Below are 72,089 nucleotides of genomic sequence, written 5' to 3' on the forward strand. Positions count from 1 at the left end.
AAAATGTTTAAAACATTGTGGGGTCCAACATGGTTTGATCACTTACTGAGAGAGCAAACCTTGATGTTCTTAGTCCTGCTGTCACTCCTTTACTAGAGATTTGCCCAAAAATAGGATGGTTCAATGTTCTTTTCATAAAGTTTATGGTTTTGTTTTACTAAGCCAGTTTGGTGAATCTGGAGCTCCGAGAACCATGGCTTTTGTTTCCACGTGTTCCATTGTTCATCCACTCATGTTTGTGTTTAGTTGGCTCATTTCTTCCCAAAGTTGTTGGGACCAAAGGCTGGGTGGATTTGAGGAAGTGTGTTTTAATACACTATTATCGACTATATTATCATTTCCAATAATTAGTCCATATTGGGTTTGCATCAAGAGCTTCACTTAGGTGAAACGGGTCTCTAGTACTTTCTTTCACACACGTTTGTATTACTCAAGTTACAAAACGTTTTTTTTTGTAACAAAAAATAGTTTTTGGATGTTTTTTTTGTTGTTGAACTCACGTCTCTAGACTCACATGTCCAAGATCACGATTATAGGTTCACGTATCCAAGCTTACGTCTCTAAGTCCAAGTCTTTATGCTCACATATCCAAGCTTACGTCTCTAAGTCCAAGTCTTTATGCTCACGTATGTAGGCTCACGCCTTTTCAGTATGAACTCGACTCTCATATACTTTATTTTTATGAGAATCATAATACACATCACTAAAGTATAAAGCATCTCCAATAGGCATTTGTAAGACATCAATGTAATGCACATAGCTATGATCAACATATAGAGTAAATCCTCAAGTGCATTATCATCACCGCATGTGTAATCCTCCCTAGTGTCCCAAGTGTGATCCTTAAATTTAACATAGGCACAATCCCTATCCATACTACACTTTGACAAGGCATCCACACATGAAGTGGTCTCATAGAGCTCACAATCATAAACCTTCCAATCCGAACTCACAAAAGCATCATAAGTTGGATTCCCAAATGTAGTCCGCGAACCACCTATCAATGTGTGACCAACACTATCCATAGGTGAATCCAAGGCATGGCTGTCCACACCAAACAATGCATGATGAGAAACACTAATCGATGCATGAGCATCACATATGTCCACACCATGACCATCACACAAATAGATGCATAGCTATCCAATCTCTCGTGAACATAGGCATCCATCTCTTCTGCATCCATCTCACAATGGGCCATTACATCAACACACATGGATGTTTCCAACATAGGAGAAAGATCCATGCATGGCAGAACACAATCGACACATGAGATAATGTCCAAAACTTGTTGCACTTGTGTGTATAGCTTCACAATCACTTGCTTTTCAGAAATTTCAGTAAGTGTATTATCCCTAAGGGTACAATGAACTCACAAAGGCCCACATAATCATACATAGTTCATGCAATGATCAACAAGTTAAGTGAGCGGGTAACCTGTTTTATCCCTTTTAATACCCAAATCTTTCAACATGAGTTGAAGCATTCCATCCCCTCTCAAGCATGAAGTGTAGCCAAGAATGGGTACCACTGACTCATTCATTTCTATCTTGTTCAGCTCGACAAAACTTGCCCTTATGATTGACCCTTTTGATATGCATGAAGACAAGTCCCACCAACACCATGATCTCACCAAAACTAATGTCCTCATCAATTTGCATAATGCTTTAAGATACTTGCATGAAGTCTTTGCCTAATCTTTGCACAAAACCCTCTATAATTTCCTTCTCTTTGTTGTCGGGGACAAAAAAGAAAAGGTACCAATATCTCTCCATATAGCGAGGTAGAGAGTCCTCATGTGAGAATACCATGCATTGATCTCTGAAGCACTTTTTCTCTTGGGTGGTCACAAAGTCTCGAGACTGTCGAGGAAGCAACTCTTTTGTCATTAGCTGAGCAGTCGTCATAGCCATTCGACTAACGGGGGTATGGAGGAAGCAACTCTTTGGTCACATTGTATCTATTGTGAGGTAATGCATGTGTCCGCCCAAGATGTGAAAGTACATGGCACTATTAATAAAACATATGTAAGAATCTCATATCATTAATGCGGAATCGAGAGCAGTTACAACGCCTCAGCATGCATAACTCTGTGTGCGTCTCTGAGAGAGAACATAGAGAGACATGCACCAACTTCTACATGGCATCAAACGGGCTTTCTCTGTGGCCTGTGGGGGCTCAAGTCATCCATGCCTTTCGCCCCTGCTACTACTGCTTCTTCTTGATAGCTGTCCTCAACCAAATTCGGCCAATTCCAATCATATTTGTGTATTTCCTTCATCCACCTAGATCTAGCTCGTCCCTTGAACCTGAGAAGTCACTTTCTTCACTTTGTCAAGCTCGCCACAAGAAAAGGCATGAAAATAGGCATCCCAATTACGAATCCAATCCTTAAGTCCCATGCAAGTGACTCCCTCACCATCAGATGCAAACAATGTTTGTGCAAATGCCTCTCCTCTTTCGAACCATAAACTATCCACTTGAGTAGATGCCATATACTCAAGAAAAGCTTGCATTTTCATTGGTTTTGACAACCTTGTATACATAAGTCCATACATCATGGCAAACCTAAATCTTTCTTTTGCATCCACAACCTTTTGACTTTGAACATTGTCACTATAATATTCTATACTCCTTATGTCTTCAAAACAATATTCTCCTTTGTCTTGACTCTTAATTGATAAAGGTATTTGATAGGCATTTCCACCCATTTCCCTTGAAGATGAAAAGTCTCTGGTTATCCTTGCTTGAGAGAAGCCTCGTCCTTGTACACTATACATGCTTAAAGAAGGTTTCTTAGTATAAACATTGCTTCTTGCTTTCATAGCATCAAAATCCTCTTCATCATTATCCTAATCAATTGAGTTTGTAAGATCACTCTCAAGGGTATTGAGTTGAGATTCAACTCCACTTTATTGGTTCCAATCACCATTTCTATGTATGAGTGACCTCATTGGAAGATTTGTAGCCACTTGCTTGAGTTAAGATTCAACTTCACTTTCATGGATCCAATCATCATTGCTATGAGTAACCTCACAGGAAAAATCATAGCCAACTTGATTCTTGTAGACATAAGAATCAAAATGCATACCTTCCATATTCCCTTGAAGCTCATACTCATAGTCTTCATCACATTGATCATTATCCATGAATGTTGAATCTTCATGATTGTCACTATCCTCATCAGAAGTATCCTCTTCAATGCAATCTTCCTCATCTGTGGTACAACTTCCATATTGCAAGTACTATCATCAATACTAGAACCATCTTCATCGTCACTATTCTCTTAATGAGTAGATCAAGGATGTGTGAAAACAGATTTAAAAAGTTAACAGCCCCTAATGACCAAAGTTGACAAGTGAAAAAGTCAACCGCTTTGAGTTGATCGGTCAAACGGTATTCGAACCAAGCATGCTTGGTCTTATTGGAAAGCTCTTAATATGTACTTTCATGATGTGTAAACACTTTTTGACCAGCACCAAGCATTTATGACTAGGCCATACTTTTGTGCACACAGTCCTAAAAATTGTGTGGATGAAAATGTTAAAGTTGACCACCTTTCCGGAATCCAATTCAAGGAATCAATAGCTTATTATAAAAATCTTTCAAACGAGGCTATCCAACACTCCGTAGGGATTCAAATTAGGTCACACTAATAATGATTGAATTTGATCCTAGTGCACAACCTGTATATAGCCAAACCTTACTCGTAAGTCTCAAGTGTGCAAAGCTTGATCATCAATGATATTCTCAATGTCCATAAGCATATATTGGCCCAAGAATAGCATTTTACATTGAATTTTGTCCAAAATTTAGCATTACCTTTAAGCATGTGCAACCGAATCTCAATCCATAATGATCCAACACGTACCGGCAATCAATGCGTCAATGCATGGGAAACTTTGCATAACCTTTATCATAATGCAAGTGATTCTAAATCACTTCAATTTGCATACAATTCACTTGCTTGTATCAATGCATTCATCCATCGCATTACCCATACATTTTCCAGTGTCAATATCAATGTGCTTGAATCGAATTGTCGTTGGAGAAGCACATTGAAGCTTGCCGATCTCCCGGCCAAGCTCTTCCAACCCCCCTTACTCAAGTTTGAAATCCAAGAGCAAGGGTTTGGGCCATGTATTTCCCACCAAGTACCTAATCCTCCACCTTACTGCTTTCCCACGATAATCACGTCAAGGTGGATTCACGAAACGCTCCCCTTGGTCTCTCCTTCAAATGCCAAGGTACTCTCACACACATTTTAGCTAGCTTTTAAATTGAAAGCTGTTTACAAATGTGTGTGAGAACCAACGACTCAATTCCAATAAGAAGAATCACTTACATCTAAGGCATTTATAGATGTATGTCATACAACTCAACTAATACAAGGGTTTTATGATGACGAGTGATGAGACTCAATGGTCATGCAGCATCTGCTTGCTTGAATTCTTCTCCATTTCTTGTTGAGTCTTCAATGCCTTCATCAAAATAGCTCAATGCATATATGCAATAAGCTTGCTATGCATGAATGCATGAAAGAATCCCTAAAAATGAAGAGCACTTGGTCTCGATGAACAAAAGCTTGATGGGTTTTATGTTGATGAGTGATTAGAATCAATGGTCATGCAACATTTGCTTCCTTGAATTCTTCTCCATTTCTTGTTGACTCTTCAATGCCTTCATCGAAATAGCTCAATGCATATATGCATTAAGCTTGCTATGCATGAATGTATGAAAGAAACTCCAAAAATGAAGACCACTCGGTCTCAATGAACAAAATCTTAATGTATAATATTCCCAAAGCTAAAAACTATGCAAGGCATGATCAATGAAGTCAATAGGAATATGATTATGCATTAGAAACCAAGAAACCCCCAAGTGAAATCCTAATTTTGATGGATTTTCCCTAAAACCATGTTTCAACAAAGAAATCATAATTTCTCCATCATTTTGATGCAATGAATGTACATATGATCAAAGAGAAGGCTAATGAACATGGAAGGCTAATGAACATGATTAAGACCTTGGATTCGATTCCCAAAAAGATGAGAGAAAACCCTAATTTCTCAAGAAATTCAAAATGCAAGAGGAGGTCAAAATGCATGCAATCTCATACTTAAGTATCAACAAATCATATGTATGAATGTAGCAAAGCATGGAGAAGAAGATTATTGAAGTAATTTTTCCAAAAGTGTGATAGAAGCCCTAAATTTTCATGAAAACTATAATGTCAAGAAACATGCAAGATTAAAGCATTGAAAGCATGTATGAGTTGCTTACACTTTGGAGAGTCATTATCAAGCATTATTGTAGCCAATGTGTGAATTTTGAGCTCTCAAACACCATGAAGAATGGCGAAAATGGTTGCAACCTCACGAGTAAAAAATGCGCAGAAAAATGACCACCAATGAGATCAATGTGAAGCTTATACCTTCCTTACTCAAAGTCGTAGGCTTTGCCAAGCCTTAAGCTCTAAATTAAAGCTCCATAGCTCTCACGAAATTCGTGCAGCTGCTAGAAACCTAACGGGCAAAAAATCACCAAGAAAATCACCATACCAAAGCTCTTTGTGATGCTTATGTCTCCCCAATCATAATCCTAAGCTATAGCAAGGCCCAATTTTGATCCTAGGTATCCCAAATTTGTTGAGATTTGATCCCAATTTAATATAAAGTCTAAATTTTGACCAAAATCTCTCAAAATTTGAACAAAATCTATCAAAATGAACTCAATCCAAGGTTCATCTAACTCTCCCCTGCCAAGAATATTTTTTCAACCACCCATGAAATAGTGAGAAATTTAAAAAAATCAAAAAATGTTAGAAATGGATAAAGACATGAGCTCTGATACCAATGAAAGAAAGGAGGAAGGACTCGTTAATGCGGAGTTGAGAACACGGGACATCGTTTACATAGAGTCCAAGATATGGGACATCGTTTACATGGAATCCAATACATGGGTGAAGGTCACCATGAAAGCGCATGAGCAAGACCTGATTTTTTTTTCGTACACCCGAGGCCCACTCAAGTGGGTGGAACCGGTTTCCCCTTCCAACAATTAGCCAATTATCATGATCGGGCAAGGGCCACGTACCATCGAGCAAGAGCCACGAATTAGGCATCCCCCATGACCACCGCGATGTTAGAAATGGATAGACATGAGCTCTGATACCAATGAAAGAAAGGAGAAAGGACTCGTTAATGCGGAGTTGAGAACACGGGACATCGTTTACATAGAGTCCAAGATATGGGACATCGTTTACATGGAATCCAATACATGGGTGAAGGTCACCATGAAAGCTTGCATGAGCAAGACCTGATTTTTTTTTTTCGTACACCCGAGGCCCACTCAAGTGGGTGGAACCGATTTCCCCTTCCAACAATTAGCCAATTATCATGATCGGGCAAGGGCCACGTACCATCAGGCAAGAGCCACGAATTAGGCATCCCCCATGACCACCACGATGAGTCGAGCGCTGTAACATTGAGAAAAGATGATAAAAGTGATTATTTACAACTTGGCCTTATAAGTGTCTTATATACCTTGGCTCCCTTTTCACACCTATTAATGTCTTGGCCTCCAGATTGGGCATGCTCAGGACCATTTCCAAGGCCCATAGTCCTTTAGCACTTTATTGCACCGATGTTGGTGTGCTAACTCATCGATCGCGTCTAATGACGAGGATAATAAGGACAGCAACCTTGAGGATGATGAGCATTAGTCCCCCGGAATGCTCCCTATCGATGGAGTGAAGGGAGAGCTCTATTCGCCTAGATGGAGGTAAATACAAGTGGTCCTTTGCGATGATTCTCTCTCACAAAACATGGGAGAACGAAGCAGCTAATGGAACAGTAAACCTACAAGCACACCTATTCAATCAAACATACATCTAATATGCATGAATCCAATAATATACAAGCAAGCAAGAGTAAAGAAGAGAAAAGATCACAAGGGTTTTATTGCAAGGCAATGAGTGTGTATTGGTTATTGTCAAAAATGACATACGCAAATGACTAGTTTTCATACAACTTAAAAATGGTCCGGCCTAGTCTTACGCAAGTATATACACGAAGTCCTTACACTTTCCCTATTTGACATTACGCACAAGGTAAGGTCCCTTCATATATTCCAACGTCATCTTACAAGAGCTTAGTGCCCATTCGAGCAAACCGATGGATCAAAAATATGACATGCTATTCTATCCCGCACTCTCAACCACAATGACTTTCTCCAAATTGTTTGGATCCGAACCACATGGTGTCTTCAAGAATTTAAATTCCTGAAAAATGCAATCGCAATTTACCTGCTCGGTGTGGCTTCTCTCAAACCTCGACCTCTCAATTTTCTGACCAAACAAGACACACAATTGTTGAACAAAAGACAAGAGACTTGCAAAACTTTACATACATTAGAAAAGCGCCATGTACTCATAAAGATCTCAACCAAGCTTGAAATTAAAGGCCAAGCATTTCAAAATCAATGACCATTGGCATAGCCTTAACTCTACATAAATGTCTTTAATTCCCCCTATTTTTCTATCTTTGTGTCATTGTTCCTTGTTCCTAGCAGTTTGACCTTGCATTACCAAGGTTGCTATTGATGCCACCCTTCTACTTTGAGGGGCTGAAATGTAGCTGTAGAAATATAAGAATTGTACAAACGTAGAGGCAATCTCTCTTTTGTATAGGATCTAGGGGATGATACATGAAGGAATGCCTCAATGACGACTCCTCTCTAAAACAGGGGAAAAAATGTCTCTCCATTGTTAATGAGTCTACAAGATGTCCACTGCATTAGCTACTCCAGACATCACTATCAACTTAATTTGCTCAGTAATTAGCTTTGGGACATTGGAGATACTCATCGCACCACCTGCAACACTTTGATACACTATCGCCGAAGGTCCAAAAGCAGCCACATGAATGGTGAGAGAGCTTCTTGTATTTGTATGAAGACAACAAGGCATCCAAAAAAGCAAACCTTTTCAAATTAGAACGATCAGCTAAAAGGCGTGTCTTCATATATTGCAACACTCGGCTTTCCCTTGTGACAATTTCTCCCACATACAAAGCATCTGTCGTGGTGACTGGTAATGAGCTGTGTAGTAGTCATCGATACATCCAAACTGACAAAACTTCCAACTGTGTTGATAGTGGACTTGGTGCCAGAGATTGTACTGAACAACCCACATGCCCATGCTGACATCTTCCATCTTGAATAGCTGCAACAACCAAACATTAGTGACCACTTAAACCACCTTTTTTTAGACCAAAACAAATCCAAATAAGAGGGAATCATTATATCCAAACAGTGCAAGTATGAAGCCATACCCTGAGTGTGTTGTTTGTGTGCTGTGAAACAATAAAAGCTGCAATATCCCTTGTAATGATATATCCGGGTCCATTCGCATATGGCGGATAATCCTCTTCCGGCCATTCCTGTCATAATTATCCAGACAAGTTTCTTGCCAGAAGATTCTACATCAGGGATCCCACTCTTCAAAACCTATCCTATCACCTGTGTTCACTCACCTTTATAAAACCCCTAAATACAACACAACAAAAGGGATACACTCCATGTGTACAACACAAAGAGGAGGATATACCCCTGTCACAAAAGGGATACACTCCGTGTGTACAAAACACAAAGAGGATAATACCCCTGTTTTATACATTTTGGCCACAAATATACCCCTAGTATGATGTATAAAGGTTGACACAGCACAATATATAAAATCTACCCCTAGTGTGAACGCACAAGTACACTTAGTGGGCACCCAAGGGATTCGACACTAGCAACCTTAAAAGAAAAAATTTGTTCACTTACCTCAAATGTCACTGCCCATTTGCCTAATCGTAAAGGCCTGTGATCCAAATTGATGTTCCCCATGTATAGTCCATATTCGTGACCTGTTGCCCTTACCTCATGTACAACGGTTTCCACTCTTACAAAATTGTCATCATCACACTTCATAATGTATTTGGTGGAAGTGTTCCGGATCTATCCAGATAAGATTTGTCAGATGCAATACTCCTGAGTCACTCCCAGCATTCAAAAGAGATTATTCCAGAGTTTTCTATGTTCTTACCGCATACTCACATATGGCAACAGTTTTCAGCACTAGCAGCTCATACCGGTCCACAAATGGTACTATAATCACGTCCCCATAAAATGAAGCTTCTTTTTCCAGCTGCATATTAACATCCATGTTTGCATGCTGCAAATATAAACAAGGAATCACCCTCTCTCTCTCTCTCTCTCTCTCTCTCTCTCTCTCTCCCCCCTAAAGGCCCATCGGGCCTTCTGAGATCTCACTATCTGTTCCATGAGGGATTTGGCCCACTCTCCAGGATCATTGACTTCCGGACCAGAGTTGCCTAGGGCTCTTCGTGCTCGAGCTCCACAGTCATGAGGACACTTTCTACATGCTCGATCATTTTCTTGAGAGAGCTTCAGCCCCAACCACCCCAACACCTGGCTTCTTCTTCACCTAGGAAGAGGACACCCATACAGTGGATCCCATGGACCCACCTCGCCCGAGAGGAGTTACCTCGGACCGGGCCTCCACAATCCAGCGTGCCCAACGCCCTCGGCCCCCTGGACGTTAGCCACGATCCCCTCATCGGCTTCAGATCCAGGACATGCTCCATTGCCATCGAGCAACCTTTCCACGTGACGTAGCTGAGGGAGACCTCTCAGCCATACTCATTGCCCCATGCTTCATATTTTGGAGAGTGGTATACCATCTAATGGGGGCTGATGCTCCTCTCATGTTTCATGTTCCTAGTATTCCATGATGAGATTTCTATGTACAATTTTATATCACTCCAGTTGTTCTGTTTCTCTTTTATTTTCTGTCCCATGATGAGATTGTCATGTGGACATTATTCTATCACTTTGGTCTCATAGGCCCATTGGGTCTTTAGTAGACGTTAAATTCTCTCTCTCTCTCTCTCTCTCTCTCTCTCTCTCTCTCATAACCATACAAGATTAACAATAAAGATCCATATCATCTTCTCTATTTTAAAAACGTATTTACCAAAGCTACAAAAAAACGTGCCACCACTTTTGAAGTTTGAATCAACTTTGACTGCATCCACGTCTTTCGTATTGCCATTCTCTCAGCAAAGTGGTTGCTTGCCGACAAAATTCCTATGAAAAAATCAACTGATCCTCTTGGTAGAGGAGGCGCCTTCCATTTATCATTCATTTCACGGGTTGCCTCAGGTGATAGATTTGAATGTGACAGGGGGAGAGAAGTAGCCAGCACGGAGTGCACTTCAACGTCACCCTTCACAGCCAACCCAGTAGCATCCTCCAAAGCAAAACCCTGCAGTTACCAAAAATAACAAGAGTCAAAGCCCAAATTAAGGATGTTCTAACAGTGTTTAAGAGTTTAAGAGTGGCAAATAGAATTAGAGGACACAAGTGAGCTGCAGTCACTAGGAAAAACATGAAAATCACTACAAGACTTAAAGCTAAAAGCATAAAAGTCTTTGATTACGTTCACCATAAATTTCATAGATACTTTCTGTTGAACAATTAAGGTTTCCTAAGGTGTTCACCTTGGTCTTGCATGCGTCAATCAGATGCAGAGTGTATCACTCTAGCCCTGACCCATGAAGAGAGAGGTAGCGTAAGACATGACACAAGTAAACAATGCTAATGGATTTCGTTCATAGAACATTGGGCCTTATAAAGGCGATTACAAAGTCCAGGAGCTTATTTAAAAATTACTGATGTGAAATGCAAGATTTTTGGTGGGCCAACACCCTACCCAACTGATTGTGAGTCTAAACCCCCACACCTCCCTTTGGAGGGGAAAGAAGACAGAAAAGAGAGGAAGGAGGAGGGGGTGGGGGTGGGGGGGTGTGCAATTGGCTCCAACAAGACTGAGGTTTACAACTTCATAAACCCAAATTATTTCTTAAAAAAAACTGATGTGAAATGCAAGATTGTTGGTGGGCCAACCCCACCCCATCCAATCGGTTGTTGTGAGTTTGCACCCCCACACCTCCTTTTGGACGGGGAAGAGGAAAGAAAAGAGAGGTAGGGAGTGAAGGGAGAAGAATTAGGGTTTCATGTGGGAGACACATACACAGAGAAGAAGAGAGAGAGAGAGAGAGAGAGAGACATTTGGGGATAAGTCAACTCAAAGAATGTGAGTGTGTGACTCCCCTATCACACATGTATATTTGCACTAGTACACATAGTGCACTTAGTACATTAAAAGTACTAAGTGTACTATGTACTATAAAACACATGGGCTTGTACACACTACAAGAGTGGGCATAATGCCTTTACCCCAACAACCTCCCACTTAAAGGCAAAGTGCCCTTAAATGAAGGAAAAGAAAAATCAGCATGTACATGATAATATACAAGGCCATATCAAGGCTGAAACTGGCCTCATCCAATGCCCATCAAGTGTCTGCAATGAGCAAACCGCTCTCGAGGCAAACTCTTTGTCAACAGATCAGCCGGGTTGTCATCCGTATGAATCTTGACAAGCTGAATTTGTTTGTTCTCTATCACCTCTCTGATGAAGTGATACTTCACATCCACATGCTTCGTCTTTGCATGAAAGACACGGTTCTTTGCCAACTGGATGGCACTCTGACTGTCACAATGCAACAATGGAATATCCCCTGTATAACCACTAATAATGCCTCCTTGCAAGCCTCTGTGGCTGCAATATACTCGGCCTCTGTAGTAGATAAGGCAGTGCACTTTTGCATCCTGGATATCCATGACACAGCACCTCCTGTGAATGTAAACACATAACCGGTAGTAGGCTTCCGGTTATCTGGATGACCGGCATAATCCGAATCCGTGTATCCATGCACTAATGCATCCTGTTTGCCAAAGCAAATGCACATATCCTGTGTGCCCTTCAGGTATCTCATGACACCTTTCACTGCTTCCCAATGCTTCTTGCAAGGTTTGGCCATGTATCTATAAACCACTCCCACTGCAAATGCAATGTCCGGCCTGGTGGCAACCATGGCATACATGAGACTGCCACAAGCTGAAGCATACGGAATCTTGGCCATATCAGCCCTGTCACTGTCCGACTGTGGGCTGTCCTTAGCACTGAGTTTCACATATGGAGGCAAAGGAGTACTAGTCTTCTTCCCCCCGTCCATATTGAACCTCTGCAAAACTTTGCCAATGTATTCCTATTGAGACAAATACAACACATGCTGATTTTTGTCCCGAAGTATCCGCATACCCAAAATGTGATTTGCATCACCCAAATCCTTCATATCAAAGATTTGATGCAGCCTCTTCTTCAAGGCATCCATCTCTTTACGAGATTTCCCGGCAATCAACATATCATCAACATACAAGATGAGAATCAATAGACTGCCATCCAAAGCTTTCTTGGTGTATAAGCAGTGATCTATGTCACTTCTCCTGAAATCCTGGGATTTCATGAATGTATTAAATTTATGATACCATTCCCTTGGTGCCTATTTGAGCCCATAAAGACTCTTTTTCAGCTTGCATACAAGCTTCTCCTTTCAATTCACTGCATAACCCTCTGGCTGTTGCATATATATCTCCTCATGGAGATCACCGTGAAGAAAAGCAGTAAGGTCGCTTGGTGCAGTTTTTTATCTCACCCGAAGGTACTGAGGCTGACAGTACATCTGTTTATGGGACTTCTATGATATATGTGTACTAGTCACATGAGATTTTTGTGGATATGTATGGTTCACAGTGGTATACAACTTGGACTATTACTATGCCATTCATCCCTAGGTGTGAAGGGGGGAACTAGAACATTAAACTTTTAATGTTTATTAAAGTTGCCCCTAGGCCTTAGTGGCCCCTAGGGACTTTTAAAGTTTGGAGCCCTAGGATTATTATGGGGAGGAGGCCACTCCACTTTTGGAGTGTGTGCTTCTCTCTCCTCCCCCTCTCTCTAGCTTTTGGGAAAAAGAGTCGTGGAGCACTCTTGTTGGTTCTCATGCGTGGAAAAGCAGGTAGAGAAAGAGTCGATTGAGAAGAAGTGCTGCTGCTGTTTTTCTGAGTGCAAATCAGCCGTACAGCCCTGTACGGACGGGTTGCTGCAAGTACTCTCTCTCTGGGACTGGCTGCGCACAGCTGGCTGCGTGTACATCTGCTGCTGCAGGCAGCTGTAGCAGGCGACTGTCGCAGGAGGCTGCTGGTTCAGGTACAGGTCGTACAGTACTGTACGACTGCCGTACAGTGTACGGACAGGACTGACACAGGCTGCGCTGGACAAAACTGGTGCTCACCATGGAAGCTGTGGAGGCAGCGGCGGCCTTTGGAGGCTTCTTCGAACAATCCCGAGAAGTATGTCCTTTTGTGTGACAAAAGAAACATCTACCCTCCTTGTACTGAGAAAGCTCCTCAGCACTCAACTTGCCACCTGTCGTGCCTGCCTCCGCTTTCTGGTCTGGAGTAAGCTTAGACGCATATTCGAGTTCTTGGAGCCAGAGGCTCCCGGGCTCTGTCCTCGGGAGGACCCCGTCTGGTTCTGGCTTTTGCCCCCCGAGGTGTTAGCCTTGGGAGAAGCCGGCTGGGAAGTCTTGGGCTTGCCACCATTGTGTTTCATTTCTGCACTCTGCGCAAGCAAGAGTGCGTCATCAAAGGTGGCTGGCCTAAACATACGCACCTCCCATTGGATTTGCGTGTCCAGGCCATACAAAAACTGCCCTTTCTTGTCCGAATCAGATAAGCCTAATTGTAGACACAAGGTCGAAATTTTATTGGCAAACTGAAGGACTGGTTGCGCATTCTGACGCGCTCCCTTGAACTCGTCTTCGAGTCGCTCAAGGTAGTGGGGCGGTAGAAACCGCTGCTTAGGGTCGCAGACGAACTCGTCCCACACATAAGCTGCCATACCTGCTCTGGTGTGGGCATGAGCCCACTGAGTCCACCAAGGAATGGCCTCACCTTCCACGTACCAACTAGCTAAGATCACTTTGTCAGTATCTGTTTTCCTAACTGCGGCAAAGTAAGCTTCAAATTGATGTAACCATGAATAAAGAGTTGTGGGATCGAGTTTACCATTATACTTACTGAAATTCATTCTCTCGAGAAAATGATTCGAGAGCGCCGCCGGTGTCAATCTGGCGTCCAAAGCTCTGAGGTAACGCTCGTGTTCCACGCGTCGCATGGCGTCGTCTTCTCGTTGTCGGATCTCCAATACACGCATCTGCATCTCAAGCAAGAAGCTTGGCTGTGGCTGTGGCTGTGACCCAGCCAGAGGGTCCCTGTGACGAGGATCTGGTATCTGGGATACGGAAGGAGAGGGAGGAGGAGATGGAAAACGCGACGCTGGAGAGCGCGAACGCTCCTCCAGAGCCAAGATTCGCGCCTTCTGCTCATCCAACTTGGCTGTCTGGTCTGCGATTGCTCGCATCATCTGCTGGAACATGTCTGTGACACTCAAGCCTCATGCCCTAGCTGGGCTACCTGGTGCACTCTGGTCCCATGGTTCTGGTTCTCTCTCGTCGCCAAAGCTCGCCATAGCGGGAAAATGCAATTCCTTTCCAGAACGCAATCTGACCATCCACTATCTGTGTGGGAGACTTCCGGAGGCTTCCGGAGGCTAAAAACCAACCGTCCTTCGAGGGACATGAGTCACTCCGAAAGGGGTAGTCCACCGGCGCCTAAAAACCAACCACACGAGTGAAAATTTTCTGGTTTTCTTTGCTAAATCTTTGTCCTTGAAGTAGGCTCTGATACCACTGTAATATGCGGAAGCTTCGGAGAAGGATCGGTACTTCAAAACTCCGAAATCAGCACTCTTTTCGCGACGGAAATTAACGCACAAACTGAAAGGAGATGTGCAGAAAATAGAGAGAGAAGGGGAAGATGGAGAGGACACAGTATTGGGTCCCCCTTTGCTTGGCAATCTCCTTGGCTTGACTGGCCCTTGATTGGCTTGAGCACTTGGTGAAAACTGAGATGAATGATGGAATTATGGCCTCCACTATTTATACACCTCCTGAGGAGCAGTCGGCCAGCTGAAAAAACAAGCTATGTCCCACGACTGGTGAAATTCAGCAATAAATGCTGAATTAAATCCCAAAAAATACTACCTTTTTTTCCTAACAGGCTGAAAGTGATGCGCCTACTTCTGATTGGCTGGACACCACTTTTGTCCACAATCCCAAGGCTGGGCAGCCTGTATGGGCTGCCCATACATGCCCTACAGCCATACAAAGGCTGTGATCTCCTGGAGATTGCCTTATCTGTGCCCTAGGGCTGTGCTACATCCCCTCCATGGCTGGTGGATTCAGCCTGGGCCTTCCTGGCCCTCATGGGGGTGGTTCTACACCATTCCCATGCCCACACTCAGATCTGGGGTAGCCCTATGGGCTGGCCCCTTGTCCTAACCACTATCTACTCAGTGATCTGGCATCCGGTACCATACCAGATACACAGAACCATTGACATCATTCTAGAGGGAGACTCACAACGCGGACTGGCACTGTTTCATGTGCAGGACAGTGCACACCTGACCTTAGACTCCTGTGCAGGACAATGCACACCTGACCTCGGACATCTGAGATGGATCCCTGGCTGACTCGTCCCGGACTGGACTCACATGGGACCAGTTCACCATCCCAGGTCCTGCACCTTCTGTACAGAAATGTCTACGTGGCATCCAAGTGCGGGATGCACGTGACAAAAACTCACTTATAAATCATGACCAGCCCGGTGTTTACACATACTGATGTCCCGAGGTGGACAAAACCCAATGTCCACCGTCCAGACCTTATCCCCTTTGTACAAAGGAAGTAACCAGCCATGTGTCCACTCTAGCTTGCTCCACAAAGCACCTGCCTACCACCTACACTGGACAACTCACCACCTCACTACTCCTCCTCCTCTCTCTAGAGATTGGTGCCTCCTTCATGAGGGCTGTTGAGCTGCATTTTCTGCACTTTCTCCTTCCCAACTCCATTTCCAAGCTTGCTAAGGTGTTTCTCAAGCTTCCAAGAGTGTTTCCGGATGCTAATCACTCTCCTACACACTCCCAATGACTGAAATTCAGCAAAACAGCTCTCTTTATTGTTGTAATTTCTGGTCTTTTTGTTGAAAACCCTAATTTCAGCCCTCCTTTCTCAAGTTGAACCATAGGGGAAGCTTTCCCTAGGTTCCCTTCATCCTCTTGAAGACTTTTGTCGTGAAGAAATGCGACAAATCGAAGATCTCATCACTCCAAGGACTTCCATCGCGAAGGCTTCCCCTGTCATCGACTCTACTTGCAATTGGTAAGCTTTTATGCTTAAATATGGAAGCAAGTAGCAGGAGGGAGGAACCGGATTACAAGATCACATACCTGTGTAGTGTTCTCTTGTCCTACGTGCTCTCTTGCATATTGTTGCTACCATGTATTGGTGGAACAATAGCGAGCACATGGTAGGGAACATGGGCACTTGAGAGGGTAGTGTGAGTTGCAAGTCTACATCAACAACCACTTGTTTTCAATACTGTATTTATATGCATTGGTATGGAAATCTGGTCAGAAATGCCCATGACACTATGTACTTGATTCTCCCATAGTCAATATACTTTATTTGAGGGAGGGGTCGGCCGTTCCGGCTCATTGTGTCTCTCTTGTCAATTCAGCAAATTACTTCTTGTATTTGAGCAAAGTGTCCATCAAATCTTAGTGTATTTAAGTGTATTGATTAGCATTGTGTTCAATCAAGTTACATTGGTATCAGAGCAAACGGTTCTCTTTCACTTCTATCGTGAAAGACAATCACCGTGAACACTAGCTATCTCTATACTTAGAACATTATGGACAGCCGTACAATGAATGTTGGAGATGCTAACACAAGAGGCAGGGACACTGAAATGCATGCCTCCAATGCTTTACAGGGTGCACAATAGGGAACATGAATATGTGGGACAGTCGTCCCGTGGCAAAGAGAAGATGCAGGAAGAAGAGTCCATAGTTTTGAGGGTTGAACTTACTCGTATGCGGACTCTTCTCTATGCACAACAAGAAAAATTGATTCATGCCTTAAAGATATGGAAGCATTATCTTCTTGGGGCTGAATTTGTAGTCAAAAGAGATCATCAAAGCTTGAGATATTTTCTATCTCAAACAAAGCTCTCGGAGAAGCAAATGAGATGGCAAACTTTCTTTCCATGTTTCATTTTCAGATTGTACATACTCTGGGAATGAAGAATTTGGTGGCAGATGCTTTGTCCAGGAAGCCTTATATAGCTGCAATTTCAGTGGCCTCTCATGGGGACTTATCTGCCATGCGTGATTTGTATCATTTGGATGCTGATTTTTCCCATATATGGACTGATTTGATGGCTGGTCACTCGCATGCCTCTTATGTGATCAAAGAGGGTTATCTCATGAAGGATAATTGCTTATGTGTGGTGAAGGATATGCGTCCAAAGGTTATGGAGAAATGTCACGCTCCAACTTATGCTGGTCATAGAGGTATTTTTGAAAGAGTGCACAAAGCGGAAGCAAAGGGGCACTAGAGTGTGCTGAATAGAGAGTGCAAGAGAGAGAGAGAGAGAGAGAGAGAGAGAGAGAGAGAGAGATATGGAGCAACTATGCTGAATATACTGAAGCAAAACAGTCCCAAGCAAGAGACACATATAGTCTCATAAGCGAGGGAGCAAAATATGTACAAGACTGAATGGAAAGGGAGAGGCCAGCCCCACCTATTTATAGGTGAGGAATGCTGGCTGACTGGGACTGAATATGCTGGCCGATTGGAGCATATGAGCTGGCCGATTGGTAAAATACCAAAAGGGCTGGGAAAAACCCAGAAAAATATGGAAAAAAGGGGTGGCCAGCCCACAATCAAGGACCATACAAAAGGGACCAAAAGGGCACCAAAAATGGGCAGAAACTGGGGATGAATGTGCCAACACCCCCTCTCAGCACCAAATGCTGAACAAACTACAAGGAGTCAAAGATAAGGAGCCAAGGAAGCCTGAGAAACTGGCTTGGTGAACAAATCTGCAGCATTCTCCACTGAAGGATAATACTCCAAACGCAAATCTCCAACAAGAATCCGTTCACGAACATAGTGATACTGTATCTCAATGTGACGAGCATGAAACACAGGGTTCTTGGCGATGGCGATGCAACTCTGATTGTCACACCAAAAAAGAGTAGATCCGGTAGGAGGACAACCGAGCTCCTCCAATAATCTCCGCAACCATATCGCCTCACATGCAACATAACAAACCGCACGGTACTCCGCCTCTATAGAGGAAAGCGCCACAATAGGCTGCTTTTTACTGCTCCATGAAATGGCTCCAGACCCGAGTGAAAAAACACAACCAGTGGTCGAACGCCGAGTATCTGGATCTCCAGCCCAATCTGAATCAGACCATCCAACAAGAGTGCATCCTTGGCCATAAAAGATACCAAAGTCCAGAGTGCCACGCAAATACCGAAGAACTCTGAGAGCACACCGCCAATGCTGCTGAGGGGGTTTGGATGAGAAAGAACTCAATAAACTGACTGTGAAACATATGTCCAATCAAGAGTAGGTCAACCAAACCAAACAACCGCGACGAGAACCCGATACTGTCCCTGATCAATCCCTGGAGAAGCATCAAGTAGAGAAAGCTTCTCACTAATATCCATAGGAGAAGATACTGGTTTGCACCCAGTCATCTGAAATTTGTCGAGAATCTCCCGTGTGTACTTCTGCTGAGAGATCTCGACCGCAGTAACTTACGAGACATGTAAGCTACTGGATGACCATTCTGTTGCAATACATCTCCAATTGCGATGTTACTCGCATCGATGATCACCTGAAATGGATCGTCCCACGAGGTAAGTGCTAAACAAGGCGCTTCTGACAAAGCCACCTTGAGGTTCTGGAATGCCTCCAACGCTCGTGGAGTCATTCGAATCTTTTGCCTTCTTGTTTTCACTCCCTTTAGCAGATCGGTGAGATCTGCCGAGAGGTCAGAAAACTTGTCGATGTGGGTGGAATATGCCTGGCATATACCCACAAATGATCTAATGTCATAGGCTGTCTGAGGGACTTCCCAGTTGACAATCTCGGCCATTTTAGCCGGATCAAGTCGAATGCCTTCAGCACTAATTATATATCCCAAGTAATGCACCTAGAACAGATAAAATTCTGACTTCTTTTCATTGACGTAGAGCTCGTTGCTTTCCAGCAACTTAAGGACTTTCTCCACATCAATGTCATGCTGCTCAACCGTAGCTGATAATATGAGTATGTCGTCCAGAAATATGCACACACTTTCCAATCAAATCCCGGAAAACACGCATCATCATGTGGTTAAATGTAGCTGGGACGTTCGTCAAGCCAAATGGCATGACCACAAATTCATAGTGGGCCCGTTCTGTACGGAACACTGTCTTGGGGATGTCCCCCTCCACAATCCGCACCTGGTGGTACCCACTCTTTAAATCTAGTTTTGAGAACACCTTTGCTCCATTCAACCTCTCGAGAATATAGTCAATTCGAGGCATCGGGAATCTGCTCTTGATAGTCAGCTTGTTGAGTGCACGATAATCGACACACAAACGGGAAGACCCATCTTTTTTCTTGACAAATAAGATCGGCACTGCAAATGGCGATACGCTGGGGCGGATGAAGCCAACTTGCAACAATTCTTGGAGTTGGCGGTCCAACTCCGATTCCATTGCCTTAGAAAGGCGATACGGAAACTTGCTCGGGGGTTCCGAGCCTGGGAGGAGGTCAATCCTATGATCCTCCGGTCTGGCTAGGGAGGGAGACTGTCCCGAAGAAAAATCTTCTAGAACTTTTCGTGGAGAACCGAGTACTTCTCGGAAGCACTAGCCACCGTCTGGGCTGTCTGGATGTAAATCATCGCACACTGTGCGCCTTTCCTGACTGCTTGCTTAGCCTGCAAGTGGCTTATGAGCGGAAAGTTCGGAATTCCTGGCTCACACTTAATGGTCACTCAGGCGTTTGACACATTCCGATTGATCTGGAACGTGTGCTTGTCCCACTTGACATCAGGAAGAAACTTGTGAAACCACTGAATACCCAAAATTATGTCTGCTCCTACAAGAGGGGCAACCATAAAGTCACGCACAAACTCTATGCCCTGAATCACTAACTTAGCACCTAGAGCTTCATACTTGACGTTCGTTGTCATACCTGTGCTAAAACCCTCAACCTGTTTGTCCACCGAAGTCAGCTCGAAACGGGCACGCCTAGCGGCCTGTTCCGTGACCACATCCTCCATGCTGCCGTTGTCAAACAAGACGACGACTCTCTGGCCACCTATGTAGCCAAAGGACTTGAGCAATTCATTGCGCTCATACTCCTGGTCATGGGCGCCCTTCTGCTTATCTTCGAGCTCCCAGCTAATAATTGCTCCAACTGAAGCACCGGGATTTTAAGAACTAGGGGTAGCCGTTGGGGTCTGTGTGGGAGCTAAGCTCACCACGGAAGCTGTGGAGGAAGTGGCACCCTTTGGAGGCTTCTTCGGACAATCCCGAGAAGCATGTCCTTTTGTATCACAAAAGAAACATCTACCCTCCTTCTTGTACTGAGAAAGCTCCTCAGCACTCAACTTGCCACCTGTCTTGCCTGCCTCCGCTTTCTTGTCTGGAGTAAGTTTTGACGCATTGTTTGAGTTCTTGGAGCCAGAGGCTCCCGAGCTCTGTCCTGGGGAAGACCCCGTCTGGTTCTGGCTTTTGCCCCCCGAGGCGGTAGCCCTGGGAGAAGCCGGCTGGGAAGTCTTGGGCTTGCCACCATTGTGTTTCATTTCTGTACTCTGCGCAAGCGAGAGTGCATCTTCAAAGGTGGCTGGCCTGAACATACGCACCTCCCATTGGATTTGCGTGTCCAGGCCATACAAAAACTGCCCTTGCTTGTCCGTATCAGATAAGCCTAATTGCAGACATAAAGTCGAAATTTTATTGGCAAACTGAAGGACTGGTTGCGCGTTTTGACGAGCTCTGTTAGAAGTCATCTCCTGTTTATTTTTATACACCAGGGCCTTTGTTGTGGGTGTGCCCGCCCTTATGAGGTGTTTTCTCATTTTTCCCCACTCTCCGTATTTTTCTCCCATTTTTTCCTATTTTTTCTATGGCTGGGTGGCTTCCCTGTGTTGGCAAGAGGGCCTTTGTGCTGGCCGACTGTACCTTCAAGAACCCGACTCAGGACAGCTGGCCGACTGAGTGTGTTTGCTGGTCGTGGAGGTTCAGGGCCAATCATCCCTTTAGCACAGGCCGACTGGGTATTTGGGGCCATATAAAATGGCCCCATGGCCCCCATTCCATTTTGTATCATTCTCGGGATCTTCTTGTGTATATAGAGCAGAGTTACACGCCTCTATCTCTCTCTCTCTTGTGCTGTGATTTTCTGCACTGCGTTTTGCTCGTGTTCCCAAATCTGGTCATCATCTCCGCTGCGTATTCTGACATAGTATCAGAGCCTAGGCTCTAGATAGTGCTTGGGATTTGTGTGAGCAAGAGGGGGACTGTTGTGTTGCTGATTGGTGGACTGTTCGAGACTGTTCGGGAAGAGGAGAAGCAAGAGGACGGCGGGCTGATTTGCTGGACAGCCACTTGCAAAGTGTTAGTTCTTCTTTGTTCCCACCCACCCACCCTTTTCAGAGTACATCCCCGCAATGGCAGATCTGTTTGGGATGGCCGAGAGGCATGTGAAGATCCCGACACTCCCCACGTTCCCGGTGGACCGTCAGTTGGACGGGAACAACTATGGCATATGGAAGGTTATGATGGAATCTGTTCTGGAGTCTTACGACCTCGTTGATTTCGTCGTTGTTGGGCTTCCACGGCCGGAAGTAGAGGAAGGGAAGTTACCGTCGATCCGAAAGGACCGGGAGGCTCAGACACAGATGTGGGATCGTGTCAACGCCAGGGTCCGTTCGTTTATCTTTCTCAACTGCACACCGCAGGTAATCAATCATGTAAAGCATATGACGCTGGCCAGAGGTATATGGCAGCATTTGGCCTCTCTTTACAACAGGGTATCGCCCATGAAGAGGATTTCCTTGGAAGTACAGATGCGGGTTATGAGCCCTGCAAAGTCGTCGACAATGCGGGAGCATATTAACAAGCTGCAGACTCTTCAGCAGGAAGTTCTTCAAGCTGGGAAGGAGATATCGTCAGAGGACATGGCCATAACGTTGCTGTCACACTTGCCCTCTCAGTACTCAGCATTTTACTCGTCTTTGATTACCAGTGGCAAGCTCAGCACCATCACGTGGGAGGAGCTTGCGCCCATGGTCCTGGACCAAAAGGAACGATTCACGAACCCTCCTCAGGGTGGAGGTTCGGAGGCCTTAACTGGCCAACGGTCGAAAGGCCGTAACTATCACCATTTGGCCACCCGAATGGTTCACTCTTGCTTTCACACTATGTACATATTGAATTGGTGTCCATGGCTTATGGAATGTGCCTATGCATGTGATTGACATGTGTCATGGTGTATAGTTGGATATGATATTCCGCTGGGACTTAACGTTATCATGCCCGGAATATCTGGAGAACTTGGCTTTCCGCTGGGACTTGTGCCTTTGTGTACATGCCCGGAAACGCCTGGAGGATTGGCTTTCCACTGGGTCTGGTATCGCATATACTTACCTGGAAACGCCTGGTCTTATATGGTTTCATGAACGAAAATTGCTCATGCCAATGCTGCATTGCATAGCATCTTTACGTGCTTGCCTGCAAATGAAATTGCATGCTGTTTTCATGCTTGCATGACCTATGTATAGTTCCGGGTAAGGGGACGCCCGCCCGTGAACCGTGCGTATGAAACTGTCCTGCTGACATGGTTGTGTGGCATGTGAACAGGTGGTAAGTATAACCCAATCTAGGCTCAAATAGCCCCCAATATTTATAAGTGAGTGCGTTCCCACTTCATTAAAGTTTGGGCGCCCAAAAGTCACTTATAAATTATGACCGCTTCCAAGTTCACACTCACTCAAGTCCCGAGGTGGACAAGACTCAATGTCCAGGACCTGATCCTCCCCTTTTACTCATAAATGGGCATCTCTCCATGTCCCTTCACCTGATTGGACCCCAATTCACTTACTTATTAAGAGAAATTCGTGTTTTCTCTTCATGAGGAATTTTGGAGGCTGAAAACTCTATTTTTCCACCATTTCTCTCCATTTCCAAGCTCTCCATAGCCATACCCAACTTGCTAGGGTGTTTTCCAAGCTTCCAAGAGTGTTTCTAAGTGCTAATCACTCTCCTACTCACTCCCAATGTTTGAAATTCAGCAAAACAGCTCTCATTTTTGCTGTAATTTCTGGTCTTTTTGATGAAAACCCTAATTTCAGCCTTCCTTTCTCAAGTTGAACCATAGGGAAAGCTTTCCCAGGGTTCCCTTCATCCTCTTGAAGACTTTTGTCGCGAAGGATTGCGGCAAATCGAAGATATCAACACTTCTAAAGCTTCCAACGCGAAGGCTTCCGCTTATAACAACTTCTATGAAGACTGGTAAGCTAATTGGACAATGTGTTGTCATTACTTATTCAGTAGAAGGGCAGGACTCCTTGTTTAGCCGCCCTGTGTAGTATTTCTCTTGTCCTATGTGCTCTTGAAGATGTTTCTACCTTGCTTGGTAGAACATAGAGCCAATGGTAGAGAATATGGGCACTGAAGTCGAGCCGGGCATCAAGGCAACTCCTTGGTGATCTATGTCACCATTGAGCTATCTAATGGTCCTCTTATCTTCTTGTGTGAGCTTTGGGCTCTGGATGAGCATACTCCGTAGTGGTGCTCCATCGCTAGGACTGGCACGGCGTGATTCGTAGTGCCAGGGACGGGTGGATTGCACACGGTGTATGTTTCTGGATTACCACCGCTAGGACTGGCACGGCGTGATTCGTAGTGCCAGGGACGGGTGGATTGTACACTGTGTGTGTACCTGGAATTGACTTTCCGGTGGGCCTGTTTGTGCCCGGAAATGTCAAGTATTGTGCAAGTACATGAACGGAGATTATCCTTTAACAATGTTGCATTGTGCACTCATGTTTGCCTGCCTTTGAAATGTTTTCGCGTGAACTGGTTTTGTTTGCATGCCTGACATGTGTGTCTAGCTCAGGGGTCGGGGACGCCCTCCCGTGAGCCGTGGAATGCCTTGTCTTCTGACAGGTTTTGTGGCGTGTGAACAGGTGGGAAATCCTTATTTAAATAAGAGCTTTAAGTTATAAGCCTTATAACTTACAGGTTTCATACTTCATTAAAAGTAGGTGGACACTTTATAAGTGTGGGCACCCTCTTTTGGCCTGGGCACCCTTTTATAGCATGTGGGGTGGGGGTTGGCCACCTACCCCACCTACCACACCCAATTATGTGCATGGGAGGAAGGCGCCTCACTTCCAGCCCTCTCCCTTGCATTTTGGAGGAAGAAAACACAACTGTTGGCTGGGATTTAGAGAAAACAGGCTGGAGCACATCATTAATTGCTGATTCTGGTTGTACAGCAGGTACAGCAGGTACACCAGCAGGTACAGCAAGTACAGCAGGTACAGTACCATCATTAGGTGCTGATTCTGGTTGTACAGCAGGTACAGCAGGTACACCAGCAGGTACAGCAGGTACAGCAGGTACAGTACCATCATTAGGTGCTGATTCTGGTTGTACAGCAGGTACAACAGGTACACCAGCAGGTACAGCAGGTACAGCAGGTATAGTACCATCATTAGGTGCTGATTCTGGTTGTACAGCAGGTACAGCAGGTACACCAGCAGGTACAGCAGGTACAGCAGGTACAGTACCTTCATTAGGTGCTGATTCTAGTGGTACAGCAGGTACAGCAGCAGGTACAGCAAGTACAGCAGGTACAGTACCTTCATTAATTGCTGATTCTGGTCGTACAGCAGGTACAACAGCAGGTACGGTGGCTCCAGAAGATTTTCATCGCGAAGAATGAGGAATTCTCCTGCTCTCTTATGTCTGGACTCCTCTTCCATTCACCGAGTCAACTCCGTGAGGGTGCCCCATCGCTAGGACTGGCACGGCGTGATCCGTAGTGCCAGGGACGGGTGGATTGCACGCGAAGTGTGACTCTGGAAGGTGCTATGGACGGGGCAGCCCTTGGTGACTTCAGACTCGGCATCAACAAACATGTTTGGGTTTGATACTTTGTTTTCATTGTGCATTGCTTATTGGAAATCTGGCCTTGGGCCCGTGTACTTGTAAAAAAATTCTCCCAAGTAATAATATCATTTCCTTGGGGGGGGGCCGGCCGTTCCGGCCTCAGTGTGGTGTCATCTATCTATGCTCAGAGTTGTTAATTACTTTTTGCTATTTTGTCTTGTGCTATTGTCTTTTAAGAGTGTATAATAGAGTGCTAACTGGAGAGGTGAGTCCAGGAAGGGGTGACCCCTGCTTGGGTCTCGTTTCAATCTACATCGACATACCATTGTTTTCTAAATGCTGAATTTCATATGCATTGGCATGGAGGATTTGGCAATGGATGCCCGTGAAGCTATGTATTGAATTTCTCCAATAGTAATACAATTTACTCAAGGGAGGGGTCGGCCGTTCCGGCTCATTGTGTGTCTCTTGTCAATTCAGCAATTTACTTCTTGTATATGAGCAAGTGTCCTTCAAATCTTAGTGTATTTAAGTGTATTGATTAGCATTGTGTTCAACCAAGTTACATTGGTATCAGAGCATACGGTTCTCTTTCACTTCTATCGTGAGAGACGATCACCGTGAACACTAGCTATCTCTACACTTAGAACATTATGGACAGTCATACAATGAATATTGGAGATGCTAATACAAGAGACAGGGACAATGAAATGCATGCTTTACAGGATGAGCAAACTCATGTGGTGCACAATAGGGAACATGAATATGTAGGACAGCCGTCACGTGGCAAAGAGAAGATGCAAGAAGAAGAGTCCATAGTCTTGAGGGCTGAACTTACTCGTATGCAGGCTCTTCTCCATGCACAACAAGAAGAATTGAATCTCTATCGCCGCAAGAATCCATTGGTACATGAACGTTTGAAGGCCAAGAAAGCTGAATCTTATATGGATCATGCAATGGCAATGATTGCTCAAGAGTTGCACATGCAACCGAGGGATGCAGCACGTGCATACTTGGCTCGTACCGAGGATGTCTATGCAGAAAAGGCAACCATCCCACATGTCTTGGAATCCCCACTGGTGCCCGAACAAGAACTTATGTCTAAGAGGATAAATCTCCATGCTATGGGAGAGGAACAATCAGTGACTTCATGCCATGCAGGAATACCTCATGTAGCCCGTGAACGATACAATGTTTATGGCAGTGGTCAAAATGTATGTCAAATGCCATTGCCGGCTGAAAATGTGCATGCACAACACATGCAACATGGGCTGCAATTTTCTGTTGGTGCAAGTATTCCACGTATCTCTCATGCCACTCATACCTTCGAGTGTGCTCTTGATGGAGAAGTTATGGCTGAAAATGTATCAATGCATGTTGAGGAGCCAACCATGCCTCATGCTTACAGGGCACATGTATCTATGCCTTATGCATCACCTTTTGGTCCAAAAATGATGCCAGTCAGGGGCTGTCCCAATGGACAAACATGGGGGAAAACATGTTGAGATGCACACACATGCATCAAAGTCTCGTGACTTCGAAGCCGGAGACAAATCTGTGAAGTTTGACACATATCATGGGGAATATGATGCATCAAAGGCACTTGCTTTTATTGCCCAATTTGATATTGCTTTCAGTGATGAGGATTTCACTCAGAAATCCATGATCCGGCATGTAAGCATGTTCATGAAAGGCACTGCTGCCCACTGGTGGCTCACGGAGAAGCTCTCACCGAATCCTGTTAGATCATGGGAAGAGTTCAAGGAGAGGTTCTATGCTCAATTCTTGCCTCCCAATGCATTGAATGAGATAACAATGAAGTGGGATTGGGTAAAGCAAAATGAGGGGGAATCGGTAAATGCATATGTACAAAAGTTTTGGAAAGTGCTCTTGGAGGTGTCTCCATTTATGCATGTCACCGAGGCAAAAAGGAAGAGAAGGTTTCAATCGGGATTGCAACCCGTGTTAAAGCGGGATTATAAATGTATCCAAGTCATACCTTACACCAATTAATCGCAGCCGCCACCGCCACCGAGCAATTGGAACTCAAATTGAGTCAATCCAATAAAGCTAAACCCTCATTTCAAGGCAAAGAGAGGGCTGTCCAAAACCTGCAAAATGATGGACAGCCACCTAAAAGGGACCAAAACCAAGCCAAATCAGGTCCAAAAGCTGAAAATAAGTTTGCTAAAAAGCGCTCTTATAAGCCGGCAAACTTTGGTCTTAGTGCTGAGAAGAAGGAGCAATATATGCGTGAAGGCAAATGCTTTACTTGTGGCAGCACTGAGCACATGGCAAGAGCATGCCCGAATAAGAAGAACAAAGCTGAAAATGCTAATGTACCGAAGCCTAATGTGCATATGGTTCCGGATGTGCAGGGCAACACTTCACACGATAGCAAAGATAGGGTTGTATGCAAAGCTTGGGGACAACTCAAAGATCAGCCCGCTTTGTTCATGTTTGATGATTGTGCATCTGAAAATTTCATATCCACTCAGATGGCAGCTGCTTTGGGTATTGACGTGGAGGACATGGGTCCTCAAATTGAAGCAGGGACTGCCTTTGTTGGTAGAGAAGTGCAGGTCATGCCTATTTTTGGCAACTTGTGCATACACATTCAAGGCTATGTGGATCATGAGGATTTTCTTGTGGCGCCTTTGAATGGCTGTGATGTATTGCTTAGAAAGCCTTGGCATACACGTATTGATCTGTGCAAGGCTTACAAGACTAACAGGATCACCTTCATGCATAAAGACCGAGAATATGTAATTGATGCTGGTGAAGAGGATGATACCATTCCCCTTGTATCTCATGTACAAATTAAGAAAGTAATGAAAAAGAGTATTTTTGCGTACTTGATTTTTGTACGAGATCCTGTTGAGAAAAATAATGTGCATGTAAACACTCTTTGTAATGATAGGCTGAAATTTTTGCAAGAGCACAATGATTGTTTTGCTTATGAGATACCAATGTGTCCAAAGATGGAGTGCGGATGGATCCTGCAAAGATTGATGCAATTCGGAATTGGCCGGAATTGAGTTCGGTGCATGAGATCCGTAGTTTTCTTGGATTATGCTCTTACTACCGCAGGTTCATTCGGCACTTTGCATGGATTGCTTCTCCTTTGCATGATTTAACAAAGAAGAAGGCCGTGTTCAAATGGACTAATGTAGAGAGAGATGCATTCCTCAAATTGAAAGATGCAACTACTCATGGTCTAGTGTTGATCGTTCCGGATTTGCAAAAGCCTTTTTTGTGTGAAATGTGATGCATCTGGAAATTGCATAGGGACTGTCCTTAATCAAGAGGGACATGCCGTGGCTTATGAGAGTCGTAGATTGCATGATGCAGAGCTATCTCTTGGCATTTATGAGAAAGAGCTCTTGGCTGTAATTCATGCACTTACTATATGGAAACATTATCTTCTTGGGGCTGAGTTCACTGTGAAGACAGATCACCAGAGTTTGAGGTATTTTCTTACTCAAACTAAGTTATCAGAGAAGCATATGAGGATGGCCAATTTCCTCTCTATGTTTCATTTTTAGATCTTGCACACCCCAGGAAAGAAGAATGTAGTGGCCGATGCATTGTCACGAAAGCCGTATGTAGCAGCTATCTCGGTTGCCTCTCATGGGGACTTGTCTACCATGCGTGATTTGTATCATACGGATGCTGATTTTGCCACTATTTGGGCTGATTTGATGGCTGGTCATGCACATGCCTCATATGTGATCAAAGAGGGTTATCTCATGAAAGATAATTGCCTGTGTGTGGTGTCTGACATGAGGCAAAAGGTTTTGGATGACTGCCATGCTCCTCCATATGCTGGTCATAGAGGCATAATGCCTACTACGCACATGATTGAGCGGTATTTCTTTGGCCAGGTATGCGGAAGGACATAGAGGCACATGTACGTGCATGTATCACCTGTCAAAAGGTCAAATTTGATAGGCAAAAGGCACCAGGTTTGCTTCAGCCACCATTGCCTATTCCCACGCAGCCATGGGAAAGTATTACAATGGATTTCATTATGGACTTGCCACGTACCCAACAGGGTAATGATGCAATTTGGACAATTGTGAACAGGTTTAGCAAGCAAGCTCATTTCTTGCCGGTCAAAATGACCATCAAAGCTGAGCATATGGTTAAAATATATCTTGCACAAGTGTTCAAACATCATGGAATGCCGAAGTCCATTGTGGGGGATAGAGATCCCAAGACTACAAGTCTCTTTTGGCGGGCCTTATTTGATAATATGGGCACCAAATTGGACTTCTCATCAGCTTATCACCCTCAAATGGATGGGCAAAGTGAGGCTGCAAATTCAACCGTGTTGGATCTCTTGAAATGTTATGTGGCGGATCAGAAGTCTTCTTGGGAGAAGTACTTACCGCTTGTGGAATTTGCATACAACAACACACTGCATGCATCTACGGGAAAGGCCCCGTTTGACATTGTTTATGGTAAGGTGGTTTTGCCACCCATCCTTCGCACAAAGGATGAGATATTTGCAGCTGATGAGTATGTAAGAGACTTGGATATTGCTTTTGCTCAAGTGCGGACAGCCATTGCAAGGTCACAAGACAAGCATAAAAAGGCTGCCGACAAGCATAGAAGACAATTGGATGTTAAAGAGAATGATTGGGTATTGCTGAAATTTGAGAAAGCAAGACTTCCAAAGAGGCCTGGCAAAGAGGGTGCATATCCTAAGCTTGCAACCAAGTACTATGGGCCTTTTCGAGTGATCGAGAAGATCAATGAAGTGGCTTTCAGATTGGCATTACCTACTCATTGGCACATACACAATGCTTTTCATGTGAGTCTCCTTCGCAAGTATGTAGGGCCGGAGCCCAATGAAATGGTCATTGAGGATCCACCAGAAGTGGATGAGCTTGAGGAGATCTTGCAGCCAGAGCAGATTGTGTATCACAAGGAACGCAAGCTTGCTGCAGGCAAAGTTGTGAGGCGTTACCTTGTGAAGTTTAAGAACTATCTTCCCATTGATGCTAAATGGGTAGATGAAGAGTTCTTCAAAGATTGCCCGCATGTGCTTCAGACATATTTGGATGCATTTCAGTTGCGGACAACTGTTTAGAAGCGGGGGGGGGGGAATGTCACCATTTGGCCACCCGAATGGTTCACTCTTGCTTTCACACTATGTACATATTGGATTGGTGTCCATGGCGTATGGAATGTGCCTATGCATGTGATTGGCACGTGTCATGGTGTATAGTTGGATATGATATTCCGCTGGGACTTGACGTTATCATGCCCGGAATATCTGGAGGACTTGGCTTTCCGCTGGGACTTGTGCCTTTGTGTATATGCCCGGAAACACCTGGAGGATTGGCTTTCCACTGGGTCTGGTATCGCATATACTTGCCTGGAAACGCCTGGTCTTATATCGTTTCATGAACGGAAATTGCTCATGCCAATGCTGCATTGCATAGCATCTTTATGTGCTTGCCTGCAAATGAAATTGCATGCTGTTTTCATGCTTGCATGACCTATGTGTAGTTCCGAGTAAGGGGACGCCCGCCCGTGAACCGTGCGTGTGAAACTGTCTGTTGACATGGTTGTGTGGCATGTGAACAGGTGGTAAGTATTACCCAATCTAGGCTCAAATAGCCCCCAATATTTATAAGTGAGTGCGTTCCCACTTCATTAAAGTTTGGGCGCCCAAAAGTCACTTATAAATTATGACCGCTTCCAAGTTCACACTCACTTAAGTCTCGAGGTGGACAAGACTCAATGTCCAGGACCTGATCCTCCCCTTTTACTCATAAATTGGCATCTCCCTATGTCCCTTCACCTGATTGGACCCCAATTCACTTACTTATTAAGAGAAATTCGTGTTTTCTCTTCATGAGGATTTTTGGAGACTGAAAACTCTGTTTTTCCACCATTTCTCTCCATTTCCAAGCTCTCCATAGCCATACCCAACTTGCTAGGGTGTTTTCCAAGCTTCCAAGAGTGTTTCTAAGTGCTAATCACTCTCCTACTCACTCCCAATGTTTGAAATTCAGCAAAACAGCTCTCATTTTTTCTGTAATTTCTGGTCTTTTGCTGAAAACCCTAATTTCAGCCTTCCTTTCTCAAGTTGAACCATAGGGAAAGCTTTCCCAGGGTTCCCTTCATCCTCTTGAAGACTTTTGTCGCGAAGGATTGCGACAAATCGAAGATATCAACACTTCTAAAGCTTCCAACGCGAAGGCTTCCGCTTATAACAACTTCCATGAAGACTGGTAAGCTAATTGGACAATGTGTTGTCATTACTTATTCAGTAGAAGGGCAGGACTCCTTGTTTAGCCGCCCTATGTAGTATTTCTCTTGTCCTATGTGCTCTTGAAGATGTTGCTACCTTGCTTGGTAGAACATAGAGCCAATGGTAGAGAATATGGGCACTGAAGTCGGGCCGGGCATCAAGGCAGCTCCTTGGTGATCTACATCGACATACCATTGTTTTCTAAATGCTGAATATCATATGCATTGGCATGGAGGATTTGGCAATGGATGCCCGTGAAGCTATGTATTGAATTTCTCCAATAGTAATACAATTTACTCAAGGGAGGGATCGGCCGTTCCGGCTCATTGTGTGTCTCTTGTCAATTCAGCAATTTACTTCTTGTATATGAGCAAGTGTCCTTCAAATCTTAGTGTATTTAAGTGTATTGATTAGCATTGTGTTCAACCAAGTTACAGTAACACGGGCTAAGGGAAGGCTTCGTCGGAGAAGTCTTCTGAGAAGAAGTCCGTTACTGACCGCGAGAAACTAGAGGCAGAGAGGACCTGTAATGATTGTGGAGAGAAAGGCCACTATTGGAGGCAGTGTCCCAAGCGGAAGACCGAGAAGGGTGAAGATTCCTCAGTAGCAATCATGAAGACTCCGGCTTTTGTGCACCTGGAGGTGGTGGACACCAATGTTTCATTTACTTCAGGCAGGGAGGAGATTGGAGGACTCTCCGCAACGGATACTCGGGAGTGGATTCTAGATAGTGGTGCTTCCAAGCACATGACTCCTTCCCGTTCCGGTTTATAGGATTTCTGCAGCCTTTCTGGTCACATTCTTATTGGGGATACATCCACTATCCCAATTCACAGTGAGGGCAGGACGGAGATAGTTCCCGATGGCAGAGGGGGGAAGCATTCCTCCCAGGTGTTGTATGTTCCGTCACTTGGTTTTCATCTGTTGTCGATGCATCAAGTTTGCAAGACTGGCGTACGGGTGGAGTTTGATGAGCATTTTGTTGCTCTCCGGGACAAAGCAACAGGCTAAGTGGTTTGGGAAGGCGGAGTGGAAAATGGAGTTTACAAGCTTTCAGCACTCTCTCCCAGGTCCTCAGGTTTGTGATGAGTGGCAGTCTGGTAATGGCCACTTAAGTGTGGATACGCTGCAGGTGCAGGACCAGATGGTGGATAGCTTGCCAGTAGATGGCAGCAGTTGGGAAACTCTCCAGTACTGATGCTGGTAGTTCTTGTGTTCGTCAGTCAAAGGAAACTGAACAGGTAACTTATGCTCTAATGTCTCGTAGTATTCGGGACAAAGAACCTCCTGTGATGAGGATATTCTTTCCACGGAGACTTTTCGGAAAGCCAGGCAGGTGGCAGTTAATTACTTGCAGAAGGAGGTGCATACTCCAGGCTTTGTGGTTTCGGATTTAGAGGGGGTGATTGACAAGTTTCCGAAGGCCTTGCGTGGTCTTCAACAGGTTTCCAGGACTTGTTTTTGCACCGTAACAGGTGTTGATCCTCGTGAGCAGTGTGATGCCTCTTTGACTCAGAAGCAAAATGGTTCATTGATCTGGTTGATGGACACCAGATTGGACGGGAGCTTCCTGATGAGGCAGTTGAGCTCATGGTTGCGGATGATTCTTTGGGAGGTAGGATTGCGTTTCCTGTGGTTTCTGCGGCATGCGAAGGATCATGGACTCTTGTACACAGGAGGGGGATTGTTGGATGGAGTCCGACTCCACGGTTGGAGTGACTCAGTTTGGGGAGGAGATCCGGACACAAGGAGATCTACTTCAGGCCCAGGAGCAGTTTTTTGGAGCAGTAGGAGACAGTCATCTTTTGCCTTGTCGAGGACAGAGGCAAAGTACCGGGCTGCTTGTGATGCTGCTCGTGAGGTGGTGAGGTTACAGAGGTTGCATTGCAGGATTGGGCTTCCACTGGAGGAACCCATGGTCATCCAGAGGCACTTTGTTCGTGAACAAATCGTTGCTGATGACATCTTGCTAGAGTTCTGTTCGACGGAGGACAGTACGGTGGACCTCTTCACGAAGTCGCTATCTCAGGATTTGCTCAGGCGGCACCCCAGCTCCCTGTGGTTGGTTTCACAGCCAAGAGCTGAGAGGGGGTGTTAGAAGTCATCTCCTGTCTATTTTTATACACCAGGGCCTTTGTTGTGGGTGTGCCCGCCCTTATGAGGTGTTTTCTCATTTTTCCCCACTCTCCGTATTTCTCCCCCATTTTTCCCTATTTTTTCTATGGCTTGGGTGGCTTCCCTGTGTTGGCAGGAGGGCCTTTGTGCTGGCCGACTGTACCTTCAAGAACCCGACTCAGGACAGCTGGCCGTCTGAGTGTGTTTGCTGGTCGTGGAGGTTCAGGGCCAGTCGGCTGCCTTTAGCACAAGCCGACTGGGTATTTGGGGCCATATAAAATGGCCCCATGGCCCCCATTCCATTTTGTATCATTCTCGGGATCTTCTTGTGTATATAGAGCAGAGTTACACGCCTCTCTCTCTCTCTCTCTCTCTCTCTCTCTCTCTCTCTCTCTCGTGCTGTGATTTTTTGCACTGCGTTTTGCTCGTGTTCCCATATCTGGTCATCATCTCCGCAACATATTCTGACACACTCCCCTGAACTCGTCTTCGAGTCGCTCAAGGTAGTGGGGCGGTAGAAACCGCTGCTTAAGGTCGAGGACAAACTCGTCCCACACATAAGCTGCCATACCTGCTTTGGTGTGGGCATGAGCCCACGAGTCCACCAAGGAATGGCCTCACCTTCCAAATACCAACTGGCTAAGATCACTCTGTCAATATCTGTTTTCCTAACTGCGGCAAAGTAAGCTTCAAATTGATGTAACCATGAATAAAGAGTTGTGGGATCGAGTTTACCATTATACTAATTGAAGTTCGTTTTCTCGGGAAAATGATTTGAGGGCGCCACCGGTGTCAATCTGGCGTCCAAGGCTCTGAGGTAACGCTCGTGTTCCACGCGTCGCATGGCTCCATCTTCTCGTTGTCGGATCTCCAATGCGCGCATCTGCAACTCAAGCAAAGAGCTTGGCTGCGGCTGTGACCCCGCGAAAGGATCCCTGTGTCGACGATCTGGTATCTGGGATACGGAAGGAGAGGGAGGAGGAGATGGAAAACGCGACGCTGAAGAGCGGTACGCTCCTCCAGAGCCAAGATCCGCGCCTTCTGCTCATCCAACTTGGCTGTTTGTTCTGCGATTGCTCGCATCATCTACTGGAACATGTCTGTGACACTCAAGCCTGGTGCCCTAGCTGGGCTGCCTAGTGCACTCTGGTCCCATGGTTCTTGGTCTCTCTCGTCGTCGAAGCAAACCATAGCAGGAAGATGCAATTCCTTTCCAGAACGTAATCTGACCATCCACTATCTGTGTGGGAGACGTCCGGAGGCTTCCGGAGGCTAAAAACCAACCGTCCTTCGAGGGACAGGAGTCACTCCGAAAGGGGTAGTCCACCAGAATCTAAAAACCAACCACACGAGCGAGAAAAAATTCTGGTTTCTTTGCTGAATCTTTGTACTTGAAGTAGGCTCTGATACCACTATAATATGCGGAAGCTTCGGAGAAGCATCGGTAACTTCAATACTCAGAATTCAGCACTCTTTTCGCGACGGAAGTTAACGCACAAACTGAAAGGAGATGTGCAGAAAAAAGAGAGAGAAAGGGAGAGATGGAGAGGACACAGTATTGGGTCCCAATTACCCTCTGTAGGGCCCCCACCACGGATGGTGTATTTGCTTTATTAGAATGATGAGAAAACTGAAAGAAAATACAGCAATCTTGGACCTTTTCTTGGCTGGGAATACCCTGCCCTTGACCTGAATCCTTTACCCCTTTGCTTAGCACCCGCTTGGCTTTGTCTAGCCTCTTATGCTTGAGCTCTTGGTGGAGAATGAGATGAATGAATGGGAACATGGGCTAGGCTATTTATACTACTCAATATGAGCAGTCGGCCAGTATACATCCCAGCGGCCAGCCTAAAAGTCCAACGACTTGTGAAAATCCAGCAATAAATGCTGAATTAAATCCCAAAAAATGCTGCATTTTTCCCTATAGGCTGAGAAGGTGATGCGCCTCAATTCCAATGGCTGGGCAAGGCCTTTGCACACATCCCAAGGGCTGGGCTGCCCCATAGTTGCCCTACAACCATGTAAAGGCTGTAAACTCCTGGAATTTGCCTTATTCTTGCCCTAGGGCTGTCCTACAGCCCCTCCATGGCTGGTGGGTTCAGCCTGGGCCTTCCTCGCCCTCATGGGGGTGGTTCCACACCATTCCCATGCCCACACTAAGATCCGGGGTAGCCCTATGGGCTGGCCCCTTGTTCAAAACACTAACTACTCAGTGATTTGGCATCCGGTACCATACCAGATACACAGAATCACTGACATCATTCTAGAGGGAGGCTCACAGCGCGGACTGGCACTGTTTCATGTGCAGGACAGTGCACACCTGACCTTAGACTCCTGTGCAAGACAATGCACACCTGACCTCGGACCACTGAGATGGATCCCTGGCTGACGAGAGAGAGAGAGAGAGAGAGAGAGAGAGAGAGAGAGAGAGAGGTCTCTGGGCTATGTATTTCCTGCAACCCCACCTGCTTGCGAAGAGAGAGAGAGAGAGAAAGAGGAGAGAGAGAGAGAGAGAGAGAGAGAGAGAGAGAGAGAGAGAGAGAGAGAGAGAGAGACCCCTTGGCTGTTAGCCCCTCGCTGCCTCCTTCAGCTCGTGAAACCGATCCCGTCAAGTGGGAATAGACTCCGTTGGACACCCACACGCGTAATAGCACAACTTAAATATCACAATTTGAATGGGCAACTTAATAACAACTGAAAATTGAAATGAAATGAAATGTTGATCAATGGACATCAGCACTGGGGCCGGAACGGGCCGACCCCCCCCCCTCAATATATGATATATTATTGGGAGTATTTAAAAGATACAATGCTCCATGGGTTCAATGAACCAGATGATGTCCATGTACAACTGAGATGAATACAGTTACCAAACAAGAGACTTGAAGTAGACGTTCGAAGGAGAGCGATCCACTTGAGAAGTCTAGTCTCTACGGTCCTATGCCTTCACTGGAATCCGCAGAGAGCGCCCCACTGGTGTTCCAGGACCACGCACAAACAGGCGCTCCCGTACTAACGCCTGGCTCTCCCAATCTCGGCACCCATGGACCGTGGTTCTCCAGAAGCTTGGACTACCCGGCACCGAACGGGTGTTAGCGGCAGAGAGTATCCCATATCAGATTTACATCAAAGTCCTTTGCTTAAATCTCAATCCACTTACCTGTAGCTCGCTAGTGGAAGACAAATACCAGAGGCACCTAAGTGCAGCCGCTGGAGAAGGACACCAGGACGCAGCAGCCTGCTGGCAAGAGAGAAGGACACCAGGACGCAGCAGCCTACTGGCAAGAGAGAAGAGTGCGCAGCCGCCTAGAGATCTGAGCGCAGCCGCCTGCTGAATGGAGAGGAGGCTTGGGCGCGCCCGCTTGTGGAGGTCTGGGGGCGCAGCCGCCTGTGGAGGAGAGCGCAGCCGCCTGTGGAGGAGGGCGCAGCCGCCTGTGGAGGAGCGCAGCCGCCTGCAAGGGAAGGAGCGCAGCCGCCTGTAGCCGCCTGTGGAAGGGGTGCGCAGCCGCCTGAGGAGGGCAGAAGAAGCATGGCTGCAGCCGCCTGTGGAGTGGCGCAACCGCCTGCAAAGTGGGCAGCCGCCTGTGTAGAGAGAGCAGCCGCCTGTGGAGAGGAGAGCAGCCTCCTGCAAGGGGTGCGCAGCCTCCTACAAGGGGTGCGCAGCCGCCTGTAGCCGCCTGCAGAGTGGAGAGGAGGATGATAGTCCCCAAGCTGGTAAGGTGGTCGCTCCTTTGTAGGTGTTGGAGAGAGCACATGTCCAACAGCTGGCCGGCCCCCCCTAGCTTGCATGGAGGCGGCCACTTCCAAGGTGGGGGGTGGGTAGGTGGCCATGCATCCACCCCGACACATAAGGGGTTCCCTTTACCCTTCATGATTAAAACATGGGTGCCCACCCTGCCAAGGACACCAAGTAAGATTTGGGGAGGGTGTCCACTCATTAATGAGTATGAACCTGCAACCTTATAAAAACAAAGGTTAAAAAGAATGCTATAAAATAAACAAGTGCAATACACTTACCACCTGTTCACACGCAACAAAACTCATCAGAAGACAGAGCAAACTTCACGACTCACTGGCAAGCGTCCCCGCTCAATAAGTGGCACGTCAACCAGGCAAACACAAAAATACAAGTCATGCGAAAACACTTCCAAACAGTAAAACATGAATGCATGTGCAAACAGTATCATGGACATATCTCCCGTTCATGGAACAAGTACTAAACATCTGTCGGGCACAATGATGGCACGACAGAAAACATAAATCCCGGTCTTCCTATGGAGTGACGGTCCCATAGGTAAGACACAGATCCAGGCACGAGCCTCCCTATGGAGTGACAGTCCCATAGGCAAGACACGGCACAAATACTGGCTCTTCCATGGCGTGACAATCCCATGGATAGAACACAGTCCGGGTCATACGCGGGTGGCATCAGTCTGGCTCCCGTCCATACGACACCATCCTGCTAACACACGGGTGGCACTAATCTGGCTCCCGTCCATGTTATGCAAAAAAAAAACTGGCCCCTTCACATGAGACACCGGCCTCGCCTCAAGTGAACGAGACACAAATCAGGAGATGGACCAAATGGTCGGCTAATTGGTGACAGCTCGCCTCCTTCCAAGAGAGAGATAGAGTCGTGCTATTCAGCCCTTGCGTGGCCGCCTGCAGTCCTCCTGGCTGCCAGGCTCGCTGTAGAGAGTCTCCCGCCTTGCGCCCGTTGCTAGCTGAAGCCCATACGTGCAACCACCCGACGTAGAGAGCCTCCCACCAGACACCCGCCTGGCTGCCCTGACTGGCTGCAGCCCACCTGGCGCCCGTAGCTGACTGTAGCCCGCCTGGTTGTAGCCCATGCGCGCAACAGCACCCTATAGCCCATGCGTGCAGCAACGCCCTGTAGCCCAGCCGCCTGGTGTTCCACACGTGTAGCCTCCCATCTGAAGCCCGCCTGGCTGCCTGACTGGCAACAACCCGCCTGGTCGCCTGTTGCGCAGCCGCCTGAGCTTCCTCCAGTACAGCCGCCTGGCTGCTCCACACATACGCGCAGCCATACACAGCCCGATGCAACCCGCCTGACAATGTAGCCCTTGTGCGCAGTAGCCGCCTACTCCACACGGCGACCTGGGTACGATCCCGCCAACCTTCGCCCTTTATAACCAAACATGCGATTCCGCCTGCTTTTCTCCAAAGAAAAACTAAAAGCAAATAACAAAAGCGCATATTTCTAATAAATATTATTTTAAGCCATCTAAGGTTTTAAAACCTTATAAACTCAAAAATCCTCTTTTGTCCCTTTCACACTTGGGCTGGCCACACACATGGGTTTCCTTTTCATATCCAAACTGATGCCGTACACACTGTCCATCCCGTGCCCACCTGCTTGTTGTCCAGAGGGAAAAACACAGGGTCGTAACACGTATATAAATAATTCTTTTAGTTGAAAATTAAGTTTAACTTAACGGTTTTATAATTTTGTATTAACATGTTCAAAAAAATGTACATGTATTCTCTTGCAGAAACTTGTATCCTTTCAAGTATATGTGCCTATTTGATTGCACCAGCTCAACTCTAATGTTTTCCGATCTTGAATTCATAGACCACAAGTGAAAAACCTTTGTGACTGATGTTTAAGCATCTTGCAAAATTCTCATTAATTTATGATAACCTTAATTTTGAATGCTTTGTATCGCGGGTAATTCCGTGCGAAATACAATTTGCATTCAAGCTTCGTGCGATAGTCATCACACTTTGTGTGTGAGTCACAACTGTGTGCGTCACCTAAGGGTGAGTGACTATAGCGGGTAGTGGTGTGAGACCTCACTACAGCTTAGTGCGCCACTTCCTTCTCTTTTGTGGGTACTCAAATCACGGCTTTGTGCACAATACCTGTATGGTGTGTGACTGAACTACAACTTAGTGCGCCACATATGAACTATAATTACTTCTACAAAGCTACTGATCTGTGATCTTCTACGCAACAGAGGTCAGTTGCTCTTCAAACGGGAGGACTCTTCAAACGGGAGGACTGTCACAGGAGTGAGATTTTTGAAATATTTTATTATCCAATTTTTGTAAAAAAGAAAGCTTGTAGAGCAAGCTTGGGCTAAAATAGCCATGTAATCTATTTTTGATGGAATAAAAAATACTATAAAAATATTCAAGCAGGGATGCTTTTGGCACACGCTTGGGAGGAGGGAGGGGCAGTTGGGATCCAATCTGGGTTCTCATTTTTGTATTTCTTTTGCGCACATTTTCCAAGGTCCGCGGTTTCCCGTTTCATAATGTACTTCTTAATCATCAATAAAAGCCTCCACTACCTCTCATGTAGCAAGATAGTCTTTAGCTTGAACTTCCAAACAAGATAACTCGTGCCATTGAGCTTTCCATCAACATCGGATGGCAGTGGATGGGGCTAGAAGAAGAAGTTATTTCTCCTAGTGCTCTATTAGACAATAACTAGCAAAGAAGCTTTGTAGCGAGCCGAGGCTCTAATACCATGTAAGAGGATACAACAAGCAGTGTATGTAGACAACATTCATAGCAAGTACGATCTTTCAGAGCATGAAACTTCAAACTCAAATTGCTCAATAAAAAGATAAGAGACCAATACCAAAGTTTTTCTATGATACAATGGATGACCAAGCCCCACACTCGTGTGCTCCTTTGATGGAAGCTTCAATAGCTAATCTCGAACTACCAACGATAGAAGATTGTATGCTAACAAAAGCCAAGGTGTAACCTCACAATGATGAGTGATGAACCGTGGAGACCTCGTAGTGTCTCTAAATAGACATCGAGATGTGTGGTGATCATGACTACACCGCATTCGTCCACAGATCATAGACGGTGCCATGGTCCACGATGTTGAACTGCTCATGCTCATCTTAGGCCTCTTTTGGGCCCCGCAACTTTTAGTCAGAGTGTCCAAGAATGAAGTCTACCTACTCCATGTGTTGACCGTTGTTGGGGTAAAGGCATTATGCCCACCCTTATAGTGTGTACTAGCCCATAAGTTTTATAGTACATAGTACACTTAGTACTTTTAATGTACTAAGTGCACTATGTGTACTAGTGCAAATATACATGTGTGATAGGGGAGTCACACACACTCATTACATTGAGTTGACTTATCCCCACATATCTCTCTCTCTCTCTCTCTCTTCTTCTCTGTGTATGTCTCCCACATGAAACCCTAACTCTGTCAGAGTTGGTGCAGCGAAAGCTTTACACAGGCAGTGAGCGAGAGAGAAGTTGACGCAGAGAGAGAGAGAGAGAGAGGTTGGCGAACAATACTTGACGTGTATTAGCAATGAATAGTTGAAATAATACAATGGTGGGCATGGGTATTTATACCCTCATGATGGAAATGGCCGACTCATGTAGCATAAACTAAATAATAATTTATACCCTTTACTAAGCCTCGTTCCCACATGAGATACTATATTTTAACACCCTCTCTGTAGCTCATAGTGGGCATAGATGAAGAAACCAAGTCGATGCAGATGCAACCATGGACACCCTAGCGTGGCCTTTGCTAGGTACACCTCGGATAATGCACCAATCAACCTGTCTCCACAAGAAAATGCCATCTTGAGCTTTAGCTGCCACATAGAATAATGAATTGCAGACAACTCCACATTCATGATCCCCCATTCGTTGAACTGCGAACACATCACGTTCAAAAAATCCTCTGAACCTTGAACTGTCGACACATGACGCCCAAAATTCTCTGACAATGAACTAGGAACTCATCCCATCCATAGTCTGCTACCAATGAACTACGAACACATCACATCCATAGATTTGTCAAGCTGTTCCATGCCAGATGTATGTGCCTTGAACTCCGACACACGGGTCCAAATCACCAAAAAAACGAGAGCACAGACTGCCCCTCTCTGCCACTCACATGCCTCTCTCTGGCTGAAGCACGTGGTAGCATCCATCCACCAAGCTAGAATGCTGGAGCATGTGCCAGTGTAGTCCTCGCCACACCGGCAGATGCCGTAGCATCCCTCTTAGAATCAATGTCACTGTCATCCTCGTCAGCTTTGCCTTTGCCTTTGTCATTTGTCGAGCCTTGAGCTTTAGCTTTGGATTTGCAATCCCGAGCCAAATGCCCTCGCTTTCCGCACTTATAACAACGGCTCCTAGACTTCTTATTGGATTCCGATGCAGCATGTGCCGATTCTACATCCTTCGGAACCCGAATCTTGCCTTGGGAAATGAGCACTGCTTCCTCCTCAATGAGAAAAGAGCTGAGATCATCAAATTCCAGCTTTTCCTTCGTGACTTGTAAGCGTAATGCCCTCGAGACCATCTCGTACTCCTCAGGCAACTTCGTAAGAACCAAGGCAGCTAACTGGATACTAGTTGATGCACTATTCATAGCCGATAACTGATCATGGATAACCTTTGCCTTCATTAGAAGTGACTGCATAGAGGTCCCGGTTTCAAACTTGATGGAAAACAACTGGCCGAGAAGGGTTACTGCTCGCATTGTTGAGTCTCGATCAAACATTCCTGCAAGCTTTGACCACATTTCCTTGGCAGTCTTTAAAGTCTGAATGGCAGGGGAAATTTCCTTGGTGAGAGATTCTGCAATCGCCGACATCGCCTTCGCATTGTGAGCTTCCCAATCCACAAGAGATTTGAGAAACTCCTCCTCCTGAAGACGTGTGAAACGATTGCTATCCCTTCGGGGACGTTCCTCCGAGCCATCAACAATGTCCCATAAGCCTTTTCTGCTAAACCATAGCCTCATGATCAAGTTCCAATGCGCATAATTGTCGCCATTCAGTTTGTCATCCTTGCTCGAACACGGGAGTCCCATCTCGAAAACTCCGTCCACCTCTTCTCAGTCGACCCGGTCTTCGATAACGCACGTCTCCTCCCTTCGCCTTCTCTTCTCCCAGCCGGCGGTTCTCTTGCGGCTGCACTCCTGCTGCACGAGCGGTGCCACTGGCCTCCTCTTGCTCTGCCGCCTGACGACGTTAGGGTGCCGGACGCGGGCGATGGCTTGAACTTCCGTCTCGAACTCCTTGAAGCGCTGGGCACCGCCTTCGCCCAGCCGCCGTCGAACGGCCACCGGCAGCCCACTGCCCAGCACTACCTTGTACACGATCCCCAGGCCGCCCTTACCAAGAACGTAGGCGGACGCCCGCAGCAGCTCGTCCAGCTCGAATGAAAATCCCTTGTCTAGCGCCACCAGCTCGCCTTGCTCCGGTGCCTTCGATTCTGAGCTCCCCTCCGACTCCTCGCTGCCCCTTGCACAGCAACTTTCCGTAGCTTTTGCTGGCCTTGGGTGCTTTGGCTGCTTCAAGAAGAAACGCAGGTTTGCAGTCTGCCGCGCGTCTCCTCCCTCGTGCCTTGTGTGTGTCCAAGGATCAGAAGCCTTCAAGCTCTGATACCATGTCAGAGTTGGTGCAGCGAAAGCTTTACACAGGCAGTGAGCGAGAGAGAAGTTGACGCAGAGAGAGAGAGAGAGAGAGAGAGGTTGGCGAACAATACTTGACGTGTATTAGCAATGAATAGTTGAAATAATACAATGGTGGGCATGGGTATTTATACCCTCATGATGGAAATGGCCGACTCATGTAGCATAAACTAAATAATAATTTATACCCTTTACTAAGCCTCGTTCCCACATGAGATACGATATTTTAACAAACTCTACATTCAACTGGTATCAGAGCCTGTTATATTTCTAGGGTTTCGTCCTTGCAGAGAGGCTGCGTGTCCGCTGCTCCCGATCTCACACACCTCCGACTCTCTCTGTGCCCATGTCTTGGGCTGCTCTCTCTGAGGTTGCAGGTTAAGGCTTCTCCTAGCTGCTACAGACGAGGTGCACCTAGGTGCAAGAGTTGACTCGGGTACAGAGCTTACTGTTGTGCAGGACTCCATGTGTGTCATCGCTGGGCAGTACAGGTGTCTTGGCAGGCCGTGAAGCAGCATCCGTACCTACACAGCAGAAGCAGCATCTCATACGAGTCAGCAAATTTGACGCCCCCCCCTTTTTCTGCAACAAAAATCAGCTGATTTCAGAGGTATTTGCTTCAATTTTTTTTGGGGATTTGCAATTGAGCAGGTACAGGTCCAAATTGCTCAATTTTTTAGCAAAATTGGCAACATTGGGTGACATTGGTCACATTCAGGATCAATTTGCAGGAAATTGGATGTCAAAATTTGGGGCTTTTGATGTAATTGTGTCATTGGGCATTCATACATCTGTATGATGTGAGCAATCTCACATTTGGGGCAAAATTGCAAGAAATTGGATTGCAAATCAAAGGGCTTTTGTGCCAATTGGGTTGATTTGCATGCAGGCACAGGCATTTGATGCTTTGGGCAATGTGTTGATGCCTGTCAAGCACTCAATGTGCCTGTAAATCAAGGAGCTTTTATGTATTGGATGTATATGTGGCCAGGGGGAAGCATTGTGAAGACTCTGGATGCCTTCATGTGCGTTAATGTACCATGTATGATCAGAAATTGATCTTGAATCAAGGGGCTTTTCAAGATTTTGTGCTTGTTGAGCTTGGCAAAGCAGCAAGGAAGACTTTTATGCCTTGAACCCTCAGAAATCCACTTGCAGTCAAGGGGCTTTTGCTCAATTTCTGTCCGGGACTGTTGTATGCAGTGGTGGGGACTGTCAAGGTCTAATTTTCACTCATTTGGACAACCAGGAGAGCATTTATTGCTACTGTACTTGTTGGTACAGATTTGGTACAACTTTGTACAAGTTTTGGCATGGCTGTACACTGATTTGAGTGAGGAAAAGGCTCATTTTCAGCTGCTGTACTTGCCGGTACAGGTTTGGTACATCATTGGTGAGCACTTAGTACTATTGTACAGTACTTTGGAAGGGGAACAGAGCACATTTAAGGTGCTGTCATAAATCTGCAGCAACCAGATTTTGGTGATTTTATCACATTCAGTGGGAGGAGAGTTGCATTCGTGCTTCCGCAGTGGGAGATAAACTTTGGGAGAACAACTGTGAGCACTTTGTGTGCTTTTGGTGCAGTGTTTGCACATCTTGCAGGGAGTCAGGCACTGACTGTGTCAAAGGTTGCATATTGCTATGGCAACCACAGGTGAGAGCTCTTCATTGCTTCACATCAAGAAGCTTGAAGGCTCACATAATTATGACATTTGGCAAACCCAGTGCTATAATGTGTTGCTCCAGAAGAAGCAGCACAAGCCTATCAAAGAAAGGGGTGTAATGCCCGCTTCTCTTACTGCTGAAGAATGGGAAGATATGGATGAGCTGGCAAGATCCACCATCATGTTGTCTGTGTCAGCAGACTCTTTACTTTTTAGCATTCGTGAAGAGAAGACAGCCTGGGGAATGTGGCAAAGATTGCAGAACTTGTATGCCCAGCAAAGTGCCTCAAGCAAAGTGTATTGGTTGAAGAAACTCATAGGTCTTCAAATGAAGGAAGGGGCGTCTATGACAGCCCATCTAAATGAGTTTAATGGTGTTGTCAGCCAGGTCATAAATCAAAAGTTGGCAATGGACGATGAGTTCAAAGCCACCTTTCTCTTATGCACTTTGCCAGAGAGTTGGGACACATTCAAGACAGCCACTAGCAATTCAAATGCTATGCTGTCATATGCAGATGTTGAGGGTGCTCTCCTTCAAGAGGAGATGAACAGGAAAAACAACTCTGTTGGAAAGTCCAATGCAATGAATGCACATGGGAGATCCCAGCAAAGGGGTAAAAGCCAAGAACGGGGAAGGAGCAAGTCCCGCTCCAAAAAGGATTTGGAATGCCATTATTGTGGCAAGAAGGGACACTTCAAAAAGCAATGCTACAAATGGAAGAATGATCAAAAGGAAAAGGGAAAAGGAAAAGACAAAGACAAAGATGAAGCCAAAGATGCAAAGCCAAAGGGCAAAAGTGGAGTCAAGATTGAAGAAGTCAATGTGTCACATGCAGGTGACAGTGAGGATAAAGTCCTATTCACGTCTTCACTTGATGCCCATTCACTTCTTGCAGGAGATGGTCATGGTATGCACTCATGGATCATTGATTCAGGTGCCTCATTTAATGTCACAGGTTGCAGAGACTTGTTTGTCAGGTATACTGCTGGCAATGAAGGAGTAGTTTATTTGGGTGACAACCATGCATGCAAGATTCTTGGCAGAGTTGATGTGAGGCTTGTGTTTTCAGATGGCTCACAGCTTATGCTCCATGATGTCAGGCATGTGCCTGAGATCAAGAAGAACCTGCTTTCTACTGGACAGCTTGATGATGCTGATTATGTTACCACATTTGGTCATGGAAAGTGGAAGATTAGTAAGGGCTCACTGGTTGTTGCCTGAGGCTCTAAGGTGGACACTCTTTACTTCATGCATGCTAATGTTTGTCACCATGTTAATGTAAATGCAACCAAGCTGCCGGAAATCTCTCTGTGGCATAGCCCGTTGGGACACATGAGTGTCAAAGGAATGGAGCAATTGTCTCGTTTTGGTTACTTGCCCTCTCTAAAGTTCTCAAGTTTTCAGTTTTGTGAGCATTGTATATATGGCAGGCAACTCCAGTGCCCCCACAAGAAAGCTCTTGGACAGAAAGATGCTCAGTTAGAGCTTGTGCATACAGATGTATGTGAGATGCCTCAGCTTTCTTTGGGAGGGGCAAAATATATTGGGTCTTTTATTGATGATGCCACACCCAAGGTGTGGGTTTATCCTCTTCGTTTGAAGAGTGATACATTCTCAGTGTTTGAGAAGTTTGTTGCTCATGTTGAGAATCAAACTGGCAAAACACTGAAGGCTTTGCGTTCCGACAATGGTGGAGAGTATATGTCCAAACAGTTTCAGGACTTTTGTGATGCTAAAGGCATCAAGAGGGAGCTCTCTACTCCTTATGATCCTCCACAAAACGGGACAGCAGAGAGGATGAACAGGACCATTCAGGAGAAGGTCCGTTCTATGTTGTCACATGCTGCGTTACCTCATGGTTTTTGGGCTGAAGCTGTTATGACAGCCGTTCATCTTATAAACAGGTCACCTATGCGGATACTTCGGGACAGAAATCAGCATGTGTTGTATTTGTCTCAGAAGGAATACATTGGCAAAGTTTTGCAGAGGTTCAATATGGATGGGGGGAAGAAGACTAGTACTCCTTTGCCTCCATATGTGAAACTCAGTGCTATGGACAGCCCACAGTCGGATAGTGATATGGCCAAGATTCCGTATGCTTCAGCTTGTGGCAACCTCATGTATGCCATGGTTGCTACCAGGCCGGACATTGCATTTGCAGTAGGAGTGGTTTCTAGATACATAGCCAAACCTGGCAAGAAGCATTGGGAAGCAGTGAAAGGTGTCATGAGATACCTGAAGGGCACACAGGATATGTGCATTTGCTTTGGCAAACAGGATGCATTAGTGCATGGTTACACGGATTCGGATTATGCCGGTCATCCAGATAACCGGAAGTCTACTACCGGTTATGTGTTTACATTCACAGGAGGTGCTGTGTCATGGATATCCAGGATGCAAAAGTGCACTGCCTTATCTACTACAGAGGCCGAGTATATTGCAGCCACAGAGGCTTGCAAGGAGGCATTATGGCTATCTCGGTTAGTGGTTGATTTGGGTTATAGATATTCCATTGTTGCATTGTGACAGTCAGAGTGCCATCCAGTTGGCAAAGAACCCTGTCTTTCATGCAAAGACGAAGCATGTGGATGTGAAGTATCACTTCATCAGAGAGGTGATAGAGAACAAGCAAATTCAGCTTGTCAAGATTCATACGGATGACAACCCGGCTTATCTGTTGACAAAGAGTTTGCCTCCAAAGCGATTTGCTCATTGCAGACACTTGATGGGCATTGGATGAGGCCAGTTTCAGCCTTGATATGGCTTTGTATATTATCATGTACATGCTGATTTTTCTTTTCCTTCATTTAAGGGCACTTTGCCTTTAAGTGGGAGGTTGTTGGGGTAAAGGCATTATGCCCACCCTTATAGTGTGTACTAGCCCATAAGTTTTATATTACATAGTACACTTAGTACTTTTAATGTACTAAGTGCACTATGTGTACTAGTGCAAATATACATGTGTGATAGGGGAGTCACACACTCATTACATTGAGTTGACTTATCCCCACATATCTCTCTCTCTCTCTCTCTCTCTCTCTCTCTCTCTTCTTCTCTGTGTATGTCTCCCACATGAAACCCTAACTCTACAGCGGAGCTTCCATAGCTCCTTCACATGTGTTGACCGTTCTAGGATCAAAGTCCACTCTATCATGTAGCCTATTTGGCACTGTGCCAATTTTATCCATATATATATATATATACCTAGATGAATCCAGGAACATGCCCAAATTCACCTTTTAGGAACGTGCATGTTATATACTCATGGTAGTCAACCCACAAGACTATATAACTATTAACTCCATTATGCATAGTATGGACTAGATACTACGACATCCCCACTAACGTCGTCAGTGCCCAACAGTGGGTGTAGAACTCTGTATCAAGATATGCTCTCACACACGCACTCCACACACACACACACACACACACACACACACACACACACACGAGCATATATTCACACAAAGCCCTTTGTACTGAGTTTCTGTCAAACCTCCGGAGATGCAGGGCAGACTTAACCATAATGAAGCCTAGCACTAAGGGAAGAGAAAATAGAAAGAATTAGTACACCAAATAAGTAGTTGATAGGGCAAATGCACCACTAAAGTTTATCTAAGCCGTCTACACACGTGTAGACTATTATGGGATCTCAGTCCACTCATGTAGCCTATTTGGCAGTGTGCCAATTTTATCTAAGCCAACATCGGGTGCCCTCGCTGCTCAACCATAGCTGTTCCTCTTAGTAGGGCCTTCACATACATGAGCTAGCTGGAGTCTAGACATTATAATGTAAGGGTGGAACATTGATATCGGACAGTATATTGAATTATTAGAAAAGTCAATAAGTTACGCACAGGATACCATCAAGTAGTTTTCAGGCATAATAAACGAGTTCACAAGTTGAGGTAGTCAACTTACCGTTCTGTACACGGAAGAGGCTATATGCCTCCCATCCACACTCATGTGATAGCCTTCCCATCCTGCTCTGATTGTAAAAACAAATGATTGATTCTCCACAAAAGGATAACGCCAATCCATGCTGGGCTTTTCTGTGAGTCCCATTAACCTATCCAGCCACGATGTTGACTTGGCCTCCTTCAAGCTCTTCTCGTCTTCGTAAATCCACTTCTCGCATCTCAGTAGGCCATCAACTGGTGACATCATAATCCAACTCAAAATTCAGTCATCAGTTCCAGATATCATAACCCACACATTCTGAGTAACATTCATCCCAGATGAAAGCAAGCAAAGTTCCAACCACCAAAACCCGAATGCAACTATTCACTAGTTCTTGAAAAAAAAAACACCTTAAATTTAACTTGACCCTTGCATATTAGGCAGCCCAACCACACCAGAACACACAAGCAAAGACCCACACACACACACACACACATGCACACATGCACTGGCAGCATGCAACAAGTGAAGGTGCTATCATGGATATTAATGGTTAAAAATAAGAGCATGTTACAAAAGGTGATCAACTTGTGCATGAGCGTGTGCATGTGTGTGCATGTGACAGCACACAACAAGTGAGGGTGCTACCATTAGCATAGGATATTGACGGTAAAGAATAAGGGCATGCTACCCACTTGAGCGCGCGCGCGCGCGGCATGTGCGTGTGCGTGTGAGAGAGAAAGAGAAAAGAAAGTCATATTAACGTCTAAGGTAGACCAAAAAGGTCTATGAGACGAAAGGAGGAGGTATAGGACCTCAAAGGTCGTAAGCAAATGCGATAGTATGGAAAAGAAAACATCAAAAAACACTAGTAAAATCTCTGCAACGGTTACAACAGTAGGAGGCTGGAGGTGTGCTGTTGGTGACAGAAGTAACCACTTGAGAGACCAGACACGCACGCGCGCGTGCGAGAGAGAGAGAGAGAGAGAGAGAGAGAGAGAGAGAGAATGTGTGTGCATGCATGTGTCTTCCTCAACGTTATCAAAAGCTTCAAGGCATACTAGAAACTGCATACTTAGAGGTCAGTTGATTAGCTTAGGTTTATAAACTATGCTACCTAAAAATAAACTGCTGAATTGGTTCTACGATTACCTGTGTCATCATCGTACTGAGATTCCAATCCACTGCAGCGTTGAGCAGTGCCCCACTGGCCACGATAGCATGTGTTCACCTCAAAGATGGACTTTCCACTCCAATCACCCTTCAATCTAGGGTTCACGTGCAGAATCCTAGGAGGGTCCTCATTGTCAACGACCTTGAGGCCCTGCAATTCCACAATGAACTGAGAGACCATTGCTGTCAACGGCCGGCCTTTGACCCTGTAACTTTTGGACAAGCGCTCAAGGTGGGCAGGGAGGGGTGTTCCTACAACTGTAATGGAAGAACCCAGCATGAGGCCACATGGCAAAAAGGCACTGTCATGGTTTTGCAGCTCTTGTTGAGACAAGAAGATGGAGTGAGGACAGGTTTCCTGTCTTGATGCTGGAGAGCTATGGTTGGCGATGGTGGATGTGTTGTGCTGCAAATCTGACCATACACGGAAGCCAGCTTGCCACGCCTCATTGGCCAGTTTCTCCAATGCAGAGGGTACGTGTGTTCCATTTCGCAATGCTTTGATGCGTCTCGGGATTCGTCCGTATTCACGAATGGAATTTCGTTCCGAGGAGCGCTTCCATGTATGACTAGACCCTAATGCATCATGGGGTAATGTAATACGAGCAGGGTCAGGGTCAGAGATGCGACCACCATGTGCTAACCTGTTGTGGGCTCCCTCTTGGATGTGGACGCGCAACTTTGCAGCTCCAATGGTATCGTCCTGGCCGTCGAGAGTGGCCCTCCTCACTGCCTGCAAATGGCTTTCTGTAAACCTCTCTATGCCTTCAGGGTCCCCTGATATGGGCACCAGGCTCCACTTTAGTAGCTTTGGCACTTCGAAGGAGATCGACACCACGCACAGAAACACCGCAGCAAGAAACAAATGGACAAACCTTCGCCAGCCCAAGAAGAAAGGCAGTTCCCCTTTGCCTCGTCTCATCGGGTGATGATGGGCAAGAGGAAACGGGACAGAAAAAGAAAAAACAAAGAGATCAGACTGTGGATATGGAGAAGTAAAAGGATGGGAAAGCTTCCTTTCTGGTTATGGCAATGCAAAGAAGCTTCCGGATAAAATGGAAGCTTAAGCTATGGCGATGCAAAGCTTCCAAGCAGCTTGGCTATGGCGATGCAAAGCTTCCAAGAAGCTCGGCTATGGCGATGCGGAGTTTCAAAGAAGATGGCCAGGGCGATGCGGACCAAAGAAAAAAAAAAGAAAAACATGAAGGCTTCGCCTGCGGTGATAGAGCTTTGAAGGAATTGATCGAAGAGCTCGGAAGCTATGGCTGTAGTGGAACGGCTGCTGGTAGGCCGGTCGCCCATGCTTTAACCGGCCACGTATGTGAATGGTGAACCCCAACCATAGTGTGCTTTGTTTGTTGACCTATACAAAAGTCGTGCAAAGTCATGCAATAAATATTTCCCCCAAAAGATTTGAAAGGATAGGTGGCACCATTTGTATTTTTTGTCCATTCCAAACATGTAATATAATGTCCGAGGCCACATTGATTATTGCCCGGCTAGGGCACAAACTCTACCAAATCTCGAGCCATGTGATTTTTACAAAGTTCGCAGAGGGGCTTTCATGGAAGGACACATTATTTTCCTCTCTTTCACCTATGCATGTATCAAGGCAATGTAATTTGTATGAGCCTTACAAAACGGTTTTCTTCTCTTTTTTGTGGACCGTGTAATGTGTATGAACATTCAACTTTGCTCTAGGTATGCTTCACAAGTTTGTGCTCTCTTCTACTTTCTCTTATTTTTTGCTTTTTCATGAGCGTGTAAAATAGGTCATGTGATAGTAATGGCTTCAAATATAATCCTGGCAAGCCCCTTGCTTTAGGATTATGGTGGACAAAAGGGACAAACTAAAAAGTAGCAAGTAAGAAGGGAGTAACTAGTAATTATTAAACCTAAAACAACTTGAGCTTACATATATTAAAAGCTCTACATCAAAATTAAGTGGCATAATTTGGCTTTCTAGCCCTCCTCCTTGATGGCCATCTAGCTTCTACCCATGCTCTCTCCTTGATGGCAATCTAGCTTCTACCCATGCTCTCTCCTTGATGGCCGTCTAGCTTCTACCCATGCTCTCTCCTTTCTAGCCCTCCTCCTTGATGGCATAATCTAGCTTTCTAGCCTTCCTCCTTGATGGCTGTTTAGCTTGGGTGGAGGTAGCTCCAAGATCGATTTGACATTGCTCTCATCCGTGGAGATACCATTTTTAGACACAATGTGTCCTAGTATAATCCCATGTTTTACTCAAAATTGGTATTTCAATGGATTTAGGGATATTCGATATAATCGACACCGTATAAATACCATTCACCACACACATCGTCAATGAACACTTCCAACCACTTTTGTAGGTAGTCCTTGAATGTTGGGCACATAAGTCATTGAAATGTTGCGTGGGACATTGGTTAATCCAACAGGCATAACCTGATAGGCAAACATGCCACCCATAGTGGTGAATAAGGTCTTGTGCTGGTCTTCAAGTGTGATGAACACTTGGTTATAGCCAAAGATTTTGTAGGCTTCCTTTCCAAACAACTCTCTCTAGAACATAGTTCAATATATGATAATGGATAATGATCTTTATGCATGGTCGTACTAACTTCTTTCAAGTCCACACACACTTGTAGCTTTCTATTCTTCTTTAGCACAATGATAGTGGATGATACCCAATCAGTTTCTTAATTCACAAATGGATCCTACAGCAATAAGTTTTTCAATATATTCTTATACAATGGCTGAATACTTGGGATTCATTTAGTTGTTACCATATTATAGTAGTGATGTGTGTGAACACACTTAGGACCGCCGGGGCACTTTTTCCCTCACTAGGAGGTTTTTTCCCCCGTGCATTGTATATACGCCCATAATCTTCTAGGGCTGGTTATCTTTCATTTTTGGCACTCATAATACACTACTGTGTTGTGCTCAAGCTTCCTCATCTTCTTGAAGTTGTGTGTGCATTCCTGCAACCCTAATTCCAACAATTGGTATCAGAGCAGGCTTCCTCCTCCCGGGCAGCATCACCGGCACCTGCCGCTTCATCTCCTCCGATTGCGACGAGGTTTCACGAGCGTCTGCAGGTTAGTATATGCCGTGGGAGAGCCCATAGGGCTTGGTCGTTTCGGAATTTTGATCTGAGGTCATTTCGCCCTCCGTTTTTGCATTCCAAGTACTGCGCAGGCAAAATCGTCCTACTGTGCAGATTTTCTGTCAAGATTGAAATCTGCAGGACAGGTTCCCATTCGTCTGTTTTGGGCTGTGCTACATAGCACAGGTCAATTTTATACAGGTTTTCCTCTTACAGACAGCATTTACATCTAGTAGTACAGTCATTGGCCATGGCTGACAACAATGATGTATTCCGCATGTTGGCTGCTGAGGATAAGTTGGATGGCACCAACTATCCATTGTGGGCATATATGATGCGACATGTATTGGTAGCAAAGGGGTTATGGAACATTGTGCAGGGTATTGATGCACGTCCTATTGTGGCTGGGAATGCTGCAAACACATCAGAAACAGGTACGGTTGATGATGGTGCAGGCACAAGTGCTGTAGCAGCTGTTCGAGAACCACCACTTTCAGCAGAGCAGATTCGTTGGGATGGTAGAGATGCGCAGGCTCATGCCTTGATTGCGCTGTCTGTCAAACGTACCATTATCCCACATATTCGCTCCTGCAGGACTTCTAAGGATGCTTGGGATGTACTTGCCACATTGTATCAGGCAAGAAATGAGGCTCGTGTTGCTTATCTCCGAAAACAGTTGGAGAGTGAGCATATGAACGAAGGTGATTCTATGGATAGCTTTTTGACAAAGATCAAGGATTTCAAAGAGCAGCTCATTTCTGCAGATGAAATCCTGTCAGACAGTTCACTTGTGCAGACTGTTTTGAATGGTCTACCAGATTCTTATCAGGGTTTTGCTTCCACTCTTCGCTTGATGATGAAAGGCAATCCCAATGCCTTATCATTTGAGGAGTTAGTTTCTGTTTTGCTGCAAGAAGACCAGTCAAGGCAAAACAGGAATATTATGCGTGTCGCAGATCAAGCTTTCGTTGCTAGTCAGAGAAGCGGGAAAGGTAAAGCTGGCTTTTCTTCTAGTAAGCAGAAATCTGCAAATGCTGCGCAACCAAAGAAGGAAGACAAAGATGAGAAGAAGGGTGACAAACAGAAGACATTTTGCAAGTACTGTAAGGGAAATGATCATGTCATCAAAGCGTGTCCTAAGCTGGCTGCGAAAGAGGCTAAGAAGAAAGAGGCTGGTATGGCTGTTGCAGATGCCTCTCCTTCTAACAATGAATCTGCTAATGTTGTGCTAGATACAGAATGGGCATTCAATGCGCAGTGCAGTTATGACCCATCTTTGCATGACACATGTATGTCTGCAGTAGATTCAGATGTATGGTACTTTGACAGTGGTGCCACTAAGCATATCACCTCGCAGCGCAGTTTATTCACTTTCCTTGAGTCTGCTCCCACAGGGAATACTGTCACTTGTGCCAATAACTCCTCTTATCCCGTTAAAGGAGTTGGAAAGATTGTGCTGAATGTTGCAAATGGCAACACCTTTACACTTTTTGATGCATTGTATGTGCCAGGGATCAAAAAGAATCTGCTGTCAGTCTCCGCATTTGCCAAAACAGGTTTGGTTGTAAAATTTGTGGATGACAGATGTACTGTTCATGATCTCTCTTGTGGTGACATCATTGTAGCATCTGGTTCACTATGTCGAGGGCTGTATAAGCTCAATATGGATGGCAAATGTGTAGAGGATTCAGCATGTGCTATTATGGATACGCAGGCTATTTCAGATGCAAAACTGTGGCATGCACGTTTTGGTCATCTGAATTTTGCAAGTTTGCTGCGCCTGCAGAAATCTGAAATGGTGTCTTCTTTGCCTAAGCTTGAGGCACCTGTCAAGCATGTTTGTGAGGGCTGCATATTGGGTAAAATGCAGCGTGCTTCCTTTCCCAAAGATGGATCAGTGAGAGCTGAACGCAGATTGCAGCTTGTTCACAGTGATGTTTGTGGTCCCATGCAAACTCCATCATTTGGAAACTACCTTTACTTCGTGACTTTCATTGATGATCTTACCAGGCATGCATGGGTATATCCTTTGAAGACAAAGTCCGAAGTGTTTTTGTGCTTCAAACAGTTTTTGGTTATGGCTGAAAATGTGTCAGAAAGTAAGATGGGCACCCTCCGTTCAGATCGAGGGGGGGAGTATATGTCTTCAGAATTTAATGCATTTCTGGCTGAGCGTGGGATAAAACACCAATGTACAGTGCCGTATACACCACAGCAAAATGGTGTGGCTGAGAGAAAAAACAGGTCTCTCATGGAAATGGCAAGATGTATGGTTAAGAGTCAAAGTCTACCACATGGTTTTTGGCTTGAGGCTGTCATGTGTGCCACTTATGTACTAAACAGGTGTCCCACCAAAGCATTACAGGTTGTCACTCCATATGAGGCTTGGCATGGCCGCAAGCCATCTGTTGGCCATTTACGTGTTTTTGGTTGCCTGGCATATGCATTAGTGCCTGTGCAACATCGCAGAAAATTGGATGACAAAGCTGTCAAATGTATTTTTGTTGGATATAGTGCTGAGAGCAAAGGCTATCGTTTGTATCATCCACAGACAAAGCGCATTTTGGTTAGCCGTGATGTTGTATTTGTGGAAGATGCAGTTCAGCCCTTGGTTTCATGTACTAAGGAGACAGATATCAGCTCACGTGATGTCTATGATACATTGTTGCCTCTTTTCGGTGGTGCACAGTCAAGTGCAATACCTCATGAGGCAGTTTTTCAGCCTATGCAGGTTTTAAATGATGGCACAGATCAGTCTATATCTGATGCAGATGTGCATGATGCACTTGAGGATGAGAGACAAGAGATTGAGGGCTCTAAAAACATGCCTAGATGGCTGGTGCAGACTTTGCGTGACAGCAAGTTGGATGCCCCTTTGTCTAGTCGCACTCGTTCTGGCTCTCATGGTGCCTCTTATGCGTCAGATTGTTATGCATTGGCTGTTTCTAGTATGTGCGATGAAAGTGAGCCTGTTTCATTTGATGAGGCACAAAGTTCAGAAAATTGGATGGCTGCTATGCAAGCAGAATACGATGCTATTATGAAGAATGGTACATGGTCTTTATGTGACTTGCCCCCTGGCAAGAAGGCCATTGGCACTAAGTGGGTATACAAATTGAAGCGTAAGCCTGATGGCACAGTGGATCGCCATAAGGCTAGGCTTGTTGCAAAAGGTTATGCTCAAGAGAAGGGCATTGATTTTGATGAGACTTTTGCTCCCACATGTCGTATGACCACTGTTCGTAGCATCTGTGCATTAGCAGCTCATAATGGTTGGAATGTACATCAGCTGGACATAAAGACTGCGTTCTTAAATGGAGATTTGCATGAGGAGGTGTATGTATCGCAGCCTCGTGGTTTTGTTCAAAGAGGGCAGGAAAACAAAGTGTGCAGGTTAAAAAAGGCTTTATATGGTTTAAAGCAAGCTCCACGAGCTTGGTATGAAAAAATACATGCATATTTGACTGCACATGGGTTTCAGAATAGTCCAACAGAAAGCACTTTGTATGCTAAACGTGTGGATGGTGTACATCTAATCATTGCTCTCTATGTCGATGACATGCTGCTCACAGGACCAAATGAGAGTCATATTGCTGATTTTAAGGCTGATTTGAATGCCTCTTTTGAGATGTCAGATTTGGGGCATTTGCATCATTATTTGGGGATACAATTTAAGCAGTGTGATGGAGGTATTGCTTTGTGTCAGACAAAGTATATTGAAACATTGTTGCGGAGATTTGGCCTTGAAGACTGCAAGCCTATTGCTACTCCAATGGAGACAGGTTTGAAGTTGAGTCTTCATGATGCTGGAGATCACTTTGATGTCACACTCTATCAGACAGCTGTTGGTTGCCTCATTTATGTATGCATTACGAGGCCAGACATTCAGTTTGCAGTCTCACAGGTGAGCAGATTTATGCATAGCCCAGGCATTAAGCATTGGCAGGCAGTGAAGCGTATCTTTCGCTATTTGAGTGGTACTCGGCATCTTGGGTTGTTTTATCCCAAGGGGGGATCATTGCCGCCAGATTTACATGCTTTTTCAGATTCTGACTGGGCTGGTTGTTATGACACACGCGTGTCCACGAGTGGTTTTTGCTTCATGCTTGGAAGCTCATGCATATCATGGTTGAGCAAGAAGCAGCCTACTGTGGCCACTTCTAGTTGTGAAGCTGAGTACAGGGCAGCTTTCACAGCTACGGTTGAGTGTGTGTGGCTCAGACGCCTTATGGCTGATTTGGGTGTTGGGCAGCCATCTGCCACCACCATCTTCACTGACAGTCAGAGCGCATTGGCAGTTGCGCGGAACCCAGTGTTCCATGCTCGTACGAAGCACATTGAGGTGCACTACCATTATGTCAGGGAGAGACTCTCTGCAGGAGAGATCAGTTTGGCTTATGTGCCAACACAGGATAACCTTGCAGACCTTTTCACAAAGGCTCTGCCTCGTGAGAAGTTCGAAGCTTTTCGCAAAGCTTTGGGCTTACTCCCTTTTGTGGATTCGTCCACATAGCTAGACACTTCCCTATACATGAGTGCTAGCTCTTGTTCACCGCATCACTCCAGGGGGGATTTGTTACCATATTATAGTAGTGATGTGTGTGAACACACTTAGGACCGCCGGGGCACTTTTTCCCTCACTAGGAGGTTTTTTCCCCCGTGCATTGTATATACGCCCATAATCTTCTAGGGCTGGTTATCTTTCATTTTTGGCACTCATAATACACTACTGTGTTGTGCTCAAGCTTCCTCATCTTCTTGAAGTTGTGTGTGCATTCCTGCAACCCTAATTCCAACATTAGTAAGGTCTTTGTCTTGATGGTATTGATCCTTCAATGATAGGAATTATATGTTGTATCACCTTAGGCAGTACTCCCTTTATTTCTATATATTTCCAAGGTAAAGCAATCCTTAAACTCTTTTAATAGATCCACCAGCTCCCTTTCCTCATCCGGAGTTAGATTCTTAGTAATGAACACTGGTTTGGGCTCCTCCCCAAGTTCAGCTAAGACTATCATATGAAACGCCTTCTTGCCCCTCCTTAGATTATTGAGCTTTGAGGCAAACAACTGTTTGATCACCCATTCACCTTGGAAAGATCGAGCTTGAATGGGAGATTTCTCGTTGTCTTCGCGAGAGGGAGGCAGCCTTGGAGCTATCATCTAAACCACTTTCAATGGTCCATTGTATATGATTCATAGTGTTCAAGGACTGGTCTTAGGTCCATTACATTATCTTCTTTTGCCTTAGTTTGTATACAATGGTCCATTGTATATGATTCATAGTGTTCAAGGACTGGTCTTAGGTCTTTTACATTATCTTCTTTTGCCTTAGTTTGGGCCACAACAATGAGTCTTGGATTTTCTCATTCAGCTTGCCAAAGCTTTCTCTTGCACCTTTCTGATCTAGAAAGCTGCCCATGGCACAACCTTCTTTGGAGATTGAGGTCTCTCTTGTGTCTTACCAAGGATAGTTACTTTTTCTAATTCCTCACCCAAATTCTTCATGCATCTCTGTAGCCTCGATGTATCTTAGCCAGCACTAAGCATCTGTCCATTTCTACTCCATAATATGTTGTTATGTCTAGCCTGGTAACTATTTTCTGATACGCTTCCCTTTTGGTGAGGCTTTGCTTTCAGAGTTTGTTGACAACTTTGATTCTCAAGCATCATTATAAAGACAGAAGTTGAAGGACCCTTCATTAAGTCCAAATCAATGTCCTTCGACCCCAACTAGGGAGTACATCAATTGTTTGACAACATGTGCATTCAATTTTCACTAAATTTGGAGGAGGAAGGGATGCACACATATCTTACTCTCCACCAATGTCAGAAATAATTTATGGTTCACACACTTGCACTAATATGGTTTGGTGAGTGGTAACATACTCATTTCCAAAGAGGTTACCCTCCATCTCGCGAACGTGTCTTCCATGTTTGCAAGTTCACCTTTCAAAATTGGGCATCTTTTTGTAAGTAGACTTGGTCTAAGTCTCAATCATGCACCAACGTGGACTCCCTCGTGAAAGGTCTACCAAGTATGACATTATACAAATCTAGTTATGCAAGAAATTCATCACTACAAATGTGTGATGATATCGAAATGAATAGATTTTTAGTTTGATCCGTTGTGCAAGACCATAGGTCTTATTGATGTTCCATCAGCTATCTTAACAATAAGATTCAATCATTCTAAAGCAATTTTCCCATCATTTTTTTTTACTGATACTCACTCCTACTTTGCTATCTAGGATTTGAGTTGCTTGATATCCATTATGGTAAATAGCAATGGTAGCATTTTCATAGTAATGTCCCAATTGATTGACTAGAAATTAGATGAATTAGAAATCAGATGAATTAGCAATGGTAGCATTTTCATAGTAATGTCCCAATTGATTGACTAGAAATCAGATGAATTAGGGAGCATTACTATCCTCTCTCAAAGGTTGTGAGGTATTGACCTCTAGGTCATTTCCCAGTTTAGCATGTGGTTTGGAAATTCCCTCCACCAATTCTTTCACATCCCTCCCACAGGGTAGGGTTGCTAGCAAGAGCCCAATGGGCATTTTCACCTTTGATGATAAAAATGATGTTAAGGTGGCAAGATCCCATGGTCCGCATGCTACCTCACTTTCCCCAACCAAATTTTCAATCCCATTTTGTGATCTAGGTATATAATGTTGAAATATGTAAGCTCATGTTATTTGGTTGAGCATGTGAGCGCACCTTAGAGGTGAAAGATGTTATCTTGGTTGAGTATGTGAGCTCATGTTATTTGGTTGAGTATGTGAGCGCACCTTAGAGGTGAAAGATGTTATTTGGTTGAGTATGTGAGCGCACCTTAGAGGTGAAAGATGTTATCTTGTGTGTGTGGAAAGATAAGAATGCCACATGAGATATTGTGTGAATGGTGAGAGCCATATGAAAGAATGTGGAAAAGGGATTGCCACATGGCATGACGCATGTAAAAGAGATTGGGCTAGACGCTATCTATATTAGCCTCTCATTTTTTAGTGTGCCTATCTTGTCTACTTTGCATTAGTGTGCTAATTATAATTATATATTTTCTTAATTATTTTGAGCCTCCTTCAACATATGCTCATCATGTGATTGGACTAGGCTTGGCATGATTTCTCACTTTCTTAATGTGGTATCAAAGCCATGGGTGGAAGTGTAACCTTTGAGCCACTAGATAAGCCAAGTTGATCCTCTGAGCTAAGAAAAATATAGACAAGGTGATCCTCTGAGCTAAGAAAATATAGACAAGTTCAACCTCTAAGCTAAGAAAAAGTGTACAAGTTGGCACCAAGGGGGGGTGTTAAGAAAAGTGGTGCCAAAGCATAGCACTATGAGATTTCCACAAAATGGATAGATCACCTTAAGTTTTTGGGGTATGGATGGCTAGAGCAATTTATGAAAACCTCCATTTAGGCATGCATTGGCGTGAACACAATTGAGATGGGTGACCTCTTGGGACTTGACCCCCCACCCAATTTCCAACATGGTAAATTAAATGCCTCAATTTATAGGTTTTACATCCACAAGATGCCAAGCATCTAATCCCACTGATTTCTCCTTGATTTGTGCCACCTCCCCGGGCACCTTTTCCTAGAATCTTTCCACACCCTTGTAGGCATGGATACTCAAAAACTAGAAATTTCTCATTAGGTCAATGCCTCAATTTATGGGTTTTACATCCACAAGATCCCAAGCATCTAATCCCACTGATTTCTCCTTGATTTGTGCCACCTCCCCTACATCTGGGGGCACCTTTTCCTAGAATCTTTCCACACCCTTGTATTTACTCATGCTACCCTTGATTCTCTCATCAATAGATTCTTCTCACCTTTTCACTGCTACCCACTGAATTACAGACTCCCTTTTACGGTCTCTTGCTAAGGGCTTGTTCCTGCACACACCCATTCACTTGCATATTTCAACACCTCTCCTCAAGTGAATAACTCTAGCACACATGAACCCTATACCAAGTTTCCCTCTTTCTAACTCATAGTCCTTGACACTCTCTCTCTATGTGTCCAAGGCTACTACAAGTGCCCGTGACCTTGACTAAAGTGCTCACACATACATCTACCACATGGCCTACATCATCGGGTGGCTCAGAGGTGGTTTTACTCTATTGGGGCACGTTACATTGGGTTGTGGGGTTTCTCTCTCTTTCTCTCTTAGAAAAGATGTCCTAACTCCTCTTCCTTATAGGAGTCTCCATGAAGTTTGCTGATGTCGATCCTTATTCATTTGGTTTGTTGTAGAGCAGTCTCTAGCCATGTGTCATGGCTTCCCATAGTTGTGGCAAGTGAAGGTCCTTCCTTCTCCCCTGCCTCTTCCTCGTCCTTGACCTCGTGCAAGGCCTCATCGGGTGTAGAATGCTTTCTTCTCTCCAGTTGTTGGGTCCAATCCTTTCTTCTCTTTGACCTTGTTCTCTTGCTCCAGTAGAGCTCTTTCTATCTCATGCAGCTTCAAATTTGGTACATTCTTTAAGGTTGCCACAATGTTCTCATATTCTCCCTTGCCACACTCTTCAGAAGCACTGCTAGTGTCTTGTCATCTTCTACCTTCTTCCTAATGGCTGCCAGTTGTTGCTTAATGCTTTTGTATTTATTCAAGTATGTGGTTAGAGGTTCACTTTCCTTCATGTCAAGTTTGTAGAATTGTATTAACAGATTTATCTTTGAATTCTGTGCTTCAGTGCCAAATAATTTGTTAAGTTCATCCCATGCATCTTTAGCTTGTTTGTACCCTTGCAATGTGGTGAATGATTTCATCATTTAAGCTAAGTGCAATGAGTTCTAATGCTTTCTCATTTCTGCTCTTCCACTCATCCTTCCCATGCTCCTATGGACATTCATCTCTTCCCTCAATTAGCCCCCATAGCTTCTTCCTCATGAGAAAATACATGGTCTTTGTTTGCCATGTATGGAACTACTCCTCGTTAAATTTAGCTATTTCTTATGCAGTGCTCATGATGTGAAGGGGATCTTACCTCTTAATCCAATTTAAGATTCAAGAGTAGTGTCTACCCTTTTACAACTCCAATCTGGTGTTAAATGATGATTACAACAGATTTACAAGCATGAATACACCAAAAATTGCATAAAGCTAAGGGTAATTGATTTGTGGTTGGGATATAAAACCAACTCCAAATTGCAATCTAAAGTGATAGAGCTCTGTATTGATTCAGCCATGTGACCTGCGGGTTCAGTCGGAATACAAAGGATAGTTAAGGCCCTTGACTACGTTAGAAGATTTTTTCTGGAGGAATCGCCTATGCTTTCTAGGCGAGGGAAGTTTTTTTCGGGTTTGGTTTTGGAAGAACCGAGGGATTAGTCTCTTTTCCGGTTTGGTTTTTGGAAGAACCGAGGGATTAGTCTCTTTTCCGGACATTCGTGGGCGAGGCCCCGAGTGGGAAGCTCTGCCTTGCGCGTGAGGTTGCTACTTCCGCTGCTAGCACCCTAGAGTTCGATGCGCAGAGAGGGTAGGGATCTCACAGATGCACCCTCTGAGAGAGCATAACTCATGGCTCATGAGGGCATGCCCTTAGAAGCCATGATCTCATGATGAAGAGGGCAAGAGCATCCCTCAAGCTTTGAATTTTATTTTTAAAAAAATTACCCTCCAACAGGGTGCGTTGGTGCACCCTCTAGGAGCACCCTCCAACAGGGTGCGTTGGTGCACCCTCTAGGAGCACCCTCCTAGAGGGTAGTTTTTTTTATAACCATTATCACCCTCTCCCTCTTCCTGTGTGCACACCACCATCAAAGTTTATATAAAAAAACTACCCTCCAAGAGGGTAGTTTTTCTAAAATAATCAATTGCAATGCATTTCAGGGAACATAGACATGGACAATCAAAGAGATAGAGAATAGACATAAACATACTGAGAACACACAGAACACATAGATCATCAAATAGAATTAAAAAAAATTAGTGCACACAAAGATGAGGGAGATGGTACATAGCATAAGGAACATAGTGATGATGGTCTATCTTGAGGGAGAGGGATCATAATGGTGATTTAAAAAAAAACTACCCTTTGAGAGGGTGCACCGGCGCACCCTCCTGGAGGGTAGTTTTTTTTAAATCTTTTTCAATGCATTTGAGAGGGAACATAGACATAGACAATCAAGGAAATAGACCATAGAAGAACACATAGAAATCTCTATCCATCAAATAGCATTTAAATAAAAAATTGCCCTCTAGGAGGGTAGGTTTTTTATATAAAAATTTAGTGCACACTTAGATGATGAGGGCAAGAGCCTACCTTGTGGGAGCCTTTGGAGGCCTTTACCTATGGTTCGTGGATGAGGTTTGCATCCTCTTAGATCATGCAGAGATGAGAGGCGCCTTTGTAGAGAGAGGCACCTTTGATGAGAGGCGCCTATAGAGATGAGAGGCACCTTTGATGAGAGGCGCCTATAGAGATGAGAGGCGCCTTCTTGAGAGAGATGAGAGGCACCTTCTTGAGAGATGGCCGCAAGGCCCTTGCGGCCACTGTTTTGAGCAAAGGAAGAGGGAATGTGGAGATTGAAGAGGAAGAGAGAATGTAGAGATGGAGAAGAGAGAGAAACAGAAGGGTGAAAACTCAATTACCCCCTCCGAGAGAGAGAGAGAGAGAGAGAGAGAGAGAGAGAGAGAGAGAGAGAGAGAGAGAGAGAGAGAGAGAGAGAGAGAGAGAGAGAGAGAGAGAGAGAGAGAGAGACAAAAGGGCAAACCTCTCCAAAAGAAAGGAAGGGTTTTTGGAAATCTGGTTAAATATCCTTCCAATCTACTCATATATATAAGTAAGTTATAACAAAGTCCTTCGAAAGAAAAAATAGGGACACCCTTCAAATTTTTGACCTAGTGAGAGAAACGAGAAGGGAGAGACAAAGGAAGAGAGGGGGGGGGATGCGATGTAGAGGCAGTGAGAGAGAGCCGTCATCAATTATGGTTTCACCTGCAACTAACACTTTTTAAAAAGGTTCCTTTCCTGAAGAAGGAGTCTTCGCATTCCTCTACATCATTCTAGGACATATATTGATTTTGGGCATCATTCTAGGTTTGCCATACCTTATTAATTTTGGGCATCATTATGGTTTCAAATCACCTGTAACTAACACTTTGTAAAAAGGTTCCTTCCTCAAGAAGGAGTCTTTGCATCATTCTAGGTTTGCCATACCTTATTAATTTTGGGCATCATTATGGTTTCAAATCACCTGTAACTAACACTTTGTAAAAAGGTTCCTTCCTCAAGAAGGAGTCTTTGCATTCCTCTACATCATTCTAGGACATATTGATTTCGGGCATCATTATGGTTTCAAATCACCTCCAACTAACACTTTTTAAAAAGGTTCCTTTCCTCAAGAAGGAGTCTTCGCATTCCTCTACATCATTCTAGGACATATATTGATTTTGGGCATCATTTTAGGTTTGCCATACCTTATTGATTTCAGGCATCATTCTGGGATATATATTTTTGAATGTTTGAAGAAAAATAACTAGAAAACATAGTTAAACAAAAGTTGTACCCATTGATAATAAGAAACTTTTTCTTCCAAACACAAGTTTTTACTAATTTTAGAATAATTATTTTAAATAGTGAATACTAAAAAAGTCATCATGTTTTAAATATTTGGAAGGTTTTGTAGCATTTCTCTTCAGAGGTTAGTTTCCATCCTTCTATTTTGTTTCTTGTTTGTGCAAACTCCTCCAGCAAACTATGAGTAGAAACATAACCATTTATGGGCTTTACCTCAGGTAGAAACTTAGCTTGGTTGCTCAGAGCAGAATATTAGAGTTCAAACTTTAGGTCCTTAAAGAGTATTTTGATCTAGAAGGAGTTCCAAACCTCTATCACTACGTCATGAGCAAGTAAAAATGGTACCCATAATGTTGTCTGCACACTTGAAGAAGGATTCAGCTAGATGTAGAAATGCATCAATTCTATAACGTCTTTACAGACATTAGTGAGCAGATGATGCCTATTAATGTTGAGGATGATGATAAGAAAGTAACAAAGCAAAGATTACTAGTGTCCTAAAGATGATCAGAGCATTGCCTTTGAATAGTAGTTTGCATGCTACTTTGTATAGTGTTAAAGATATTCAAAACGTGGAAGAGCTACCAAAATCTTTTGATGGTGGTTACATTGGTTTTGAGCTTCCTCCATGTGCTTCCTCCATGTGCTTCCAAGTCTACAATGTATGTATGGTTACATTGGTTTTGAGTTTCCTCCAGTGCTTCCACGTCTACAATGTATGGGATGGAACAAAAGAATGATGGTCATACTTGGATAGAGTACGTCACATGTAGTTGTGATAGTTTTGATGGTGCTGTACATTTGAGTCAATGCTTTGGCCATTTGAGGCTCCTGTCAGTAGTAGCTACCGACATACATTGATTTTACATATTACTCTCGTATGCGTTATCAAAATGAAACACAGTGGAAAGGAAGATTAAAACGCAGTTGTTCTCCAAGACTAGTAGGGATTGAATCTAGTTGCAAGCATTGTGCACAAATGCCCGAGTGTTTTAATATATGCCGTGCAATCATTTATTATTGTCTTCCAAGAGACCATGACAATACTACAAGATATGCTATACAACTGGATAATCATAAACACCCTTATGAGGAGGGTATGTGCAGAGGCATTGAATAGAAAATCGAGGAGAAGGTGTTATCCCGTGTTGTAATGGATCCTTTCACTACAACAAAGCAATTGGAGACCTCTATGGCACAAGATTTTATTTTGGAAATGCTAATGGAGAATAACAAACAAGGTAACTCAGAAATTAATGAGGATGAGTTTGTAAACTTGCTTGAGTATGTCACTCCCCTGTCAAAAAAGGAGGATAGAAAGATATTTAGAGTATGCTAAATATCACTACAAAAGCTCTTGAGGTAGTTCTTGATCTAAAGAACTAATGCAGGTATCCTTTTATACATAGTGTGCTTTTTTCCTAGCCAGTTAGGTGATCAGCATCAACCACATGTTTTCAAAATGTTCATTAAGGGTCCTGGTAGTGGACTAGATTTGGTGAATAGAATGAGGCAAGGTGAAAATTTGCAGGATATGTGGGTTCATTTTGACCATGTTTACAAAGTCCCTAGTTGGCCTACCATGTCTGATCATGTGTATGACCCTTACATGCGTGAGCTTTTGACTATTGCCACATGTGAGCTCAAAGTGGAGGATAGGTTTGTTTAAATTGTGTTTTGGAAGATGCTTTATTCTATGGTGCAAGAGAATGGCTATGAAAAACCTGAATTCTATGGTTTCATGGGTAGATGAGTCTAATGCAAATTGGATTACAGTACACACAATTTACTTTGGTGGGCCAAAAATAGGTGCTCGAGAAAGGACTTGTATATTTCATTGGAAGCAGAGCATGGTACGTCATACACATAAATGTATACGTCCATCTTTTCATGAGGACCATAAGTGTTTGTGCTAGATATGGAGAAATGCACCTTCAGAGGTAGCTTTTGAGAATTGTAAAAATGAAATCAGAAGATTTTGGCATGCCGGCCATGTATATAAAGCTTAATTAAAACATAAATTATGTTAGTCAAATAAACAAAATAGAGGAAAGACCAATATGACGAAGAGCGGCGTGAAAAGAGGAATATCATGGTTCTATTATGAATGTTATGGCAAATAGAAACAAAATACAATCAATTATTACAAAAGTTTTGCAAATTTTCATCTTCTTTGATTCTAGATAAATGGAATATAAGCACACTTATTTTCTTGCCCATATGAGATTGTAGGGGTTTCTTAAGAACTCGCTATACAAGGAAGCTATGTTCAAGTAATGGTTGTCTCATTTATTTTCTCATTACACACATTAGAAGAAAATTATTTTGATAAAGATTATTTAGAAGAAGATGATATTGCAATATACATAATAAGATAGCTACTTCAAAACAAGTGAAAGATTATCAAAATGAACACAAAAGAAATTGTGAAATTTTTAATCCATTAAATATTTCAAAGGATTTACATTGTAAAGAAATACAATATTGTATACTTAAGTTTCATTAAAATGAAGTAGCAATGTGGATTTACTACATAGCAGCCATGTTTTTTACAAATGATATTCCAAAACGAGCATCAAAAGCGATCACAAAGAAAATAATAGACTCAATTTGGGTTAAACAACAAAAAGATACAATGTAAAAACATTAATTAAAAGTTAAAGAATTATACAAAGACTATTATATCAAATGTAGGTTTCAAAAAAAATTAGATTTGCAAAAAAGAAAATAACAATGTGTTTGCAATCATGACATAAATTGTACATCCTATACTTTTAATTACTTTACCTTGTGTAGAAATAGTTGGGCTACAACTTATAGATTGTCACAATGACTTATGGGTTCTAAAACTTTTGTGGGTCAAGACAACATGATGCAATAATTAATAAGAAAATATCCATCTACTTGTGTACGATATTATACACACTACACACATCTACTTGTGTATGATATTACATAGATAAATTACAAGAACTATTAAAACTTAAAAAAATAAACATTTTTCAAATGGAGTTCAAGATTTTATTTTTGTGATAAAATTTCAAACGAGAGAAAGTCAACATGATCATGGATTGTGGATAAACAACCATCCAAATTCATTAAAGATAACACTAATCAATCATAGAATTTGTTGACAATTGCATTACATGTGACTCTTCGCTTTTACCTTGTAGTATTTTCAAAATTCAAACATATAAAACAATCATACATATGCTACAAAAAGTCAAAGGATGAATCATGTTAGTTTGAGTATCCAAATTTCTCATTGTATAACACTTCTATATTGGAGTCACTTCCTTTCAAATTGCATAAAGATAAGAAAAAACACAAGTATAATTATAAGAAAATAAAAGAACATTCAATATCATATCATATATCCACTACTTTGACTTTTGATTAGTGGATATCATAATTAGCCTTGATAAGGGATGAATATATTTTGGCACTTAGAAGTTCCTTGTCAAAACCAACTCCATATTGAAAATATGGAGCTATTGCCCTTTTCAATAACAACTTCAAACCTCTCCTCAACCAGCTCCACCAAGGGTAATTCCTATTCACTAAGTGGGAGCAGAAGCTGAATTAACCTCTGAGACTCTAGTACCTAAAGTTGTTTCTGAATTACCTAGGGAAAATGCTGAGACTCTAGAGTATTTTGTAACCCCCCAGGCTTCACTATGTAGCATCTGATGAATATACATCTTTTATTAATATAGCAGCATATCAGCATATCAGCATGAGGAAGAGACATAAATACTGTGACTAGATGAGCCACTCTCTCTTATTATGCATCTTGTGTTTCTCACATAAAAACTGAGTGTCCAAAAAAGGTTTACAAGGATAGCTCAGTTGTTGCAACAAATCCTGTTCCCTTGGATAGATGGTGTAGTGATTGTGGGATAGAGCATGTACTCAAAGATTACCACCCAACCTTCTAGTAGTGGTCCTCTTGGACTGACAACAACCTTAAACATGCTGGAAGTTCTTTGGGGAAGGAAGGAAAACCCAATCTTGACTCTAGTCAATGTAGGACTGACAAGAGCTCAAGCCAAGTAAGCCCTAGAAAAGGGAGCAATTGAAACTGATATAACTTCTAATAAAAATGCAAAAAAGAGAAGGAAACACAACAAGAAGAAGAGTATTCTGGTCAGTAATGACAAGGATAAGGTTGAAATCCAAGATGAATCTAAATCATCTTCTTCCACAGTCGTCTCCTTCTATCCCTGCTGATGAAACCTTAAATTATACCAAAAAAGCCATTGATGGTAGTATGGAATAGAATTCGCAAAAGCTGCCTAGACAGTTGATGCAATATCCCAACCTAGTGGAAGAAAAGCAACGCCTTAAGGAGGCAGCTACAAATTTGGTTAAACAAACTCAATTGGAATTAGAGAGTGTGTATGGACCAGTGAAGACTCCCCAATCTTGTCCTCATGCACCACTCTCGGTAATACCAAAGATGGATGATGAAGTCTCGATGGTGCCGGACTTCGAGTTTGGATCAATTAAGACTGAGACTAAGAAAAGAGTGAGAATGATGAACAAACATTAATGAAGGACAATGAGGTGCAAGGGAATCTTTCTTATAAACCTAGAAACCTAACTCTTGAAGGAGGAGTGAGAATCCCTCCCTTTAGATTTCCTTGAACAACAAATTGACCAAGATCTCAAGGATCTTTGGCAACATGCAACTCTTAGATCTCCTAAAAGATCTCAGGTGCCTTCAATCATTGATGCAAACTCTCTTCCAGAATCTTGGAAATATGGAATAGACCTTGATTCCCTTGTGGGATCTTTGGGAACTCTTCCTCGCAGTATCTTGGAAGTGAAGGTCATGAAACGAAAAGAAAATCTAATAATGGCCTCTTTACGGCAAGGTCTATACGTTTCCTAAAGGCAACTTTGTCCAAAAACAAAATCATCACCCAAGGAATGTAGATTGTTGCAAACAATCTTACTCTAGTCACTATTCCTTTAGGCCAACTTTTAAAAGGTGAGCTTACCATGTGGAATGATGTACAAAAATGGTTAAGTGGATGCCTTAGGGAAAAGATAGACAAAACAAAAGACGAGGACAATGAAAATTCAGATTCAAATTGAGAAGGAAGTCTTCCTGAAGTCCCTATCAATAAGGAGAATACCAATATACCAGTCAATTACGAGAAATTAGTCATTTTTTGATGTTTTTGAGAAATTTTTAGAAGGACTAAGCTACTCCTAATGGTTGCTAACACTGTAATGCATACAAATCCAACAAAAAACACACAAATTAAGCTAAAATTAATGATTTTAGTTCTATGTTTAACATTAAAGAGAGCTAACATTCAATAAAAAATGCATTCTATTGCATTGTTTGATGCAATGGATGCAAAATAAACCTAATACACTCTATGTGCATGTCCTAAGAATATGAAAAACCACATTAACAACAACAAAAACAATAAATTAAGCTAAAAATTAAGCAAAAAGCATTCTTTACAAAAACAAAAAAGAGAGTTATTCTACACCAAATCACACATCATCATCAAATCCACATCTTTTTCATGGGAAACCATTAATCAAGACAATGGGCAATGGGTAATGCATAGATTAGAGAAAAAATGATGGAAAAAGCTAAGGGATGGTTCCCCAACCGGCAGTGGTGCCAAAATGTTATGGCTCACCCTAATCCCCCTTGTCCAACATGAGATTACCTGGTGAACCGCAACCGTCATGAGGATCTTTCCAATGGTCGAGCTCGTAACCCTTGAGGTTTTCAAGCTCTACAACTCTTGGAGAAGTAATTCCACAGCACCTCCTGCTAGCATTGTCACACCGCCGCCGTGTTGCACTACAAGTACTCGTCCCTCCTCTCACCTCACATCACTCACACACACTCACTTGCATGCATTAGAGAGAGAGAGATTAGCAAGAGGATTAGCAAGAGTAAGACTAAATTTCACAATGGGAGAGTATATTGTATTATGAGAAAAATTCACTTATATACATGGCCATAAGTGTTCACACTCACTTAAACTGTGGCCGGCCAGGCACTTTAGGCTCATCAGAGGCCTAATGCTATTACAATGACTACTCTCATAATATATCCATGAATTAAATCACTTGGGACTTCATCCTACATGCTACCATATGCTCTTAAAGCGAGAAACACCATAAATACTCCATCACAACATTACGGGTGCCCGTCCAAGTTGTAGATTTGGACACCATTGCTTCATATCTTGAATGTATGACCCTTTGGTGTATCTACCTTGACTCCTTGATGTAAGATAAGGGTGGTAGTTCTTGTTGACCCTAGGAATGGGCTAACATAGAGTAGGGGTGAGCATAGCCACTAAGACATGCTAGGAGAAGTGGGGAAAGCCAAAACTCGAGCCCACTAGTGTGTCAGTTTAAAATGGCAGATGGATCTCTCGAATGGCCATTTGGCAAGGTAAGTTGGATGTGCATGGGAACATGTGGCATAACTTTTGAGCATACCTTTATTATCATGGATTTCCCAAGACCAACTAACTATGATGTCATTTTAGGAAGGCCATTCATGAGACAGCTGTTGATGATTCATGATTGGGAAAGTAATAACATTTATCTTCAAAAAGAAGAGAAATTGATCAAAGTCAATTTGGCTAATCACAATGCTTACCCAGTCTCACTAGGTCTCCAATAGATCTGGATTCTGATACTACTTCTCATTCAAGGGAATCCACTATAACTAGTGTCTGTCTAATGTGCAAGGAAAAGATAAATCGTCTCAAGAAGAAAATTTTTGTTGAAAAAGAACATGTTATAAATAGAGACCTAGAAATTAATCTGAACCAAATTGTAACGGGGATTAGTTATCATAACCATGAGATAGCCTCCATTCCAGATCCAAAATATTGTGAAAATTGGATGCAATTATTGGCAACTATGGACGTAGTACCCCAAAAAATTAGAACCAAATTCTGGAAAAATGAAAACATGGAAGCTAATTTGTTTATGATGAATCCCGTATCAATAAAGGAAATATCTAGTGATGAAGCTTCAAGCAAAAGTGATCGCAAAGATATCCTTTATAAGAAAGCAAGAAAAGAAAAAAAGAAACTAGGAAAAATTAGGAACAAACCTTTGAGGATTAGGCCAATCCCTCATGCTAATCTTGAAAGTGAGAATCATTTCTTACAATATGTGGGCGTTGTGTAATCCTATGATAAGTTAGTTCAAACTCTCAGAGAGGATTTGAATTGGATCACTCCTGTTCAAACCCTTGAGTCAATTAGAGGAGCCAATGATCAATCTGAAACATCTTTAGAAGAGATCTCCTCTGAAAAGATGACTCGAAGTGCCAAAAAGAAGGAAAATAAGCTTCTGAAAGAAGTTGAAAAAGAAGAAAAACGGAAAACTTTGGAAGAGGAATAGCTTGAAGAAGACTTGTCCAAAATCCCTGAGTTTTTTAGAAACTATAACATAGGGGAATACATTGTTTATGGTGAAAAGGCTACGAGAACCAACGAAGAAAGTGTGGGACCTTCATATGAAGAACCTGCTGAGGTCATACAAGTTAATCTTGCTGAACCTGGTGAAGAGCCTAAACCACTTTACATTGCTACAGACTTAATAGAAGGAGAGGAGAAGGACCTTATTGATCTTTTGAAAGAATTCAAAGATGTGTTTGCCTGGAAATACACATATATGAAAGGGTTGTTACCTGAAGTTTGCAAGCACACTATTCCTATTATGGATGATGTCGGACTAGTAAGGCAGCAGTATCGTCCTATGAATCCTAATTATGAAAAATTAGTTCGAGAAGAACTCGAGAAGCTCATCAAGGCTGAGTTTGTTTATGAAATTAAACACACTGAATGGGTTTC

General features: G+C 44.0%; 1 protein-coding gene across 2 annotated transcripts; it reads right to left on the reverse strand.

Annotated features, from left to right (window-relative positions):
• Window positions 1-7,435: 7,435 nt before the first annotated feature.
• LOC147631652 (hydroxyproline O-galactosyltransferase GALT6-like) lies at window positions 7,436-50,983 on the reverse strand. Of its 2 annotated transcripts, none has more exons than XM_086808172.1 (7): window positions 49,596-50,983; window positions 48,465-48,697; window positions 10,043-10,333; window positions 9,092-9,193; window positions 8,830-9,003; window positions 8,334-8,441; window positions 7,436-8,224 (listed from the first exon to the last, which is right to left on the reverse strand). In XM_086808172.1, exons 1-7 carry the CDS (start codon window positions 50,536-50,538, stop codon window positions 8,021-8,023), a joined length of 2,055 nt encoding a protein of 684 aa, XP_086664298.1. In that variant the 5' UTR covers window positions 50,539-50,983; the 3' UTR covers window positions 7,436-8,020. The 2 variants fall into 2 exon arrangements, with proteins under 2 accessions (XP_086664298.1, XP_086664297.1); XM_086808171.1 differs by having other exon boundaries at window positions 9,092-9,220.
• Window positions 50,984-72,089: the final 21,106 nt, after the last annotated feature.

Source organism: Cibotium barometz, chromosome 14 (genome assembly GCF_041138505.1).
Source record: "Cibotium barometz isolate CiBa-2024 chromosome 14, ASM4113850v1, whole genome shotgun sequence".
NCBI lineage: Eukaryota > Viridiplantae > Streptophyta > Polypodiopsida > Cyatheales > Cibotiaceae > Cibotium > Cibotium barometz.

Coding starts and splice junctions, on each gene's coding strand:
- LOC147631652 (XM_086808171.1), bottom strand. CDS start 50,538: ATGAGACGAGGCAAAGGGGAACTGCCTTTCTTCTTGGGCTGGCGAAGG. Junction 48,698..49,595: donor TCAGTACGATGATGACACAG/GTAATCGTAGAA, acceptor TGATGTCACCAG/TTGATGGCCTACTGAGATGC. Junction 8,225..8,333: donor ACACAAACAACACACTCAGG/GTATGGCTTCAT, acceptor TGGTTGTTGCAG/CTATTCAAGATGGAAGATGT.